Source organism: Somniosus microcephalus, unplaced genomic scaffold (genome assembly GCF_052327205.1).
Source record: "Somniosus microcephalus isolate GS21.2 unplaced genomic scaffold, FLI_Smic_1.0 unresolved_chr4, whole genome shotgun sequence".
Taxonomy (NCBI): Eukaryota; Metazoa; Chordata; class Chondrichthyes; order Squaliformes; family Somniosidae; genus Somniosus; species Somniosus microcephalus.
This window is the reverse complement of record NW_028225182.1, coordinates 16,667,573-16,739,661: the sequence shown is the minus strand read 5'-3', so window position 1 is coordinate 16,739,661 and position 72,089 is coordinate 16,667,573. Positions and strand designations below refer to the sequence as shown.

General features: G+C 42.8%; 15 non-coding genes across 15 annotated transcripts; 11 read left to right on the top strand and 4 right to left on the bottom strand.

Annotated features, from left to right (window-relative positions):
- Positions 1–18,163: 18,163 nt before the first annotated feature.
- trnak-cuu (transfer RNA lysine (anticodon CUU)) lies at positions 18,164–18,236 on the bottom strand. The gene has a single exon. It is a non-coding gene; the product is annotated as a tRNA-Lys (tRNA).
- Positions 18,237–22,234: 3,998 nt separating this feature from the next.
- On the bottom strand, positions 22,235–22,307 carry trnak-cuu (transfer RNA lysine (anticodon CUU)). Its single transcript has one exon. It is a non-coding gene; the product is annotated as a tRNA-Lys (tRNA).
- Positions 22,308–24,938: 2,631 nt separating this feature from the next.
- Positions 24,939–25,010, bottom strand: trnae-uuc (transfer RNA glutamic acid (anticodon UUC)). The gene has a single exon. It is a non-coding gene; the product is annotated as a tRNA-Glu (tRNA).
- A 1,277-nt stretch (positions 25,011–26,287) lies between these two features.
- On the bottom strand, positions 26,288–26,360 carry trnak-cuu (transfer RNA lysine (anticodon CUU)). The gene has a single exon. It is a non-coding gene; the product is annotated as a tRNA-Lys (tRNA).
- Positions 26,361–30,032: 3,672 nt separating this feature from the next.
- Positions 30,033–30,105, top strand: trnav-aac (transfer RNA valine (anticodon AAC)). Its single transcript has one exon. It is a non-coding gene; the product is annotated as a tRNA-Val (tRNA).
- A 1,977-nt stretch (positions 30,106–32,082) lies between these two features.
- trnav-aac (transfer RNA valine (anticodon AAC)) lies at positions 32,083–32,155 on the top strand. The gene has a single exon. It is a non-coding gene; the product is annotated as a tRNA-Val (tRNA).
- A 1,977-nt stretch (positions 32,156–34,132) lies between these two features.
- Positions 34,133–34,205, top strand: trnav-aac (transfer RNA valine (anticodon AAC)). Its single transcript has one exon. It is a non-coding gene; the product is annotated as a tRNA-Val (tRNA).
- Positions 34,206–36,181: 1,976 nt separating this feature from the next.
- On the top strand, positions 36,182–36,254 carry trnav-aac (transfer RNA valine (anticodon AAC)). The gene has a single exon. It is a non-coding gene; the product is annotated as a tRNA-Val (tRNA).
- Positions 36,255–38,231: 1,977 nt separating this feature from the next.
- Positions 38,232–38,304, top strand: trnav-aac (transfer RNA valine (anticodon AAC)). The gene has a single exon. It is a non-coding gene; the product is annotated as a tRNA-Val (tRNA).
- Positions 38,305–40,281: 1,977 nt separating this feature from the next.
- Positions 40,282–40,354, top strand: trnav-aac (transfer RNA valine (anticodon AAC)). Its single transcript has one exon. It is a non-coding gene; the product is annotated as a tRNA-Val (tRNA).
- Positions 40,355–42,331: 1,977 nt separating this feature from the next.
- Positions 42,332–42,404, top strand: trnav-aac (transfer RNA valine (anticodon AAC)). Its single transcript has one exon. It is a non-coding gene; the product is annotated as a tRNA-Val (tRNA).
- Positions 42,405–44,381: 1,977 nt separating this feature from the next.
- On the top strand, positions 44,382–44,454 carry trnav-aac (transfer RNA valine (anticodon AAC)). The gene has a single exon. It is a non-coding gene; the product is annotated as a tRNA-Val (tRNA).
- A 1,977-nt stretch (positions 44,455–46,431) lies between these two features.
- trnav-aac (transfer RNA valine (anticodon AAC)) lies at positions 46,432–46,504 on the top strand. Its single transcript has one exon. It is a non-coding gene; the product is annotated as a tRNA-Val (tRNA).
- Positions 46,505–48,481: 1,977 nt separating this feature from the next.
- trnav-aac (transfer RNA valine (anticodon AAC)) lies at positions 48,482–48,554 on the top strand. Its single transcript has one exon. It is a non-coding gene; the product is annotated as a tRNA-Val (tRNA).
- Positions 48,555–50,531: 1,977 nt separating this feature from the next.
- trnav-aac (transfer RNA valine (anticodon AAC)) lies at positions 50,532–50,604 on the top strand. Its single transcript has one exon. It is a non-coding gene; the product is annotated as a tRNA-Val (tRNA).
- Positions 50,605–72,089: the final 21,485 nt, after the last annotated feature.

The window sequence follows — 72,089 nt, the reverse complement described above, 5'->3', positions numbered from 1 at the left end:
CAGATCCTCTCAGAATCACAGAAACCCCACAGTGCAGATAGAGGCCATTTCGGCCCATCGAGGCTGCACCGACACATATCCCACCCGATCCCTGTAACCCCTACGCCAACACATATCCCACCCTATCCCCGTAACCCCACGTATTTAATCCCCCTAACACTAAGGGTCAATTTATCATAGCCAATCATCCTAACCCACACAACTTTGGACTGTGGGACGAAACCAGAGCACCCGGAGGAAACCCACACAAACACGAGGAGAATGTACAAACCCCACACAGACAGTCACCCGAGGCCGAATTCGTACCCGGGTCTCTGGCGGTGTGAGGCAACAGTGCTAACCACTATGCCATCGTGCTGCCACCTCTGCTCCTGGATTACCAATGGTCAATCATTGGTTCAGACGAGTTACAGTCACACTACGCTCCATGCTCGGTAATTGAATATACAATACAGAGTCACTAAATATACAAAGGCAAAAAATTAACATTTAATGCAGTTCATGTTGCAGGCAGGTTTTCAGGTATTAAATGTAGCATTTGTAACAATGATCATGTCTTGTAAATGGTGGCATAATATGAATGATAATATAACAGACCATCTTGTGATTTCAGAAAAGAGCTTAATTCTAGACAAATAATGCTAATCTTGTTCTCTCCCTCAGATGTTTTTAACTCAATCGATTTCAAATTAATGAACAGAGCATGACACAATCATTGATCGAATGGGTTCAATCGCAAAACATTCCCCTTTCAAACATTGAGGATACAAATGAGAGATACGATGAACAGTACAAAATGGCAAGTGTCCTACGCAGAGATATGAAGAACTGTACCAAGGATGCACGGGATTAACTAATAATATTAATTAATTTATCAAATCTCATTAAATGAGTTCAATAGTAATAAACAGTAGGTCAAACTTACAATTCTATCGTAACATTTCAAAAACTGTGACACTGACATAGAGCAGGAAACGTTGGAAAGTGAGACAGCTGGACCAAATTGAATCACCGATGCATTTGTGATTTATCTGTTAGGATTGATTTGTACAATGAAATAAATGAAAGTATCCTGAAGAATCCGAAGACTGTGTGAGGTCATAAAGCAATTTATCATCTGACATTCTGACTCAGTATTTACAGCAAGGAAAGAGAATAATCGCGGGACATGTCTTCTGCTGTAGACTGAAAGAACAATGGGGTCTTTATGTGATTGGCTGAAATCACATCACAGAAATCACAGAAACCCCACAGTGCAGATAGAGGCCATTTCGGCCCATCGAGCCTGCACCGACACATATCCCACCCGATCCCCGTAACCCCTACACCAACACATATCCCACCCTATCCCCGTAACCCCACGTATTTAATCCCCCTAACACTAAGGGTCAATTTATCATAGCCAATCAACCTTATTCGCACATCTTTGGATTGTGGGAGGAAACCGGAGCACCCAGAGGAAACCCACGCAAACACGGGGAGAATGTGCAAACTCCACACAGACAGTCACCCGAGGCCGGATTCGAACCCGGGTCCCTGGCGCTGTGAGGCAACAGTGCTAACCACTATGCCACCGTGCTGCCCTATTGTGACAAGTTAGGATGGACCAGTCATTGCATTGAACCAATGATTGCGAGTTCACATCAGTGGAGCCTGTGCCATTATAAAACACAAACACCAGAGAAAAAGAGAAAGATGGAAATAAAGCAATAAAGAAGAAAGAGAGAAAGAGTGAAAGAATGTATAAAGAAAGGAGAAAAGAAAAAACAAATAAAAAAGGAACAAAGAAAGGAAGAAGAAAAGAAAGAAAATAAGAGAGAAAAAAGAGTGAAAGAGAGAGAAATGAAGAAAAAAGAAAGAATGAAAGGAATGAAAGAAGAAAGAAATTAAGAAAGAGAAAGAGAGAGAGAATTAATGAAAGAAAGAAAGAAATAAAGAGAGAAAGATACAAAGAAAGAAAGAAAGAAAGGAAGGAAGGAAGGGAGAAAGGAAGGAAGGGAAGGAGAAAGAACGAACGAAATTAAGAAGGAAGAGAGAAAGAGCGAAAGAATGTAATAAAGGAAGGAATAAAGAAAGAAAAGAAAGAAATAAGGAAAGAAAGGATAGAAGAAATAAAACATAAGTTAAATAAGAAGAAAGAGAAAGAGCAAAATAATGAAATTAAGAATAGAAGAAAAACAGAAAGGAAAAAGAAAGAAAGGTTAGAAGAAAGAAAAAATAAATTAAGTACAAAGAAGAGAAAGAGTGAAAGAATTAAATAAAGAACGGAATAAGGTAAGAAAGGAAGGAAGAAAGAAAGAATGAAAGAAAGAAGGAAGGAAAGAAAGATAGAAAGGATGAAAGAAAAAAAGAAACAAACAAACAAACAAAAAATAATAAATTAAGTAAGATGAAAGGTAAAGAGGAAATGAATGAAATAAAGAACAGAATAAGGACAGGAAGAAGGAAAGAAAGAAAGAAAGAAAGAAAGAAGGATGAAGGAAAGAAAGAATGAAGTAAGAAAGAAAGAAACAATGAAGAGAGAAAACAGAAAGAAAAGAAAGAAACAATGATGGAAATAGTTTGCGAAAATCGCTAAAGTTTCTTTCACAACAATAAAAGGAACGAGTCCATTTTAAACACACAACATAAAGAAAGTTTAAAATCTATAAAAGGAAAGAATGGAAAAAGTGAAAGAATGGAAGAAAGAGTGAAAGACAGAAAGAAAGAGTGAAAGAAATAAAGAAAGACAGAAAGAAAGAGTGAAAGAACGAAAGAAAGAATGAATGAAAGTTGGAAAGAAAGAAGAGCTCTCATTTCTATCAGACCTTTCACAACCTCCGGACGTCCAATAGTGCTATACTGCCTGAGGAGTAATTTGAAGTGTAGTTACTGCTGTCATATAAGGAAAGTAATAAAACAAAGAGCTGCCCACACGGAATAAGATGTCACATATTTTTATGCTCCAGTTCCTGAAGTAACTGACCCAGGTAGTAACTTACCTGGGACACCGACTGCAGCTAGGATGGGATAATAAATCATTTGTATCTCGTTAATCACCCACAGAATCTTGAGCTTGAGTGGAAAACCAAGAGACATTTTATCCCTTTCTGTTATTATCGATGATTCGATGGTTGGTGGTGATGCTGGGAGCGATTCTCCAATTGACACGTTGAAATAAAGCCCCTTATTTATTGAAGAGAAAATCCATCCAGTCAGAAAGTCGGCTCCCCTGCTGATTGGGTTTAATTGCAGTCATTGAACAAACAGATGACGCCAGCAAATTTCAGAAGAATTTTAACAAGAAGAGCGGAATTCCCAATCCATTCAAACCCCTAAGGCCAGGATGCAGGCTGCACATTCATATACCCATACAATTCTTAGAATTCCAACAAGAATTTCCATAGATGCCTTTCCTTACTAAAGCTATAAGGAAATACCGGGATGTCCCAGTGTCAAACAAAAAAAACGCAACTGCACCATATTACAGGGGAAATACTAACAAAGAACATTAGCAGAAAGCTAAACAAAGGAAACTTATGAACTTAAATAATAATGTTAATCCCAGTGTGCAGCACACCCTCCAGTCCCTGCGCTGCAGTTTCCACAGATGCTTCCTGACCTGTAGACTGTTTACTGCATGTTCTGCCCTTATTTCAGATTTCCAGCACCAGCAGCATTCTCATTCTGTTTTAAGAATTTATTACCCATAGTCTGACCATTTATTCTGGGGCCCCACTAACATAAGATCCATTCACCGCAGAACATATCTATCGCAGTTGATGACATCCATCACAATATGTATGTTATGCAGAAAGAAAGAAAGTTGGCATAAAGAAAGAAAAAAGAATGTAAAAAGCAAGAAAGAAAGACATAAAATGTACTGTTGTAAAGTAAGGCAATATTGGAACAAGCACTGATCACATTTAAATGCAGAAATCCTAGAGATCATGTATTGTTGATTAATATAATGTTTAATATTTTTGATTCATTAACAGGGAGAGGGATTTCAGACCAGCCGATCTACTGTTTGTACTCCAGCATATTACCGCCACATGTTAGTGCTTTATCTATATTGGATGGCGATTATCTGAACAAGCGTGCCGCCCACACCTTCAGCAACTTCCGACCTGCTGATATTGTTTAGCTGCAACTTCAGCACTTTGCCGCTAACTCCAGCTACTCACTGATGCGCCATGTTTTACCCACTTCTTAACGTGAAAGACCAACAGTCGCCTTTTCCATTCCGCTCGTGCAATTGCCTCTTTGGCCTGTGGTTCATCAATTCTTTCACCAAATATATGATTACAAATTAACCCCTCACTGAGCAGGTCAGTTCAATTCAATATACCTTCAGCATTCTGACAAGCAGTGACACGCCTATTTGCTAATTCCTTTACTCTGTGTTCATCTCAAACATCCACAGCTATTCAACTACTGAACCTAATAGTACCTACTGTTTCACTACCTCTCCATCTCACTAACCAACATTGATTCACCTAAAGACCCTCGTACTGCACTTCACACCACTCCCTCGATTTCACTGAACAACACTGATTTGCCTGTTATGGCCAGTGCTACCCTTTCCACTAAATCTCCAACTTACTGACCAGCATTAATTCACCTATTTAGCCGAGTAATACCCGTTCCATACGCGCTCCAACTCACTGACCAGCATTGACTCATCCATTGAGCCTCTTACTAACAGTTCCACTAACCGATCTATCTCAGTAACCTGCACTGACTCGCCTATTGAGCCTGTAATATCGGTACCACTACAACTATCTCACTGATCTGAAACGAGTCAACTGTTTTACCTCGTACTATCCAGCCCTCTATCCCCTCCTTCCCACTGACCAGCACTGAGTTGCCCGTTGATCTCAGCACTACCCTTTTCACTGGCCATCTATCACATTGAAGCGCACTTTTTGATACTAATTCAGCCCAACCACTTGCCATGCCATCTCACTGACCAGCACTGAATCACCACGACCATATAATATTAACCTTTGCACTGTGGGACTGACTAATCTGTGCAAAGGGCCATGATACGATATTAATTCTAGGAATTAACATTTCATCAGCAAAAATACTTTATTTTTTATGTTTCACATTTAATGGAGAAAAAGCTCTCTCGATGCTTCATCCAGGCAACAGGTAGACCTCATCGCAAAGACAGAGATAATAAAAGAACTGACCAGACGCTCAGTCAAAGTGGGGGTTTGTTAAGCAATGTATTAAACGGTCAGAGGGAGGTGCCAATAGTAGTGTTGAGCCCTAAGATCTACAAATCGCTCCCTAAACCTCCGAATCTCTACCACTCTCTCCTCATTAAACCGTTCCTTAAATTCGAACTTTGGAAAAAGCATTTAGTCTTGTGTCCTACTATCTCTTTATGTGACTGAGTGTCAAATTCTGGGTGATCCTGCTCCTGTGAAGCGCCTTGTGACGTTTTTCCATGTTAAAGGCGCTATGTGTATACAAGTTGTTGCTGCTGCTGTTGTTAATGAGAGAATACAAGAAAGCTGACAGGAAAGGGAATGGACAAGTGATGGGTATTATAGGATGGGAAAGTTATGGGGAAGGTCGCAGCAGTCGATTAGTCTATAGGGCAAAGATGGAAATAAATACAATATTATGAATTATAAATTTGAGACGTTGGCGTAACAACATATAGTTTAGCTACGACGGAATTGCTAGGCCGTGTGCTTTGATCTGTGCTAGGATATGGGTTGCAGAGATGAGAATGTGTAGAAACTAAAAAGGGGGGGTTATATAGTGGGGTTCGTGTCTCTGGCCAGTCAGAAGTATCTGAGCTGCTCCAGAGCCCCGTGCAGTTTCGAATCGCTCCCCTTTTCTGGTTCTGACCACCGGACTTATTCAGCAACGATGTAGACAAAATGAGACTCGTGGTTGGGTGCAAAGAAGACCAGTATTTATTGAGATGAAAGAAATAACTTGAAAATAATCAATACAGCACACCTATGCTTAATACAGCACTGTTACTTAATACAGTACACCTTTGCTTACTACAGCACACCTTTTGCTTAGTACAGCACACTATTACTTGATACAGCACTCTTTTGCTTACTACAGCACACCTTTGCTTAGTACAGCACTCTTTTGCTTATTACAGCAGCCTTTTACTTAATGCAGCACACTTTAACTTAATAGGGGAGCAGAAAACAGACATATCGAGGGAAAATTGACTAAAATTACAATTTAACAAATATTCCCCTTAATTCCCACCCCTAATACCTATCTAGGTTGCCTTGTAATGGGCCATAAAAATCTATGCTTACCAGTGAACGCCTGCTACGTGCCCTTGCGGTCTTACATTCTACACCGCCCCGAAGTAGAGATACCCCGGTATTTAAAAGTAACTGCTGGTATTCCACTTCTTTGGGCGGGCTGTTGAGTTGTTCTACTTGCAGGCAGAGCACGGAGGCGAGGCGGCAGAGAGAGAGGGAGATGGCTTCCTAAGAGGCTATTTTTATAGCCCATTCGGAGCCGTAATCTTCGCGCCCAAATCCGGATGTATCTGGGCTATACAAAAGGGGTCAAACTGTCCCCATTGACTGCATGGGTTTGAATGTATTACCCCATTCATTTGACTGGTATTCGCTCAGTTTAAATGTCTTACTGAATTTCAGTCAACAGCATTCAAATGCTCTGTAAACAAACCCATTGTCCTGTGGTCAGTCCAACCGCAATTGTTTGACAGCTTTAAGTACATAAGCCTTTGTGTCAACATTGTAGAGAGTTCTCTAAACAAACATCCATTGTCCTGTAGGTGAAATTTCCTAAACTGCAGTTGATTGACAGTTTTAAGTAGTTCATGCATTCACACAGGCTGGTGATTTCAAGTCCTTTTGTCAGCCCGTGCTTGAAGTGATACAGGCAGATGTTCTTTTGTCTTCTGCCACGAGGTCTGACAGCCATTTTGATACCCTGTGTTTTAAGGTATATTCCACCCAGGTTTTCTTTAATCAAAAAAATAATCTTCAGGGCTGTGGAAATTTTCTAAATTCTTGCAAAACCTTACCGTCCCCCATCGGATACTAAAACTTCCTTGGAGTATCCTGTCCGAAGGTGATCAATAATTTCTGACCCCCCACAAACAACCTTCCCTTATACTTATCTATCTTTCATCCCCCGACAACTCCACCTCCCCTACCCAGACAGAAACGCAGTACACGGTAGGCATCTATCGACAGAAAAACAAGATTAGTTACAATAATTCAAACACGGAGGGGGTCCAATTCCCCTGCACCACTGAGCATTCACAATAATTCAAGCATGGAGGAGGTCCAATGCACCTGCACCACTTGTGACATAGTTTTAACACGATACAACATCTTCAATGGGATTACCACCAAGCCAAAACATATCTGCTAAAAATACAAATGGAAGAAAACGAGCTTCCCCTTTTCAAAAAAAATAAATGCAATTGCCTGACACTTTATTAAATGGCACCATCCTCCAGCCATAACTGTTCTTCAAACTTTCACAATCTACAAATACAACAATTCATAGGCATTTGTTCAATTAACTCTAAACAAGTAGTACAGCTTCACAGTTAGGAACTATGTTCACACATTATTTCCTTTGGAGTTGGGCCCAGTACATAATGCAAAATATAAAATAATTAACAAGCTTTTGTAAACTCTTAATCTTAATCTGGGTTTCCAAGAAAAGTTTAAACGCTGTGGGCATCTGCCTCCTGCAGACCCCTCTTTTCGTGGGCGAGGGGTGCTCCTTTCCTCGAGCACCCAAAGACACGGTGGTCCTCTGTACCTACCGGAACTCTGAAAAAGACTTTAAAAAAAGAACATCTTGCCAGGTCCCCTGGCTCGGGGGAGTGAGATCGGGTCCCGCGACCTTGGCTCACATATTACAATGCTCTGGAACAGTACCATACTTAAAACTTATACTCTAATAATTAACACTACCGAATTGCAATATAAAATTTAAATTAACACATTCTAACTTAATCCTCTATACACATTTTTTGAACAAAGCTATATACAAGCGCCACCCATCTCTGGGCGGCCAGCCAAATCCCTGTTTGGGCTGCCCCAGGCTGCTCCCTGTGGCGTGGCTGGAGTGATTCCAACTTCTGGTCCCTCGCAACTTATGGCTGCTGGTTGGGGGCTTCTGTCTTTTGGCTTCTCCCTGACTCGGGAGTCCGCCCTATTCCACTGGAAAGCTGGTGACCATACTTCCTTGGGCTGGGGTACCCGAAGAGATCTCCTAGGGAGTCTTGATGGTGGGGCTACCCTGGGGAGCGGACCCTTATCTCGGGACACACTCCTTGCTGGCTGGGGACCTTCTCCTTCGGGTCCCTCCTTGCCATCGGCTGCTGGTGGCTGAGAGACTTCCCCTTCAGGTCTGAAACCTGGTTCAGGCTCCTCCCCAGAGTCCCACAAGAGAGGGGGAATCGCTCAGGCCAAGTGCTGGGGAACTTCACTCACGCACGTGACTGCGCCTGTGTGTGAAGTCTGTGTGTGTGTACACGCTGCAGGCTGATGATTTCTGACCTCAGGTACAATCCCAGCTGCCTGTTTCCCTGCCCCGGCTCAAACAACCTGCATTGTTTAATATAACTGGCAGCCTGCCAGTAATCCTGTTCTAAATCCTTTTCCCTTACCAGGGCGGCCTTAAAGGCGGAATCTTGGGGCTTGGACCTGCTTTTGGTCTGGGGCCAAAACTATACCCTGTGTGCCTCCCTTGTCACGGATTGCAGCTACCGGACCTGCTCTACAGGGGTCCCAGAACTCTCCTTCCTTGTCCCCCAGCTAAAATAACTTACACTGGTCATGATTGGCTCCTCCCCTAACACAAGCCACAGCGCCTGCCTGTGCAGCCTGTGAGCTTGTACCTGCTGCGGGCTGAGGATTTCTGACCTCAGGTATCACTCCCAGTTGCCTGTTTCCCTGTGGGTCCCATTATGCTAAATGGGACCTTGTTAGACCGGGATGAATTGGTCAGGTCTTCCGAGTGGACCACCGTGCTGGAGGCTCCAATGTCCATCGAATATCTCCCCTGCACCATCTTCACCTCATCTTATCATAGGGCCTGCTCCCCTCAGCATTTTCTCGGAGACACAGGTCAACTTGTTGCGCTGGCTCTAGTCATTGCTGGGAGTGGAATGGGGCAGACAGGTTCAAAGCACCGGTGCTATTCTCCCCTGGCCAGTCAGAAGAGACCGTAGGGGCTATAAAAATGACTCAATTGCAGCGGGAGGGATATCTGGCCTGCCTTTTGGGCTGGGGCTGTGGGATCCTTTCCCTTGTTCTCCTTCCAGGGATTTTACAGTCTTTTCTCCAGTGACCATCTTTCCCGTACCCATAACAATTTGATCTAGCCTGGGAGGGACTGTTACCCTTCTGGTGCCACTTTTTCTTACTCTGGCTCCCAGGTTTAACCTCATGGACTTTTGCCTTGGGTTGGGGCACCTCGAAACACCTCATGTTTCTGAAGGCTACTGTGAGCTGGCGGATCACCACTTCTTCAGTGGTCTGGGGGTGTCGGGGGTCAAACCAAGCCAGGACCTGGGCTTGGATCTGGGGTAGTCTGTTTGTCATAAGACAACGGAGCCAGTGAGTCAATTGGACTGGGTCCAGTGCTGCCCGCCCTGGCATTCCCGGGCATGCGCTCTGGTAGACTGGCCACAGCCTGTCTGCGAACGCCTGCGGGGACTCCCCTGGGAGCTGCACCATTCATTCTACCCGGGCGGACTACCATCATTGAGTCCCATGGCCTCCAATATCTCATTCTTCCGATCCTCATAATCCTTCTGCCCCTTTTGCACTCGCCAGATAGGACCTGGAGGAGATCACCTCCCAGGGAAAACAGCAGCATTTTTGCTTGCTCTGCGTCATCGCAGTCATTAACACAAGTTGCCTTTTCTACCTCCCTGAAGTGCAGGGAGGGGTTTCCCTTTCTAGTGAGCTTGGGGATGTGGCTAACCATGTCCCTGAGCTGGTGGGAGCCATATGGCACCACAAACTGATTCTGGATGGCCCCTGGGTCAACTTCATCAACCGGCGGACTGTACCTCCGTTGTCGGAGGGGGTACACTGGTCCTGGTCCCGCCCTATCTAGCGGGGCCTGCTATGCTTCTACCACCTCAACCTCCACCCCCCTTTGCTGCCAGAGCTCCTGAAAGCTCGGAGCTTTGGGTGGCGGTCGTGGGACCTCTGTTTCACTGACCGACCTTGTTCTGGGTGTTGACTTTGAGACGGTTCTATTAGGGTTGTCGGTAAAATCCGACTGACCTGTCTTCGGGCTGATAAGACATATCATCCCGTTTGCCCTCTTTAAAGCCATATTCAAGCATTCTATCTCTTCCCTTCAGGGGCCATGATTTGCTTCCTCAAACCCTTGGTCGCAGGCCAGCATTTATGCTGCCTTTACCTCCCTAAACTTTTCCTCTTGCTAATTTACTTCTTGTATGAGACGGGCCTTCTCCTCCCGCACCCTCATCTCATTGCTCTTGGCCTCTGCAGCTAGGCACTTCAGGTACTCTAATTCGTAACTTGTGTGGCTTTTGGCCTCACTAAACTGGACCACCAGGCACTCTATCTTTGCTTGGTATTCTTCAAGCTCCCTTTCCTTATCCAAACTCTCTGCTCTAACTTCCCTAAGCCTGCGGGAACCTAACCACAAACAGTTCAGTGGGATAAAAATAAACCCAATAACGGCTGCACTCTCCAGAACCAAACCACCATCTGCTACATCGCATACTGTTGCCGATGGTCCTGCTGTGGTCGCCATTTTGTAGAAATTAAAAAGGGGTGGTTATATAGTTGGGTTCTTGTCTCTGGCCAGTCAGAAGTATCTGAGCTGCTCCAGAGCCCCGTGCGGTTTAGAATCACTCCCCTTTTCTGGTTCTGATCACCGGACTTATTCAGCAGCGATGTAGACAAAACGAGACTCGTGGTTGGGTGCAAAGAAGACCAGTATTTTTTGAGATAAAAGAAATAAATTGAAAATAATCAATACAGCACACCTATGCTTAATACAGCACTTTTACTTAATACAGTACACCTTTGCTTACTACAGCACACCTTTTGCTTAGTACAGCACACTTTTACTCAATACATCACCCTTTTGCTTAATACAACACTATTTTGCTTACTACAGCACACCTTTGCTTAGTACAGCACTCTTTTGCTTAATACAGCAGACTTTTACTTAATGCAGCACACTTTAACTTAATAGGGGAGGAGAAAAAGGACACATCGAGGGAAAATTGACTAAAATTACAATTGAACAAAAATTCACCTTAATTCCAACCCCTAATACCTATCTAGGTTGCCTTTTAATGGGCCAGAAAAATCTATGCTCACCAGTGAACGCCTGCTCCATGCCCTTGCGGTCTTATATTCTTCACTGCCCCAAAGTAGAGATACCCCAGTATTTAAAAGTAATTGCTGGTATTCCACTTCTTTGGGCGGGCTGTTGAGTTGTTCTTCTTGCAGGCAGAGCACGGAGGCGAGGCGGCAGAGAGAGAGGGAGATGGCTTCCTGAGGCTATTTTTATACCCCATTCAGAGCCATAATCTTCGCGCCCAAATCCGAATGTATTTGGGCTATACAAAAGCGGTCGAACTGTCCTCATTGACTGCAATGGGTTTGAATGTATTACCCCATTCATTTGACTGGTATTCGCTCAATTCAAATGTCTTACTGAATTTCAGTCAACAGCATTCAAATGGTTTGTAAACAAACCCATTGTCCTGTGGTCAGTCCAACCGCAATTGATTGACAGCTGTAAGTACATAAGCCTTTGTGTCAACATTGTAGAGAGTTCTGTAAACAAACATCCATTGTCCTGTGGGTGAAATTTCCTAAACTGCAGTTGACTGACAGTATTAACTAATTCATGCATTCACACAGGCTGGTGATTTCAAGTCCTTTTGTCAGCCCGTGCTTGATGAGATACAGACAGACTGCCTTTTGTCTTCTACCACGAGGTCTGACAGCCATTTTGATACCCTGGGTTTTAAGGTATATTCCACCCAGGTTTTCTTTAATCAAAAACATAATCTTCGGGGCTGCGGAAATATTCGAAATGTTTGCGAAACCTTACAAATGCTCTCAATGTCATGAATGGTAGATGATGGGGGGCCGCCTGGAAGATTATTGGAATTCTTGAGGTCGGAGATGAAAAGACACAGATGAGTTTTTCTGTGGTGGTTGGGATGTGACCAGAATTGAGGCGGGAGATGTGCCAGAGGTAGATATGGAATTGTTTTCTGATTAAGCTGGTGCTACGGCAGCGAGTTCGAATGGGGTCAAAGTTTGGTAGGCAGAATGGGTGAAATTAAAGAGAGGCGGGTGTTCAGGGGTAGAGTGTGGTTGGAGGATGTTGCAGTCTTGGATTGGTGGTAATCACTGATAATGAGAAAAGGGAAGCAGAACTGGGAGCTGAATGGATTGTATTTAGCTCAGTGACATAGAAACCCATGAGCTCCACGCATTGCTTAAAAATAAAACGCTGTTCACTGAACGATGTGCACTTCTATATTCCACTGAGAAGAAAAGGGTGTAAAAGAAAAGACAGCCATCCGTGGCTAAGTAAAGAAATTAAGGATAGTATTCGACTAAAAACAAGAGCATATAAGGTAGCCAAATCTAGTGGGAGGATAGAGGATTGGGAAAACTTTAAAAGACAGCAAAAAATAACAAAACGATTGATTAAGAAAGGGAAGATAGATTATGAAAGTAAATTAGCAAAAAATATAAAAACAGATAGTAAGAGTTTTTATAGTTATATAAAAAGAAAAAGGGTGGCTAATGTAAATGTTGGTCCCTTAGAGGATAAGACCGGGAAATTAATGGTGGGAAATATGGAGATGGCAAAAACACTGAATGAATATTTTGTATCAGTCTTTACAGTAGAGGACACTAAGAATATCCCAACACTGGACAAACAGGGGGCTATAGGGGGGGGGAGGAGCTAAACACGATCAAAATCACTAAGGAAGTGGTACTCAGTAAATTAATGGGACTCAAGGCGGATAAATCACCTGGACCTGATGGTTTACATCCTCGGGTCTTGAGGGAAGTGGCGGTAGGGATTGTGGATGCATTGGTAATAATTTTCCAAAATTCCCTGGACTCAGCAAAGGTCCCGGCAGATTGAAAACTGCGAATGTAACACCCTTATTTTAAAAGGGCAGTAGACAGAAGGCTGGAAACTATAGATCGGTTAACCTAACATCTGTGGTAGGTAAAATTCTGGAGTCCATTATTAAGGAGACAGTAACAGGACATTTGGATAAACATAATTTAATAGGACAAAGTCAGCATGGTTTTATGAGGGGGAAGTCCTGTATGACAAATTTGCTGAAGTTCTTTGAGGAAGTAACATATAGGGTGGATAAAGGGGAACCAGTGGACATAGTGTAGTTAGACATCCAAAAGGCATTTGACAAGGTGCCACACAAAAGATTATTGCTTAAGATAGAAAATCACGGGATTGGGGGTAATATTCTGGCATGGATAGAGGCTTGGTTATCTAACAGAAGGCAGAGAGTTGGGATAAATGGTTCATTCTCAGACTGGCAATCAGTAACTAGTGGTGTTCCGCAGGGGTCAGTGCTGGGTCCCCAACTCTTTACAATCTATATTAACGATTTGGAGGAGGGGACTGAGTGTAACATATCAAAGTTTGCAGATGATGCTAAGATGGGAGGGAAAGTAGTGAGTGAGGAGGACATAAAAAACCTGCAAGGGGACATAGACAGGCTAAATAAGTGGGCAGAGATTTGGCAGATGGAATACAACACTGGAAAGTGTGAGGTTATGCACTTTGGCAGGAAAAATCGTAGAGCAAGTTATTATCTTAATGGCAAGAAACTGGAAAGTACTGAAGTACAAAGGGATCTGGGGGTCCTGGTGCACGAAATTCAAAAGGTTAGTATGTAGGTGCAGCAAGTGATTAAGGCGGCCAATGTAATGTTGGCTTTCATTGCTAGGGGGATAGAATATAAAAATAGGGAGGTATTGCTTCAGTTGTACAAGGTATTGGTGAGACCACACCTGGAATACTGCATACAGTTATGTGTCCATACTTTAGAAAAGGCATACTTGCTCTCGAGTCAGTACAAAGAAGGTTCACTCGGTTAATCCCGGGGATGAGGGGATGGACATATGAGGAGAGGTTGAGTAGATTGGGACTCTACTCATTGGAGTTCAGAAGAATGAGAGGCGATCTTATTGAAACATATAAGATTGTGAAGGGGTTGGTTCGGTGGATGCGGGGAGGATGTTCCCGATGATGGGTGAAACTAGAACTAGGGGGCATAGTCTTAGAATAAGGGGTTGCTCTTTCAAAACTGAGATGAGGAGGAACTACTTCAGTCAGAGGGTGGTAGGTCCATGGAATATGCTGCCCCAAAAAGCTGTAGAAGCTACATCATTACATAAATTTAAAACAGAAATAGACAGTTTCCTAGAAGTAAAGGGAATTAATGGTTACGGGGAGCGGGCAGGAATTTGGACATGAGTCTAGGTTCGGATCGGTCATGGCCCTGTGGGTAGCGGAGCGGGCCCAGGGGCCATGTAGCCTGATCCTGCTCCTATTTCGTGTGTCTAATTCTGTTAGATTCAGGAGATCGTTCTGTGCTTGTAGATTGGCGGTTAGGATCAGATCAGCCATGATCTTATTGAATGGCGGCGCATGCTCGAGGGGCCGATTGACCTACTCCTGCTCCTATTTCTTATGTTCTTATGTTCACTGAACCGTGCTCTCTAAGAGATACTTTATCCAGAAGTCATTGATCCCAATAAGCATTTATCATTCTGGAGGTTGCACCTAAATAAATCTTATGCTGAGCCGCTGGTTATCTCGGACACTCATCAGAATGAGTTATGCTACAGACAGAGGCTGTTACACAGTAACATTTTACCAATAAATACTGGACATGTAAGCCGGCAATTCTAATAAACCCTGGAAAGCAAAATATATAGGCTGTTGATCCCAGTAAATCCCGACAAACCCAATAATATAGCTGGTAATCCAAGTGAACCCAGACAAACCCAGATATCTTGGCTGGAGTTTACAGTAAATTACGATTAATTCATATATATATATAGGCAGTTCTCAATGAGCCCTCATAATCACAGATATATTGTCTGTCGATTCTAGTAATCTGTCATAAACCCAGAAATATAAGCAGGCGATCCCGAATAAACCTGTTAGGAGCACAGGAGCATAGCAACAGTAGTAGTAGCCATTCAGCCCCTCCAGCCATTCAAGAGGATCACGGCTGATCTATTGCCTAACCCCATTCACCTGGCTTTGCCCCATATCCCTTGATAACTTTGGGTAACTGAAATCTAATAATATCAGATTTTAAATTAACAATTGACCCCACATCAAATGTTTTTTGTGGAAGAGAGCTTTATGAGATATTGTATTGAGTGTTTTGCTGAGGTAACAGAGAGGGTGGGTGATGGCAGTGCATTTGCTATTGTGTATATGGACAATACAAATCTTTTGATAAAGCTCCATATATTAGGCATGTGAGACAATTTGAAGCCCATGCAATAAAAGGGGAAGTAGCATCATGTATATAAAGGGGGCGAAGGGATAGAAAGCAGCGAGTTGTGGTGAATGGCTGTTATTGCGTAATGTATAGAGGTGAAAATTGGTGTTCCCTCGGGTTAACTACTCGGACCACTGCTGTGCTTGGCATACATTAACGTCATGGACATGGGGGTATAGGCCCAATTTTGAAAATTGCAGAGGATACGAAATATGTAACACTGAAGAAGACAGTAAGAGACTTCAATTCGTGGTGATTGAAGGTCAATCATCACAGCCCAGGACATCGCTGCAGGATTTCCTCATGGTAGTGCCCTAGGCCCAACCATCTTCAGCTGCTTCATCAATGACCCTTCCTTCAAGATAATGTCAGAAATGGGGATGTTTGATGATAACTGTGCAGTGTTCAGCGCAATTCACAACTTCTCAGATAAGAAGAAAGCAGTCCAAGTCCGCATGCAACATGACCTGGATGGCATTCAGGATTGGGCTGATATGTGGCAGGTAACATTCGTGCCACAGAAGTGCCAGGCAATTACTACCTCCAACAACCGAGAGTATAACCACCGTCCCATGATATTTACCAGTATTACCATCGCCGAATCACCTACCATCAGCATCCTGGGGGTCACCATTGACCAGAAACGTAACTGTACCAGCCACATAAATACTGTGGCAACAAAAGCAGGTCAGAGGGTCGGTATTCTGCGGCCAGTGTCGCACCTCCTGACTCCCCAAAGACTTTCCACCATCTACAAGGGACAAACAAGGAGTGTGATGGAATACTCTCCACTTGCCGGGATGAGTGCAGCACAAACAACACGCAAGAATCTCGACACCATCCAGGACAAAGCAGCTCATTTATTGGCACCCCATTCACCATCTTAAACATTCACTCTCTCCGCTACCAGTGCACGGTGGCTGCAGTGTGTACCATCTATAAGATGCTTTGCAGCAACCGCTAAGGCTTCTTCGGCAGCACCTCCCAAACCCGCGACCTCTTCCACCTAGAAGGACAAGGGCAGCAGGTGCATGGGAACAGCACCACCTCCAAGTTCCCCTACAAGTCACACACCGTCCTGCATCGTCGCTGGGTTAATATCCTGGAACTCCATCCCTAACAGCACAGTGGGACTACCTTCACATCACGGACTGCAGTGGTTGAAGAAGGCGGCTTGCCATCACCTTCCCAAAGGTAATTAGGAATGGAAAATAAATGCTGGTCTTTCCAGCGACGCCCACATCCCATGAAAGAATTTTTAAAAAGGATGACACAGACAGGCTGTTGTAATGGGCGGACACATTTAGATGAAATTCAATGCTGAAAATTGTGAGTTGATATGATTACAAGCTAAATTGAATAATTTTATAAGGGTTAACGGACAGACATCACTGGGGGAATTTGTGAACAATTCGTTGAAGATGGCAGAACAGCTTTTGAACGCTGTTAATGAACCATGTGTGATCCTTGCTTATATAAATAGAAACATAAAGTCCAAACGGCATGAAGTTGTGGATAACCAATATAAAATACTATTTGGGCCGCAGCTGGAGTATTTAGTCCTATGCTGGGTGCCGCACTTTCAGAAGGACATGAAGGATTTGAAGAGAGCACAGAAGAGATTTACTTCATTGGTTCCAGTGATGAATGATTGCCGTTGCGTGGATAGACCAGAGAAGCTGGAGCTGTTCTCCTTAGAGCATAGACGGCGAAGAGGAAATTTGACAGAGGGTTTTAAAATCAAGAAAACGATTAGATAGAGTAAATAAACAGAAAAGATGGATGAATATAAAAGACAAAGCTGAAGTGTCTGTAACCATCCTGAGAGAAGCCAGACTTCATTCAATTCGATTAATTCCAAGCGATATTAAGAAACAGCTGAGCTCATTAGTTACAGCAAATGCAATGAGCTCCGACAACACTCCGTCTGCAGCACTAAAAGCGTGTGCTCCAGAACTAGCCACGCCTCGGGGAAGCGGTTGTGTTAAGAGATTGAGTAAACTAGGCCTGTAATCTCTTGAATTCGGAAGAATGAGAGGGGACCTCATGAAGCATGCAAAATTATTACAGGGTTTGATCGGTTGGATGCTGGGAGAATGATTCCCTTGGCTGGGGTGTCTAGAACCAGCGGACACAGCCTCAGGATAAAGGTTAGGCCATTCAGGACTGAGAGAAGACATTTCTTCACACAGAAAGTGGTGAATCTTTGGAATTCTCTTCCCCAGAGTGCTGTGGAGGCTCAGTTATTGGGTATGTTCAAAACAGAAGTCGGTAGATTTCTGACTGGTAAGGGCATCAAGGGATATGGCGATTGGTCCGGTGAGTGGAATTGAGGCAGGAGATCAGCCATGATCTCATTGAATCCCCTGCACTGCTTAAAAATCTGTTCCATTACCTTTTTTTTCCAGTTCTGACGAAAGGTTATCGACCTGAAACGTTACCTCTGCCTCTCTCTTCGCAGATGCTGCCTGACCTGATGAGTATCTCCAGCATTTTCTGTTTCAATTCATATTTCCAGCATCTGCAGTATTTTCTCAGTTCACATTTCTTTCATTGTGCAAAACAAGGATATCGCTTAATTAATGACGCTTTGAAAGCAACATAAAAGTTTAACAAAATAACTACCGCCCAACGTGGGCCTCGAACCCACGACCCTGAGATTAAGAGTCTCATGCTCTACCGACTGAGCTAGCCGGACCTGTTGAAGCAACATTGCCTTGTCGCGGATTGCAGTCAGGAACCTTGTGGCTCCGGCCCGGTCACAACAGCATGTCTGAGCCGCGTTTCTGCAAACTACGAAACAAGTTCTCCAGAAGCCCAAGGCGTATAAGGAACTCAAGCAGCAAAATCCCTTTCATTAACCACAGGGGTTCAGGCAAATTTCTGATCACAAATCGCTTTAGTCCTTGTCAATATCGCTTGTCTATTTCCCGGAGATTCCCGATTCTGTCTGTCTCTCTGGCTCTGTTTATTGTGTCTGTGGCCACCTGCGGGTAGATTTTGAACGAATTACCTGTGTTTGTGTCTGCTTGTCACTTTAAACAAATGAGGGCATCAGGCGCTTCTGTGCATGACACTGAGGAATCAGGAGAAGGCAGGAGGAATGAAACAGTGTTTCTGGAACGAGTATATATACAAACTACGAACATCCGTGGTTATGTTGTGGACCTCATGGTGCAACGGTAGCGCATCTGACTCCAAATCAGAAAGTCTGTGTGTTAAAATCTAATCGATCTCCCAACTGAGCTATTTCAGCGTTGTATGGTGGCAATTCAAACAGCCCCAAAGCGCACTGTTTCCTCACCGGGAATCGAACCCGGGCCGCGGCGGTAAAAGTGCCTGAATCCAAATCACTGGACTACCAGAAAAGCTGCAGCAAGTCTCCTGCCAGCAAGCACAGCAATGCAGTGTTTCCTACCTGCTCCTTTGCAATTCAGATCCTTTCGCACCAGGCAAACTGTTCGGACAAAATGATATTTTTAACATGAGAACACAAAAGACGTGTTCGCGAAAGCACGGCACCAAGTGCAGGTAGGCATCCACTTGAAATCGATTTCCTTCAGTGGTTTTCTCTGGATGTGGTCTCTCTCGGTGCCGGCGAACATTTCATTGATGCATTTGTCCTGAACTGAAGCCTTTTGCCCATCTCGCGGGGTCAGAGCTGCTCTGTCTGTCTATTACCTGCCTGTTAACCTTATCGGGAACAGGCCACCTGTTCAACGTTCAGCAGCAAACCCAGAAAGACAAATAAACAGAAAGATGTGTCTCTCAGCCCCGGTGGCAAAGGTGCAATGGATGTTAATCCAAATAAATCCCCCGTGAGTCTGTGTGCATTGGCTTCCTTATAAAGTTTGTATTTGAAATGTGCGGGAAAAGCGTAAAATTAAGAAAACATCCTGATGGCCAGTACGGGGATCAAACTCGCGACCTTCTCGTTATTAATACCAGGCTTTCACCAACTGGGCTAACCGGCCACAATGCTCTTGTTGGCCAGGCTCGAACCCAGGCTGCGAGATTGTCTTTCAGCCTCACACTGGGTGACCGAGTTACTGCACAATCATTGAACACACCACATCGGTTAAACATTGTTAACTGTTCGTATATACAACTGGGCAGAGTGTAAATCGAAACTAACAGAAAGACAGCTCTATGGCCTAACAAACCTCATTCTAAAATTTATTATCGCACCACAGCCCCTCCCACAAACACTGCTCCGGTATAAGAGCAGACGGCGGGACCCCGACTGGATTCGCGCCTGCAGCGGACGGTTGGAGCCGGATCCAGCATGTCCGATGTGGTTTCACTCCCATTCGTTTGGGAAACGCGGCATCAGGAGCGTAAAATGTCTCCTCATTCACTCCTCTTGTAGTGAAGGAGACAGAAAGTAACTAAAACCTACCGAAACCCGGGACCTATAGATCTTCAGTCTAACGCTCTCCCAACTGAGCTATTTCGGCTTCACATCAAAAGCAGTATACTGTTGTTCTTTTGGAGGGTTTTCTATCCCCGGGTGGAATTGCCCCTCTCGCTCATTCCTCACTTCGGGCAATGTGACCCGACCAGATCTCGGAGCTCAGGTTGTGTTAATGTAAAGCTGCAGTGTTGATAAAGATACAATGCTGACACAGCACGGGGGACCTCACTGTGTAGGACACAGCGTGAAATGCAATGACATGTTCAAATAAAGTTACAGAGCACAACACATGTGAAAATTTCCCTGTTGTTTTCTCCACACTGATGGGCTGTGAAGGGAGAGACGGGCCGAAGTCTCACTGAGCCGCACTGATCACGAGCCAAATCAAGTTCAATCTTCAGGTATGGTGCTGAGCCCGACACAGAAGTGAAAATGCCCGTGGTTCTTAGTTCCTCACGCAGTGGGCTACTGAGCAATACAGGAAGGGCTAATGAACATCTTAATGCTCAAGTTATCACGGGCCACGGACTCTCTGATTACAGGCTTGCACACGTTTGTATGTTTCAAAATTAGCATTTTTCACACTGGCAATGAATTAATCGATAGCCGTGCCTGTGATAAGCTAAGTTTGTTGGGAGGTGCAGTGGGCAAGAAGATACACGGAAGACTGATGAAAACCGTGACTGCCCTGACACTGTGAGCTGCAGTTAAATGTTGGCAACATTTAAAGTTAGCCAGTCTAAATTTGACAGTAATCAATTCCTGCTGACTTTGAAACAGCACGCATTTTACAGAAATCAAGGATGTATATTTTGTATCGCTGTATGAAGAGTGATGTTGAGCAGCGGTGTGGAAAGTTGAATCAGGAGCGGAGCATTGCTCCGTAAGGGTGCGTTGCATGGTGGCAATTCAAACAGCCCCAAAACGCACTGTTCCCTGACCGGGAATCGAACCCAGGCTGCGGCGGTGAAAGCGCCGTAATCCTAACCACTAGATCACCAGGGAAGCTGCTGCCAGCCTCCGGGAAGCTGCAGCCAGCCTCCTGGCAGCAAGCACATCAACGCAGCTTTTCATGCCTGCTCCTTTGCAATTCAGATCCTTTCGCGCCAGGCAAACTGTTCGGACAAAGTTATATTTTTTACATGAGAACACAACAGACGTGTTCGCGAAAGCTCGGCACCAAGTGCGGGTAGGCATCCACTTGAAATCGATTTCCTCCTGTGTTTTTCTCTGGATGTTGTCTCTCTCAGTGCGGGGCGAACAAATCATTGATGCATTTGTACTTCATTGGTTCCAGTGATGAACGATTGCCGTTACGTGGATAGACCAGAGAAGTTGGAGCTGTTCTCCTTAGAGCATAGACGGCTAAGAGGAAATTTGACAGAGGGTTTTAAAATCAAGAAAACGATTAGATAGAGTAAATAAACAGAAAAGATGGATGAATACAAAAGACAAAGCTGAAGTGTCTGTAACCATCCTGAGAGAAGCCAGACTTCATTCAATTCGATTAATTCCAAGCGATATTAAGAAACAGCTGAGCTGATTAGTTACAGCAAATGCAATGAGCTCCGACAACACTCCGTCTGCAGCACTAAAAGCGTGTGCTCCAGAACTAGCCATGCCTCGGGGAAGCGGTTGTGTTAAGAGATTGAGTAAACTAGGCCTGTAATCTCTTGAATTCGGAAGAATGAGAGGGGATCTCATGAAGCATGCAAAATTATTACACGATTTGATCGGTTGGATGCTGGGAGAATGATTCCCTTGGCTGGGGAGTCTAGAACCAGCGGACACAGCCTCAGGATAAAGGTTAGGCCATTCAGGACTGAGAGAAGACATTTCTTCACACAGAAAGTGGTGAATCTTTGGAATTCTCTTCCCCAGAGTGCTGTGGAGGCTCAGTTATTGGGTATATTCAAAACAGAAGTGGGTAGATTTCTGACTGGTAAGGGCATCAAGGGATATGGCGATAGGGCCGGTGAGTGGAATTGAGGCAGGAGATGAGCCATGATCTCATTGAATCCCCTGCACTGCTTAAAAATCTGTTCCATTACCTTTTTTTTTATAGTTCTGACGAAAGGTTATCGACCTGAAACGTTACCTCTGTTTCTCTCTTCGCAGCTGCTGCCTGACCTGCTGAGTATCTCCAGCATTTTCTGTTTCAATTCATATTTCCAGCATCTGCAGTATTTTCTCAGTTCGCATTTCTTTCATTGTGCAAAACAAGGATATCGCTTAATTAATGACGCTTTGAAAGCAACATAAAAGTTTAACAAAATAACTACCGCCCAACGTGGGGCTCGAACCCACGACCCTGAAATTAAGAGTCTCATGCTCTACCGACTGAGCTCGCCGGGCCTGTTGAAGCAACATTGCCTTGTCGCTGATTGCAGTCAGGAACCTTGTGGCTCCGGCCCGGTCACAACAGCATGACTGAGCCGCGTTTCTGCAAAGTACGAAACAAGTTCTCCAGAAGCCCAAGGCGTATAAGGAACTCAAGCAGCAAAATCCCTTTCATTAACCACAGGGGTTCAGGCAAATATCTGATCACAAATCGCTTTAGTCCTTGTCAATATCGCTTGTCTATTTCCCGGAGATTCCCGATTCTGTCTGTCTCTCTGGCTCTGTTTATTGTGTCTGTGGCCACCTGCGGGTAGATTTTGAACGAATTACCTGTGTTTGTGTCTGCTTGTTACTTTAAACAAATGAGGGCATCAGGCGCTTCTGTGCATGACACTGAGGAATCAGGAGAAGGCAGGAGGAATGAAACAGTGTTTGTGGAACGAGTATATATACAAACTACGAACATCCGTGGTTATGTTGTGGACCTCATGGTGCAACGGTAGCGCATCTGACTCCAGATCAGAAAGTCTGCGTGTTCAAATCTAATCGATCTCCCAACTGAGCTATTTCAGCGTTGTATGGTGGCAATTCAAACCGCCCCAAAACGCACTGTTTCCGCACCGGGAATCGAACCCGGGCCGCGGCGGTAAAAGTGCCTGAATCCTAACCACTAGACTACCAGAAAAGCTGCAGCAAGTGTCCTGCCAGCAAGCACAGCAATGCAGTGTTTCCTACCTGCTCCTTTGCAATTCAGATCCTTTCGCACCAGGCAAACTGTTTGGACAAAATGATATTTTAACATGAGAACACAAAAGACGTGTTCGCGAAAGCACGGCAGCAAGTGGGGTAGGCATCCACTTGAAATCGATTTCCTTCAGTGGTTTTCTCTCGGTGCCGGCGAACATTTCATTGATGCATTTGTCCTGAACTGAAGCCTTTTGCCCATCTCGCGGGGTCAGAGCTGCTCTGTCTGTCTATTACCTGCCTGTTACCCTTATCAGGAACAGGCCGCCTGTTCAACGTTCAACAGCAAACCCAGAAAGACAAATAAACAGAAAGATGTGTCTCTCAGCCCCGGTGGCAAAGGTGCAATGGATGTTAATCCAAATAAATCCCCCGTGAGTCTGTGTGCATTGGCTTCCTTATAATGTTTGTATTTGAAATGTGCGGGAAAAGTGTAAAATTATGAAAACATCCTGATGGCCAGTACGGGGTTCAAACTCGCGACCTTGTCGTTATTAACACCAGGCTTTCACCAACTGGGCTAACCGGCCACAATGCTCTTGTTGGCCAGGCTCGAACCCAGGCTGCGAGATTGTCTTTCAGCCTCACACTGGGTGACCGAGTTACTGCTCAATCATTGAACACACCACATCGGTTAAACATTGTTAACTGTTCGTATATACAACTGGGCAGAGTGTAAATCGAAACTAACAGAAAGACAGCTCTATGGTCTAACAAATCTCATTCTAAAAATTATTATCGCACCACAGCCCCTCCCACAAACACTGCTCCGGTATAAGAGCAGACGGCGGGACCCCGACTGGATTCGCACCTGCAGCGGACGGTTGGAGCCGGATCCAGCATGTCCGATGTGGTTTCACTCCCATTCGTTTGGGAAACGCGGCATCAGGAGCGTAAAATTTCTCCTCATTCACTCCTCTTGTAGTGAAGGAGACAGAAAGTAACTAAAACCTACCGAAACCCGGGACCTTTAGATCTTCAGTCTAACGCTCTCCCAACTGAGCTATTTCGGCTTCACATCAAAAGCAGTATACTGTTGTTCTTTTGGAGGTTTTTCTATCCCCGGGTGGAATTGCCCCTCTCGCTCATTCCTCACTTCGGGCAATGTGACCCGACCAGATCTCGGAGCTCAGGTTGTGTTAATGTAAAGCTGCAGTGTTGATAAAGATACAATGCTGACACAGCACGGGGGACCTCACTGTGTTGGACACAGCGTGAAATGCAATGACATGTTCAAATAAAGTTACAGAGCACAACACATGTGTAAAATTCCCTGTTCTTTTCTCCACACTGATGGGTTGTGAAGGGAGAGACGGGCCGAAGTCTCACTGAGCCGCACTGATCACGAGCCAAATCAAGTTCAATCTTCAGGTATGGTGCTGAGCCCGACACAGAAGTGAAAATGCCCGTTGTTCTTAGTTCCTCACGGAGTGGGCTACTGAGCAATACAGGAAGGGCTAATGAACATCTTAATGCTCAAGTTATCACGGGCCACGGACTCTCTGATTACAGGCTTGCACACGTTTGTATGTTTCAAAATTTGCATTTTTCACACTGGCAATGAATTAATCGATAGCCGTGCCTGTGATAAGCTAAGTTTGTTGGGAGGTGCAGTGGGCAAGAAGATACACGGAAGACTGATGAAAACCGTGACTGCCCTGACACTGTGAGCTGCAGTTAAGTGTTGGCAACATTTAAGGTCAGCCAGTCTAAATTTGACAGAAATCAATTCCTGCTGACTTTGAAACAGCACGCATTTTACAGAAATCAAGGATGTATATTTTGTATCGCTGTATGAAGAGTGATGTTGAGCAGCGGTGTGGAAAGTTGAATCAGGGGCGGAGCATTGCTCCGTAAGGGTGCGTTGCATGGTGGCAATTCAAACAGCCCCAAAACGCACTGTTCCCTGACCGGGAATCGAACCCAGGCCACGGCGGTGAAAGCGCCGAATCCTAACCACTAGACCACCAGGGAAGCTGCTGCCAGTCTCACGGAAGCTGCTGCCAACCTCCTGGCAGCAAGCACATCAACGCAGCTTTTCATGCCTGCTCCTTTGCAATTCAGATCCTTTCGCGCCAGGCAAACTGTTCGGACAAAATTATATTTTTTACATGAGAACACAACAGACGTGTTCGCGAAAGCTCGGCACCAAGTGCGGGTAGGCATCCACTTGAAATCGATTCCCTCCTGTGTTTTTCTCTGGATGCTGTCTCTCTCGGTGCGGGGCGAACAAATCATTGATGCATTTGTACTTCATTGGTTCCAGTGATGAACGATTGCCGTTACGTGGATAGACCAGAGAAGTTGGAGCTGTTCTCCTTAGAGCATAGACGGCTAAGAGGAAATTTGACAGAGGGTTTTAAAATCAAGAAAACGATTAGATAGAGTAAATAAACAGAAAAGATGGATGAATACAAAAGACAAAGCTGAAGTGTCTGTAACCATCCTGAGAGAAGCCAGACTTCATTCAATTCGATTAATTCCAAGCGATATTAAGAAACAGCTGAGCTGATTAGTTACAGCAAATGCAATGAGCTCCGACAACACTCCGTCTGCAGCACTAAAAGCGTGTGCTCCAGAACTAGCCACGCCTCGGGGAAGCGGTTGTGTTAAGAGATTGAGTAAACTAGGCCTGTAATCTCTTGAATTCGGAAGAATGAGAGGGGATCTCATGAAGCATGCAAAATTATTACACGGTTTGATCGGTTGGATGCTGGGAGAATGATTCCCTTTGCTGGGGAGTCTAGAACCAGCGGACACAGCCTCAGGATAAAGGTTAGGCCATTCAGGACTGAGAGAAGACATTTCTTCACACAGAAAGTGGTGAATCTTTGGAATTCTCTTCCCCAGAGTGCTGTGGAGGCTCAGTTATTGGGTATATTCAAAACAGAAGTGGGTAGATTTCTGACTGGTAAGGGCATCAAGGGATATGGTGATAGGGCCGGTGAGTGGAATTGAGGCAGGAGATCAGCCATGATCTCATTGAATCCCCTGCACTGCTTAAAAATCTGTTCCATTACCTTTTTTTTTATAGTTCTGACGAAAGGTTATCGACCTGAAACGTTACCTCTGTTTCTCTCTTCGCAGATGCTGCCTGACCTGCTGAGTATCTCCAGCATTTTCTGTTTCAATTCATATTTCCAGCATCTGCAGTATTTTCTCAGTTCGCATTTCTTTCATTGTGCAAAACAAGGATATCGCTTAATTAATGACGCTTTGAAAGCAACATAAATGTTTAACAAAATAACTACCGCCCAACGTGGGGCTCGAACCCACGACCCTGAGATTAAGAGTCTCATGCTCTACCGACTGAGCTAGCCGGGCCTGTTGCAGCGATATTGCCTTGTCGCTGATTGCAGTCAGGAACCTTGTGGCTCCGGCCCGGTCACAACAGCATGTCTGAGCCGCGTTTCTGCAAACTACGAAACAAGTTCTCCAGAAGCCCAAGGCGTATAAGGAACTCAAGCAGCAAAATCCCTTTCATTAACCACAGGGGTTCAGGCAAATTTCTGATCACAAATCGCTTTAGTCCTTGTCAATATCGCTTGTCTATTTCCCGGAGATTCCCGATTCTGTCTGTCTCTCTGGCTCTGTTTATTGCGTCTGTGGCCACCTGCGGGTAGATTTTGAACGAATTACCTGTGTTTGTGTCTGCTTGTTACTTTAAACAAATGAGGGCATCAGGCGCTTCTGTGCATGACACTGAGGAATCAGGAGAAGGCAGGAGGAATGAAACAGTGTTTGTGGAACGAGTATATATACAAACATCCGTGGTTATGTTGTGGACCTCATGGTGCAACGGTAGCGCATCTGACTCCAGATCAGAAAGTCTGCGTGTTCAAATCTAATCGATCTCCCAACTGAGCTATTTCAGTGTTGTATGGTGGCTATTCAAACAGCCCCAAAACGCACTGTTTCCTCACCGGGAATCGAACCCGGGCCGTGGCGGTAAAAGTGCCTGAATCCTAACCACTAGACTACCAGAAAAGCTGCAGTAAGTCTCCTGCCAGCAAGCACAGCAATGCAGTGTTTCCTACCTGCTCCTTTGCAATTCAGATCCTTTCGCGCCAGGCAAACTGTTCGGACAAAATGATATTTTTAACATGAGAACACAAAAGACGTGTTCGCGAAAGCACGGCACCTAGTGCGGGTAGGCATCCACTTGAAATCGATTTCCTTCAGTGGTTTTCTCTGGATGTTGTCTCTCTCAGTGCCGGCGAACATTTCATTGATGCATTTGTCCTGAACTGAAGCCTTTTGCCCTTCTCGCGGGGTCAGAGCTGCTCTGTCTGTCTATTACCTGCCTGTTAACCTGATCGGGAACAGGCCACCTGTTCAACGTTCAACAGCAAACCCAGAAAGACAAATAAACAGAAAGATGTGTCTCTCAGCCCCGGTGGCAAAGGTGCAATGGATGTTAATCCAAATAAATCCCCCGTGAGTCTGTGTGCATTGGCTTCCTTATAAAGTTTGTATTTGAAATGTGCGGGAAAAGTGTAAAATTATGAAAACATCCTGATGGCCAGTACGGGGATCAAACTCGCGACCTTGTCGTTATTAACACCAGGCTTTCACCAACTGGGCTAACCGGCCACAATGCTCTTGTTGGCCAGGCTCGCACCCAGGCTGCGAGATTGTCTTTCAGCCTCACACTGGGTGACCGAGTTACTGCACAATCATTGAACACACCACATCGGTTAAACATTGTTAACTGTTCGTATATACAACTGGGCAGAGTGTAAATCGAAACTAACAGAAAGACAGCTCTATGGTCTAACAAACCTCATTCTAAAATTTATTATCGCACCACAGCCCCTCCCACAAACACTGCTCCGGTATAAGAGCAGACGGCGGGACCCCGACTGGATTCGCACCTGCAGCGTATGGTTGGAGCCGGATCCAGCATGTCCGATGTGGTTTCACTCCCATTCGTTTGGGAAACGCGGCATCAGGAGCGTAAAATTTCTCCTCATTCACTCCTCTTGTAGTGAAGGAGACAGAAAGTAACTAAAACCTACCGAAACCCGGGACCTTTAGATCTTCAGTCTAACGCTCTCCCAACTGAGCTATTTCGGCTTCACATCAAAAGCAGTATACTGTTGTTCTTTTGGAGGTTTTTCTATCCCCGGGTGGAATTGCCCCTCTCGCTCATTCCTCACTTCGGGCAATGTGACCCGACCAGATCTCGGAGCTCAGGTTGTGTTAATGTAAAGCTGCAGTGTTGATAAAGATACAATGCTGACACAGCACGGGGGACCTCACTGTGTTGGACACAGCGTGAAATGCAATGACATGTTCAAATAAAGTTACAGAGCACAACACATGTGTAAAATTCCCTGTTCTTTTCTCCACACTGATGGGTTGTGAAGGGAGAGACGGGCCGAAGTCTCACTGAGCCGCACTGATCACGAGCCAAATCAAGTTCAATCTTCAGGTATGGTGCTGAACCCGACACAGAAGTGAAAATGCCCGTGGTTGTGGGTTGATTAATGATAATAGAAACAAATATGAAGTGTCTCACAGACTTCAATGATTCCTTAATACCGTTGGTTGTCTAAAAGCTATCAATCGCAGGTTAAAATGAGCAATTCATGATGCATCTTTGAAAGAGCTATCCAATCAGTCCCACTCCGCTGCTCTTCCCCCACAGCCCTGCTGACACTCCTGCCAGCGGAAACTGTTTCCCCCATAATTTTGATCACCTCTATTAAATCTCCCCTGACCAGTGATTAATGGAGTTCAATGCGGGCAAGTATCAGATCATCCAATTGGGGCCGAGCAAAGATCGGTCAGTGTGTGGTCTGAAAACATCATGTGGGAGAATAGTTTTTTTCTGTGAAGTAGCCGGTCCCGTTAAATTTTACAAATGTTGCCCCAGATCGCTGCTCTCTCAAGCAATGAACATTTTAAACCATTCTCCTAAAATGCAATGTATTAAATGAGATATGGGTTAACAGTTCAGGAGATGCAAAGAGCAAAATAAATGAATGAAGTTTCGACTGTCCCTCAGTAACCATATTATTATGTCTTTCATTCCGCAAAATAAAGTTACCGGTTAATTAATGGTGATTAAAGCAGTTCTTATTTATTCACATTAGATGCATGTAATTAATTTAATAAAATTACATCGCATTCATGAATAAGAAACGGTGATATCAAAATTTCTTCCCTAACCGGGAATCGAACCCAGCCTGCAACACTGATAGGAATAAATTATTGAATCATTTAATGGTGCCTCGAAAAATATCACACTAGTAAATTAAAATCACTGCTATAATGTGTTTCGGTGTTGAAGGGGATTGAAAAAAGCCCAGACTGCGCCCGCGGTGAGACAGAATTCGAACTTACAAAGAAGTTGGTGCTGCGAAGTAACCGCCAAGCGAAAGCTGACACCGATTAAAGAAGGAGACAGCGCTCAATATAAAGGAAGAGCTCACAAACGTTAACTTTCTGTATTCTGTGTAAAAGGACTCTCAAATCCTTGAATATACTCAATGACTGAGCATCCACTGCCCTCTGAGGTTGAGAATTGCAAAGATCACAAGCCTCTGAGTGAAGAAATGTCTCCTCATCTGAGTCTCAAATAGCCGGCCCCTAATCCTCAGACTCTGCCCCCCAGTTCTAGACTCTCCAGCCAGGGGAAACAACCTCTCAGCTTCTATCCTTTCAAGCCCTCCAAGAAAATTATACCTTTCAATGAGAACACCTCTCGTTCTTCTGAACTCCAGAGATTATAGGCCCAATCTGCTCAATCTCTCCTCATAGGACAATCCTATCATCATTGAAAACAATCAGGTTTGATTCCCAGTCAGGGATTTCAGTTCTGACAAAGACCATTGAAGTCTGTGAGAATCTTAATAATTGTATTAAAACCAACAAAAATGTGTGTTGCACACTGAAGGAAATTGTAACATGTTTGCCGGGTGACAGTCAAACTTTAATAACTTTCGTCAGAGATTCATAGATTTATAACAAAAGGCGACTGCTTTACCCAGTGTTTCCGTAGTGTAGTGGTTATCACGTTCGCCTAACACGCGAAAAGTCCCCGGTTCGAAACCGGGCGGAAACATTTTGTAATTCATGTTCATTTAAATCGTCGAAAAATGGATCAATTCCCATTTGTTATGCAAAGTAACAAAGTCCTGTTACAGTTGTGTTATTCTGTACAGTTATGCACACACACAGAACACTACGGTGTCGCTCGCTCACTTCCGTTTCCAGCCCTGACCGTGCAGACAGCCCCTCTCAAAGCTACACAATCCGGCTGCTTTCAGTTGAATTGTGAAAGATTATTCAAGGATCCTGCAGCTTTACTTCGGTTCACAACAGCAGATCGAAGCCGCGTTGCTGCAAACAACAAACCATGTTTTCCAGAATTCCAAGGTGTAGACGGAACTCAACCATTAAAATTCCCTTCATTAACCACAGGGGTTCAGGTAATTTTCTATGATTCTATAACAAGTTATTAAAGTTTGACTGTCATCCGGTATATATGTTAGCAATTCCTGCAGTGTGCAACAAAATGTTGTGGGTTGATTAATGATAATAGAAACAATTATGAAGTGTCTCACAGACTTCAATGATTCCTTAATACCGTTGGTTGACTAAAAGCTATCAATCGCAGGTTAAAATGAGCAATTCATGATGCATCTTTGAAAGAGCTATCCAATCAGTCCCACTCCGCTGCTCTTCCCCCATAGCCCTGCTGACACTCCTGCCAGTGGAAACTGTTTCCCCCATAATTTTGATCACCTCTATTAATTCTCCCCTGACCAGTGATTAATGGAGTTCAACGCGTTCAAGTATCAGATCATCCACTTGGGGCCGAGCAAAGATCGGTCAGTGTGTGGTCTGAAAACATCATGTGAGAGAATAGTTTTTTTCTGTGAAGTAGCCGGTCCCGTTAAATTTTACAAATGTTGCCCCAGATCGCTGCTCTCTCAAGCAATGAACATTTTAAAACATTCTCCTAAAATGCAATGTGTAAAATGAGATATGAGTTATCAGTTCAGGAGATGCAAAGAGCAAAATAAATGAATGAAGTTTCGACTGTCCCTCAGTAGCCATATTATCATGCCTTTCATTCTGCAAAATAAAGTTACCGGTTAATTAATGGTGATTAAAGCAGTTCTTATTTATTCACATTAGATGCATGTAATTAATTTAATACAATTACATCGCATTCATGAATTAGAAACGGTGATATCAAAATTTCTTCCCTAACCGGGAATCGAACCCAGCTCCCGATACTGATAGGAATACGTTATTGAATCATTTAATGGTGCCTCAAAAAATATCACACTGCTAAATTAAAATCACAGCTTTAATGTGTTTCGTTGTTGAAGGGGATTGAAAAAAGCCCAGACTGCGCCCGCGGTGAGACAGAGTTCGAACTTACAAAGAAGTTGGTGCTGTGAAGTAACAGCTGGGCGAAAGCTGACACCGATTAAAGGACGAGAAACCGCTCAATATAAAGGATGAGCTCACAAACGTTAATTTCTGTATTCTGTGTAAAAGGACTCCCAAATTCTTGAATATACTCAATGACTGAGCATCCACTGCCCTCTGAGGTTGAAAATTGCAAAGATTCACAAGCCTCTGAGTGAAGAAATGTCTCCTCATCTGAGTCTCAAATGGCCGGCCCCTTATCCTGAGACTCTGCCTCCTAGTTCGAGATTCTCCAGCCAGGGGAAGCAACCTCTCATCTTCTACCGTTTCAAGCCCTCCAAGAAAATTGTACCTTTCAATGACAACACATCTCGTACTTCTGAACTCCAGAGATTATAGGCCCAATCTACTCAATCTCTCCTCATAGGACAATCTAATCATCATTGAAAACAATCAGGTTTGATTCCCTGTCAGGGATTTCAGTTCTGACAAAGACAATTGAAGTCTGTGAGAATCTTATTAATTGTATTAAAACGAACAAAAATGTGTGTTGCACACTGAAGGAAATTGTAACATGTTTGCTGGGTGACAGTCAAACTTAAATAACTTTCTTCATAGATTCATAGATTTATTGCCAAAGGCGACTGTTTTATCCGGCGTTTCCGTAGTGTAGTGGTTATCACGTTCGCCTAACACGCGAAAGGTCCCCGGTTCGAAACCGGGCGGAAACGTTTTTTAAATCATGTTCATTTAAATCGTAGAAAAATGGATCAATTCGCATTTGTTATGCAATGTAACAAAGTCCTGTTACATTTGTGTTATTCTGTACAGTTGTACACACACACAGAACACTACGGTTTCGCTCGCTCACTTCCGTTTCCAGCCCTGACCGTGCAGACAGCCCCTCTCAAAGTTCCACATTCCGGCTGCTTTCAGTTGAATTGTGAAAGATTATTCAAGGATCCTGCAGCTTTACCTCGGTTCACAACAGCAGATCTAAGCCCCGTTTCTGCAAACTACAAACCATGTTTTCCAGAATTCCAAGGTGTATACGGAACTCAACCATTAAAATTCCCTTCATTAACCACAGGGGTTCAGGCAATTTTCTATGATTCTATAAAAAGTTATTGAAGTTTGACTGTCATCCGGTATACATGTTAGCAATTCCTGCAGTGTGCAACAAAATGTTGTGGGTTGATTAATGATAATAGAAACAGTTATGAAGTGTCTCACAGACTTCAATGATTCCTTAATACCGTTGGTTAACTAAAATCTATCAATTGCAGGTTAAAATGAGGAATTCATATTGCATCTTTGAAAGAGCTATCCAATCAGTCCCACTCCGCTGCTCTTCCCCCATAGCCCTGCTGACACTCCTGCCAGTGGAAACGGTTTCCCCCTTAATTTTGATCACCTCTGTTAAATCTCCCCTGACCAGTGAATAATGGATCTCAACGCGGGCAAGTGTCAGATCATCCACTTGGGGCCTGGCAAAGATCAGTCAGTGTGTGGTCTGAAAACATCATGTGAGAGAATCGGTTTTTTCTGTGAAATAGCCGGTCCCGTTAAATTTTACAAATGTTGCCCCAGATCGCTGCTCTCTCAAGCAATGAACATTTTAAACCATTCTCCTGAAATGCAATGTGTAAAATGAGATATGGGTTAACAGTTCAGGAGATGCAAAGAGCAAAATAAATGAATGAAGTATCGACTGTCCCTCAGTAACCATATTATTATGTCTTTCATTCCGCAAATTAAAGTTACCGGTTAATTAATGGTGATTAAAGCAGTTCTTATTTATTCACATTAGATGCATGTAATTAATTTAATAAAATTACATCGCATTCATGAATAAGAAACGGTGATATCAAAATTTCTTCCCTAACCGTGAATCGAACCCAGCCTGCAACACTGATAGGAATAAATTATTGAATCATTTAATGGTGCCTCGAAAAATATCACACTACGAAATTAAAATCACTGCTTTAATGTGTTTCGGTGTTGAAGGGGATTGAAAAAAGCCCAGACTGCGCCCGCGGTGAGACAGAGTTCGAACTTACAAAGAAGTTGGTGCTGTGAAGTAACAGCTGGGCGAAAGCTGACACCGATTGAAGGACGAGAAACCGCTCAATATAAAGGATGAGCTCACAAACGTTAATTTCTGTATTCTGTGTAAAAGGACTCCCAAATTCTTGAATATACTCAATGACTGAGCATCCACTGCCCTCTGAGGTTGAGAATTGCAAAGATTCACAAGCCTCTGAGTGAAGAAATGTCTCCTCATCTGAGTCTCAAATGGCCGGCCCCTTATCCTGAGACTCTGCCTCCTAGTTCGAGACTCTCCAGCCAGGGGAAACAACCTCTCATCTTCTACCGTTTCATGCCCTCCAAGAAAATTGTACCTTTCAATGACAACACATCTCGTACTTCTGAACTCCAGAGATTATAGGCCCAATCTACTCAATCTCTCCTGATAGGACAATCCAATCATCATTGAAAACAATCAGGTTTGATTCCCAGTCAGGGATTTCAGTTCTGACAAAGACAATTGAAGTCTGTGAGAATCTTATTAATTGTATTAAAACGAACAAAAATGTGTGTTGCACACTGAAGGAAATTGTAACATGTTTGCTGGGTGACAGTCAAACTTAAATAACTTTCTTCATAGATTCATAGATTTATTGCCAAAGGCGACTGTTTTATCCGGCGTTTCCGTAGTGTAGTGGTTATCACGTTCGCCTAACACGCGAAAAGTCCCCGGTTCGAAACCGGGCGGAAACATTTTGTAAATCATGTTCATATAAATCGTAGAAAAATGGATCAATTCGCATTTGTTATGCAATGTAACAAAGTCCTGTTACATTTGTGTTATTCTGTACAGTTGTACACACACACAGAACACTACGGTTTCGGTCGCTCACTTCCGTTTCCAGCACTGACCGTGCAGACAGCCCCTCTCAAAGTTGCACATTCCGGCTGCTTTCAGTTGAATTGTGAAAGATTATTCAAGGATCCTGCAGCTTTACCTCGGTTCACAACAGCAGATCTAAGCCCCGTTTCTGCAAACTACAAACCATGTTTTCCAGAATTCCAAGGTGTATACGGAACTCAACCATTAAAATTCCCTTTATTAACCACAGGGGTTCAGGCAATTTTCTATGATTCTATAAAAAGTTATTGAAGTTTGACTGTCATCCGGTATACATGTTAGCAATTCCTGCAGTGTGCAACAAAATGTTGTGGGTTGATTAATGATAATAGAAACAGTTATGAAGTGTCTCACAGACTTCAATGATCCCTTAATACCGTTGGTTAACGAAAATCTATCAATTGCAGGTTAAAATGAGGAATTCATATTGCATCTTTGAAAGAGCTATCCAATCAGTCCCACTCCGCTGCTCTTCCCCCATAGCCCTGCTGACACTCCTGCCAGTGGAAACGGTTTCCCCCTTAATTTTGATCACATCCATTAAATCTCCCCTGACCAGTGAATAATGGAGCTCAACGCGGGCAAGTGTCAGATCATCCACTTGGGGCCTAGCAAAGATCAGTCAGTGTGTGGTCTGAAAACATCATGTGAGAGAATCGGTTTTTTCTGTGAAATAGCCGGTCCCATTAAATTTTACAAATGTTGCCCAAGATCGCTGCTCTCTCAAGCAATGAACATTTTAAACCATTCTCCTGAAATGCAATGTGTAAAATGAGATATGGGTTAACAGTTCAGGAGATGCAAAGAGCAAAATAAATGAATGAAGTTTCGACTGTCCCTCAGTAACCATATTATTATGTCTTTCATTCCGCAAAATAAAGTTACCGGTTAATTAATGGTGATTAAAGCAGTTCTTATTTATTCACATTAGATGCATGTAATTAATTTAATAAAATTACATCGCATTCATGAATAAGAAACGGTGATATCAAAATTTCTTCCCTAACCGTGAATCGAACCCTGCCTGCAACACTGATAGGAATAAATTATTGAATCATTTTATGGTGCCTCGAAAATATCACACTGCTAAATTAAAATCACTGCTTTAATGTGTTTCGGTGTTGAAGGGGATTGAAAAAATCCCAGACTGTGCCCGCGGTGAGACAGAGTTCGAACTTACAAAGAAGTTGGTGCTGTGAAGTAACAGCTGGGCGAAAGCTGGCACCGATTAAAGAAGGAGACAGCGCTCAATATAAAGGAAGAGCTCACAAAAGTTAACTTTCTGTATTCTATGTAAAAGGACTCTCAAATCCTTGAATATACTCAATGACTGAGCATCCACTGCCCTCTGAGGTTGAGAATTGCAAAGATCACAAGCCTCTGAGTGAAGAAATGTCTCCTCATCTGAGTCTCAAATAGCCGGCCCCTAATCCTCAGACTCTGCCCACCAGTTCTAGACTCTCCAGCCAGGGGAAACAACCTCTCAGCTTCTATCCTTTCAAGCCCTCCAAGAAAATTGTACCTTTCAATGACAACACATCTCGTACTTCTGAACTCCAGAGATTATAGGCCCAATCTACTCAATCTCTCCTCATAGGACAATCCAATCATCATTGAAAACAATCAGGATTGATTCCCAGTCAGGGATTTCAGTTCTGACAAAGACAATTGAAGTCTGTGAGAATCTTATTAATTGTATTAAAACGAACAAAAATGTGTGTTGCACACTGAAGGAAATTGTAACATGTTTGCTGGGTGACAGTCAAACTTAAATAACTTTCTTCATAGATTCATAGATTTATAGCCAAAGGCGACTGTTTTATCCAGCGTTTCCGTAGTGTAGTGGTTATCACGTTCGCCTAACACGCGAAAGGTCCCCGGTTCGAAACCGGGCGGAAACATTTTGTAAATCATGTTCATTTAAATCGTAGAAAAATGGATCAATTCCCATTTGTTATGCAACGTAACAAAGTCCTGTTACAGTTGTGTTATTCTGTACAGTTATGCACACACACAGAACACTACGGTGTCGCTCGCTCACTTCCGTTTCCAGCCCTGACCGTGCAGACAGCCCCTCTCAAAGCTACACAATCCGGCTGCTTTCAGTTGAATTGTGAAAGATTATTCAAGGATCCTGCAGCTTTACTTCGGTTCACAACAGCAGATCGAAGCCGCGTTGCTGCAAACAACAAACCATGTTTTCCAGAATTCCAAGGTGTATACGGAACTCAACCATTAAAATTCCCTTCATTAACCTCAGGGGTTCAGGTAATTTTCTATGATTCTATAACAAGTTATTAAAGTTTGACTGTCATCCGGTTTACATGTTAGCAATTCCTGCAGTGTGCAACAAAATGTTGTGGGTTGATTAATGATAATAGAAACAATTATGAAGTGTCTCACAGACTTCAATGATTCCTTAATACCGTTGGTTGACTAAAAGCTATCAATCGCAGGTTAAAATGAGCAATTCATGATGCATCTTTGAAAGAGCTATCCAATCAGTCCCACTCCGCTGCTCTTCCCCCATAGCCCTGCTGACACTCCTGCCAGTGGAAACTGTTTCCCCCATAATTTTGATCACCTCTATTAAATCTCCCCTGACCAGTGATTAATGGAGTTCAACGCGGGCAAGTATCAGATCATCCACTTGGGGCCGAGCAAAGATCGGTCAGTGTGTGGTCTGAAAACATCATGTGAGAGAATAGGTTTTCTCTGTGAAGTAGACGGTCCCGTTAAATTTTGCAAATGTTGCCCCAGATCGCTGCTCTCTCAAGCAATGAACATTTTAAACCATTCTCCTAAAATGCAATGTGTAAAATGAGATATGAGTTATCAGTTCAGGAGATGCAAAGAGCAAAATAAATGAATGAAGTTTCGACTGTCCCTCAGTAACCATATTATCATGTCTTTCATTCTGCAAAATAAAGTTACCGGTTAATTAATGGTGATTAAAGCAGTTCTTATTTATTCACATTAGATGCATGTAATTAATTTAATATAATTACATCGCATTCATGAATAAGAAACGGTGATATCAAAATTTCTTACCTAACCGGGAATCGAAACCAGCTCGCGATACTGATAGGAATACATTATTGAATCATTTAATGGTGCCTCAAAAAATATCACACTGCTAAATTAAAATCACTGCTTTAATGTGTTTCGGTGTTGAAGGGGATTGAAAAAAGCCCAGACTGCGCCCGCGGTGAGACAGAGTTCGAAATTACAAAGAAGTTGGTGCTGTGAAGTAACAGCTGGGCGAAAGCTGACACCGATTGAAGGACGAGAAACCGCTCAATATAAAGGATGAGCTCACAAACATTACTTTCTGTATTCTGTGTAAAAGGACTCCCAAATTCTTGAATATACTCAATGACTGAGCATCCACTGCCCTCTGAGGTTGAGAATTGCAAAGATTCACAAGCCTCTGAGTGAAGAAATGTCTCCTCATCTGACTCTCAAATGGCCGGCCCCTTATCCTGAGACTCTGCCTCCTAGTTCGAGACTCTCCAGCCAGGGGAAACAACCTCTCATCTTCTACCGTTTCAAGACCTCCAAGAAAATTGTACCTTTCAATGACAACACATCTCGTACTTCTGAACTCCAGAGATTATAGGCCCAATCTACTCAATCTCTCCTCATAGGACAATCCAATCATCATTGAAAACAATCAGGTTTGATTCCCAGTCAGGGATTTCAGTTCTGACAAAGACAATTGAAGTCTGTGAGAATCTTATTAATTGTATTAAAACGAACAAAAATGTGTGTTGCGCACTGAAGGAAATTGCAACATGTTTGCTGTGTGACAGTCAAACTTAAATAACTTTCTTCATAGATTCATAGATTTATAGCCAAAGGCGACTGTTTTATCCAGCGTTTCCGTAGTGTAGTGGTTATCACGTTCGCCTAACACGCGAAAGGTCCCCGGTTCGAAACCGGGCGGAAACATTTTGTAAATCATGTTCATTTAAATCGTAGAAAAATGGATCAATTCGCATTTGTTATGCAATGTAACAAAGTCCTGTTACATTTGTGTTATTCTGTACAGTTGTACACACACACAGAACACTACGGTTTCGCTCGCTCACTTCCGTTTCCAGCCCTGACCGTGCAGACAGCCCCTCTCAAAGTTGCACATTCCGGCTGCTTTCAGTTGAATTGTGAAAGATTATTCAAGGATCCTGCAGCTTTACCTCGGTTCACAACAGCAGATCTAAGCCCCGTTTCTGCAAACTACAAACCATGTTTTCCAGAATTCCAAGGTGTATACGGAACTCAACCATTAAAATTCCCTTCATTAACCACAGGGGTTCAGGCAATTTTCTATGATTCTATAAAAAGTTATTGAAGTTTGACTGTCATCCGGTATACATGTTAGCAATTCCTGCAGTGTGCAACAAAATGTTGTGGGTTGATTAATGATAATAGAAACAGTTATGAAGTGTCTCACAGACATCAATGATCCCTTAATACCGTTGGTTAACTAAAATCTATCAATTGCAGGTTAAAATGAGGAATTCATATTGCATCTTTGAAAGAGCTATCCAATCAGTCCCACTCCGCTGCTCTTCCCCCATAGCCCTGCTGACACTCCTGCCAGTGGAAACGGTTTCCCCCTTAATTTTGATCACCTCTATTAAATCTCCCCTGACCAGTGAATACTGGAGCTCAACGCGGGCAAGTGTCAGATCATCCACTTGGGGCCTAGCAAAGATCAGTCAGTGTGTGGTCTGAAAACATCATGTGAGAGAATCGGTTTTTTCTGTGAAATAGCCGGTCCCGTTAAATTTTACAAATGTTGCCCCAGATCGCTGCTCTCTCAAGCAATGAACATTTTAAACCATTCTCCTGAAATGCAATGTGTAAAATGAGATATGGGTTAACAGTTCAGGAGATGCAAAGAGCAAAATAAATGAATGAAGTTTCGACTGTCCCTCAGTAACCATATTATTATGTCTTTCATTCCGCAAAATAAAGTTACCGGTTAATTAATGGTGATTAAAGCAGTTCTTATTTATTCACATTAGATGCATGTAATTAATTTAATAAAATTACATCGCATTCATGAATAAGAAACGGTGATATCAAAATGTCTTCCCTAACCGTGAATCGAACCCAGCCTGCAACACTGATAGGAATAAATTATTGAATCATTTAATGGTGCCTCGAAAAATATCACACTACTAAATTAAAATCACTGCTTTAATGTGTTTCGGTGTTGAAGGGGATTGAAAAAAGCCCAGACTGCGCCCGCGGTGAGACAGAGTTCGAAATTACAAAGAAGTTGGTGCTGTGAAGTAACAGCTGGGCGAAAGCTGACACCGATTGAAGGACGAGAAACCGCTCAATATAAAGGATGAGCTCACAAACATTACTTTCTGTATTCTGTGTAAAAGGACTCCCAAATTCTTGAATATACTCAATGACTGAGCATCCACTGCCCTCTGAGGTTGAGAATTGCAAAGATTCACAAGCCTCTGAGTGAAGAAATGTCTCCTCATCTGACTCTCAAATGGCCGGCCCCTTATCCTGAGACTCTGCCTCCTAGTTCGAGACTCTCCAGCCAGGGGAAACAACCTCTCATCTTCTACCGTTTCAAGACCTCCAAGAAAATTGTACCTTTCAATGACAACACATCTCGTACTTCTGAACTCCAGAGATTATAGGCCCAATCTACTCAATCTCTCCTCATAGGACAATCCAATCATCATTGAAAACAATCAGGTTTGATTCCCAGTCAGGGATTTCAGTTCTGACAAAGACAATTGAAGTCTGTGAGAATCTTATTAATTGTATTAAAACGAACAAAAATGTGTGTTGCGCACTGAAGGAAATTGCAACATGTTTGCTGTGTGACAGTCAAACTTAAATAACTTTCTTCATAGATTCATAGATTTATAGCCAAAGGCGACTGTTTTATCCAGCGTTTCCGTAGTGTAGTGGTTATCACGTTCGCCTAACACGCGAAAGGTCCCCGGTTCGAAACCGGGCGGAAACATTTTGTAAATCATGTTCATTTAAATCGTAGAAAAATGGATCAATTCGCATTTGTTATGCAATGTAACAAAGTCCTGTTACATTTGTGTTATTCTGTACAGTTGTACACACACACAGAACACTACGGTTTCGCTCGCTCACTTCCGTTTCCAGCCCTGACCGTGCAGACAGCCCCTCTCAAAGTTGCACATTCCGGCTGCTTTCAGTTGAATTGTGAAAGATTATTCAAGGATCCTGCAGCTTTACCTCGGTTCACAACAGCAGATCTAAGCCCCGTTTCTGCAAACTACAAACCATGTTTTCCAGAATTCCAAGGTGTATACGGAACTCAACCATTAAAATTCCCTTCATTAACCACAGGGGTTCAGGCAATTTTCTATGATTCTATAAAAAGTTATTGAAGTTTGACTGTCATCCGGTATACATGTTAGCAATTCCTGCAGTGTGCAACAAAATGTTGTGGGTTGATTAATGATAATAGAAACAGTTATGAAGTGTCTCACAGACATCAATGATCCCTTAATACCGTTGGTTAACTAAAATCTATCAATTGCAGGTTAAAATGAGGAATTCATATTGCATCTTTGAAAGAGCTATCCAATCAGTCCCACTCCGCTGCTCTTCCCCCATAGCCCTGCTGACACTCCTGCCAGTGGAAACGGTTTCCCCCTTAATTTTGATCACCTCTATTAAATCTCCCCTGACCAGTGAATACTGGAGCTCAACGCGGGCAAGTGTCAGATCATCCACTTGGGGCCTAGCAAAGATCAGTCAGTGTGTGGTCTGAAAACATCATGTGAGAGAATCGGTTTTTTCTGTGAAATAGCCGGTCCCGTTAAATTTTACAAATGTTGCCCCAGATCGCTGCTCTCTCAAGCAATGAACATTTTAAACCATTCTCCTGAAATGCAATGTGTAAAATGAGATATGGGTTAACAGTTCAGGAGATGCAAAGAGCAAAATAAATGAATGAAGTTTCGACTGTCCCTCAGTAACCATATTATTATGTCTTTCATTCCGCAAAATAAAGTTACCGGTTAATTAATGGTGATTAAAGCAGTTCTTATTTATTCACATTAGATGCATGTAATTAATTTAATAAAATTACATCGCATTCATGAATAAGAAACGGTGATATCAAAATGTCTTCCCTAACCGTGAATCGAACCCAGCCTGCAACACTGATAGGAATAAATTATTGAATCATTTAATGGTGCCTCGAAAAATATCACACTACTAAATTAAAATCACTGCTTTAATGTGTTTCGGTGTTGAAGGGGATTGAAAAAAGCCCAGACTGCGCCCGCGGTGAGACAGAGTTCGAAATTACAAAGAAGTTGGTGCTGTGAAGTAACAGCTGGGCGAAAGCTGACACCGATTGAAGGACGAGAAACCGCTCAATATAAAGGATGAGCTCACAAACATTACTTTCTGTATTCTGTGTAAAAGGACTCCCAAATTCTTGAATATACTCAATGACTGAGCATCCACTGCCCTCTGAGGTTGAGAATTGCAAAGATTCACAAGCCTCTGAGTGAAGAAATGTCTCCTCATCTGACTCTCAAATGGCCGGCCCCTTATCCTGAGACTCTGCCTCCTAGTTCGAGACTCTCCAGCCAGGGGAAACAACCTCTCATCTTCTACCGTTTCAAGACCTCCAAGAAAATTGTACCTTTCAATGACAACACATCTCGTACTTCTGAACTCCAGAGATTATAGGCCCAATCTACTCAATCTCTCCTCATAGGACAATCCAATCATCATTGAAAACAATCAGGTTTGATTCCCAGTCAGGGATTTCAGTTCTGACAAAGACAATTGAAGTCTGTGAGAATCTTATTAATTGTATTAAAACGAACAAAAATGTGTGTTGCGCACTGAAGGAAATTGCAACATGTTTGCTGTGTGACAGTCAAACTTAAATAACTTTCTTCATAGATTCATAGATTTATAGCCAAAGGCGACTGTTTTATCCAGCGTTTCCGTAGTGTAGTGGTTATCACGTTCGCCTAACACGCGAAAGGTCCCCGGTTCGAAACCGGGCGGAAACATTTTGTAAATCATGTTCATTTAAATCGTAGAAAAATGGATCAATTCGCATTTGTTATGCAATGTAACAAAGTCCTGTTACATTTGTGTTATTCTGTACAGTTGTACACACACACAGAACACTACGGTTTCGCTCGCTCACTTCCGTTTCCAGCCCTGACCGTGCAGACAGCCCCTCTCAAAGTTGCACATTCCGGCTGCTTTCAGTTGAATTGTGAAAGATTATTCAAGGATCCTGCAGCTTTACCTCGGTTCACAACAGCAGATCTAAGCCCCGTTTCTGCAAACTACAAACCATGTTTTCCAGAATTCCAAGGTGTATACGGAACTCAACCATTAAAATTCCCTTCATTAACCACAGGGGTTCAGGCAATTTTCTATGATTCTATAAAAAGTTATTGAAGTTTGACTGTCATCCGGTATACATGTTAGCAATTCCTGCAGTGTGCAACAAAATGTTGTGGGTTGATTAATGATAATAGAAACAGTTATGAAGTGTCTCACAGACATCAATGATCCCTTAATACCGTTGGTTAACTAAAATCTATCAATTGCAGGTTAAAATGAGGAATTCATATTGCATCTTTGAAAGAGCTATCCAATCAGTCCCACTCCGCTGCTCTTCCCCCATAGCCCTGCTGACACTCCTGCCAGTGGAAACGGTTTCCCCCTTAATTTTGATCACCTCTATTAAATCTCCCCTGACCAGTGAATACTGGAGCTCAACGCGGGCAAGTGTCAGATCATCCACTTGGGGCCTAGCAAAGATCAGTCAGTGTGTGGTCTGAAAACATCATGTGAGAGAATCGGTTTTTTCTGTGAAATAGCCGGTCCCGTTAAATTTTACAAATGTTGCCCCAGATCGCTGCTCTCTCAAGCAATGAACATTTTAAACCATTCTCCTGAAATGCAATGTGTAAAATGAGATATGGGTTAACAGTTCAGGAGATGCAAAGAGCAAAATAAATGAATGAAGTTTCGACTGTCCCTCAGTAACCATATTATTATGTCTTTCATTCCGCAAAATAAAGTTACCGGTTAATTAATGGTGATTAAAGCAGTTCTTATTTATTCACATTAGATGCATGTAATTAATTTAATAAAATTACATCGCATTCATGAATAAGAAACGGTGATATCAAAATGTCTTCCCTAACCGTGAATCGAACCCAGCCTGCAACACTGATAGGAATAAATTATTGAATCATTTAATGGTGCCTCGAAAAATATCACACTACTAAATTAAAATCACTGCTTTAATGTGTTTCGGTGTTGAAGGGGATTGAAAAAAGCCCAGACTGCGCCCGCGGTGAGACAGAGTTCGAAATTACAAAGAAGTTGGTGCTGTGAAGTAACAGCTGGGCGAAAGCTGACACCGATTGAAGGACGAGAAACCGCTCAATATAAAGGATGAGCTCACAAACATTACTTTCTGTATTCTGTGTAAAAGGACTCCCAAATTCTTGAATATACTCAATGACTGAGCATCCACTGCCCTCTGAGGTTGAGAATTGCAAAGATTCACAAGCCTCTGAGTGAAGAAATGTCTCCTCATCTGACTCTCAAATGGCCGGCCCCTTATCCTGAGACTCTGCCTCCTAGTTCGAGACTCTCCAGCCAGGGGAAACAACCTCTCATCTTCTACCGTTTCAAGACCTCCAAGAAAATTGTACCTTTCAATGACAACACATCTCGTACTTCTGAACTCCAGAGATTATAGGCCCAATCTACTCAATCTCTCCTCATAGGACAATCCAATCATCATTGAAAACAATCAGGTTTGATTCCCAGTCAGGGATTTCAGTTCTGACAAAGACAATTGAAGTCTGTGAGAATCTTATTAATTGTATTAAAACGAACAAAAATGTGTGTTGCGCACTGAAGGAAATTGCAACATGTTTGCTGTGTGACAGTCAAACTTAAATAACTTTCTTCATAGATTCATAGATTTATAGCCAAAGGCGACTGTTTTATCCAGCGTTTCCGTAGTGTAGTGGTTATCACGTTCGCCTAACACGCGAAAGGTCCCCGGTTCGAAACCGGGCGGAAACATTTTGTAAATCATGTTCATTTAAATCGTAGAAAAATGGATCAATTCGCATTTGTTATGCAATGTAACAAAGTCCTGTTACATTTGTGTTATTCTGTACAGTTGTACACACACACAGAACACTACGGTTTCGCTCGCTCACTTCCGTTTCCAGCCCTGACCGTGCAGACAGCCCCTCTCAAAGTTGCACATTCCGGCTGCTTTCAGTTGAATTGTGAAAGATTATTCAAGGATCCTGCAGCTTTACCTCGGTTCACAACAGCAGATCTAAGCCCCGTTTCTGCAAACTACAAACCATGTTTTCCAGAATTCCAAGGTGTATACGGAACTCAACCATTAAAATTCCCTTCATTAACCACAGGGGTTCAGGCAATTTTCTATGATTCTATAAAAAGTTATTGAAGTTTGACTGTCATCCGGTATACATGTTAGCAATTCCTGCAGTGTGCAACAAAATGTTGTGGGTTGATTAATGATAATAGAAACAGTTATGAAGTGTCTCACAGACATCAATGATCCCTTAATACCGTTGGTTAACTAAAATCTATCAATTGCAGGTTAAAATGAGGAATTCATATTGCATCTTTGAAAGAGCTATCCAATCAGTCCCACTCCGCTGCTCTTCCCCCATAGCCCTGCTGACACTCCTGCCAGTGGAAACGGTTTCCCCCTTAATTTTGATCACCTCTATTAAATCTCCCCTGACCAGTGAATACTGGAGCTCAACGCGGGCAAGTGTCAGATCATCCACTTGGGGCCTAGCAAAGATCAGTCAGTGTGTGGTCTGAAAACATCATGTGAGAGAATCGGTTTTTTCTGTGAAATAGCCGGTCCCGTTAAATTTTACAAATGTTGCCCCAGATCGCTGCTCTCTCAAGCAATGAACATTTTAAACCATTCTCCTGAAATGCAATGTGTAAAATGAGATATGGGTTAACAGTTCAGGAGATGCAAAGAGCAAAATAAATGAATGAAGTTTCGACTGTCCCTCAGTAACCATATTATTATGTCTTTCATTCCGCAAAATAAAGTTACCGGTTAATTAATGGTGATTAAAGCAGTTCTTATTTATTCACATTAGATGCATGTAATTAATTTAATAAAATTACATCGCATTCATGAATAAGAAACGGTGATATCAAAATGTCTTCCCTAACCGTGAATCGAACCCAGCCTGCAACACTGATAGGAATAAATTATTGAATCATTTAATGGTGCCTCGAAAAATATCACACTACTAAATTAAAATCACTGCTTTAATGTGTTTCGGTGTTGAAGGGGATTGAAAAAAGCCCAGACTGCGCCCGCGGTGAGACAGAGTTCGAAATTACAAAGAAGTTGGTGCTGTGAAGTAACAGCTGGGCGAAAGCTGACACCGATTGAAGGACGAGAAACCGCTCAATATAAAGGATGAGCTCACAAACATTACTTTCTGTATTCTGTGTAAAAGGACTCCCAAATTCTTGAATATACTCAATGACTGAGCATCCACTGCCCTCTGAGGTTGAGAATTGCAAAGATTCACAAGCCTCTGAGTGAAGAAATGTCTCCTCATCTGACTCTCAAATGGCCGGCCCCTTATCCTGAGACTCTGCCTCCTAGTTCGAGACTCTCCAGCCAGGGGAAACAACCTCTCATCTTCTACCGTTTCAAGACCTCCAAGAAAATTGTACCTTTCAATGACAACACATCTCGTACTTCTGAACTCCAGAGATTATAGGCCCAATCTACTCAATCTCTCCTCATAGGACAATCCAATCATCATTGAAAACAATCAGGTTTGATTCCCAGTCAGGGATTTCAGTTCTGACAAAGACAATTGAAGTCTGTGAGAATCTTATTAATTGTATTAAAACGAACAAAAATGTGTGTTGCGCACTGAAGGAAATTGCAACATGTTTGCTGTGTGACAGTCAAACTTAAATAACTTTCTTCATAGATTCATAGATTTATAGCCAAAGGCGACTGTTTTATCCAGCGTTTCCGTAGTGTAGTGGTTATCACGTTCGCCTAACACGCGAAAGGTCCCCGGTTCGAAACCGGGCGGAAACATTTTGTAAATCATGTTCATTTAAATCGTAGAAAAATGGATCAATTCGCATTTGTTATGCAATGTAACAAAGTCCTGTTACATTTGTGTTATTCTGTACAGTTGTACACACACACAGAACACTACGGTTTCGCTCGCTCACTTCCGTTTCCAGCCCTGACCGTGCAGACAGCCCCTCTCAAAGTTGCACATTCCGGCTGCTTTCAGTTGAATTGTGAAAGATTATTCAAGGATCCTGCAGCTTTACCTCGGTTCACAACAGCAGATCTAAGCCCCGTTTCTGCAAACTACAAACCATGTTTTCCAGAATTCCAAGGTGTATACGGAACTCAACCATTAAAATTCCCTTCATTAACCACAGGGGTTCAGGCAATTTTCTATGATTCTATAAAAAGTTATTGAAGTTTGACTGTCATCCGGTATACATGTTAGCAATTCCTGCAGTGTGCAACAAAATGTTGTGGGTTGATTAATGATAATAGAAACAGTTATGAAGTGTCTCACAGACATCAATGATCCCTTAATACCGTTGGTTAACTAAAATCTATCAATTGCAGGTTAAAATGAGGAATTCATATTGCATCTTTGAAAGAGCTATCCAATCAGTCCCACTCCGCTGCTCTTCCCCCATAGCCCTGCTGACACTCCTGCCAGTGGAAACGGTTTCCCCCTTAATTTTGATCACCTCTATTAAATCTCCCCTGACCAGTGAATACTGGAGCTCAACGCGGGCAAGTGTCAGATCATCCACTTGGGGCCTAGCAAAGATCAGTCAGTGTGTGGTCTGAAAACATCATGTGAGAGAATCGGTTTTTTCTGTGAAATAGCCGGTCCCGTTAAATTTTACAAATGTTGCCCCAGATCGCTGCTCTCTCAAGCAATGAACATTTTAAACCATTCTCCTGAAATGCAATGTGTAAAATGAGATATGGGTTAACAGTTCAGGAGATGCAAAGAGCAAAATAAATGAATGAAGTTTCGACTGTCCCTCAGTAACCATATTATTATGTCTTTCATTCCGCAAAATAAAGTTACCGGTTAATTAATGGTGATTAAAGCAGTTCTTATTTATTCACATTAGATGCATGTAATTAATTTAATAAAATTACATCGCATTCATGAATAAGAAACGGTGATATCAAAATGTCTTCCCTAACCGTGAATCGAACCCAGCCTGCAACACTGATAGGAATAAATTATTGAATCATTTAATGGTGCCTCGAAAAATATCACACTACTAAATTAAAATCACTGCTTTAATGTGTTTCGGTGTTGAAGGGGATTGAAAAAAGCCCAGACTGCGCCCGCGGTGAGACAGAGTTCGAAATTACAAAGAAGTTGGTGCTGTGAAGTAACAGCTGGGCGAAAGCTGACACCGATTGAAGGACGAGAAACCGCTCAATATAAAGGATGAGCTCACAAACATTACTTTCTGTATTCTGTGTAAAAGGACTCCCAAATTCTTGAATATACTCAATGACTGAGCATCCACTGCCCTCTGAGGTTGAGAATTGCAAAGATTCACAAGCCTCTGAGTGAAGAAATGTCTCCTCATCTGACTCTCAAATGGCCGGCCCCTTATCCTGAGACTCTGCCTCCTAGTTCGAGACTCTCCAGCCAGGGGAAACAACCTCTCATCTTCTACCGTTTCAAGACCTCCAAGAAAATTGTACCTTTCAATGACAACACATCTCGTACTTCTGAACTCCAGAGATTATAGGCCCAATCTACTCAATCTCTCCTCATAGGACAATCCAATCATCATTGAAAACAATCAGGTTTGATTCCCAGTCAGGGATTTCAGTTCTGACAAAGACAATTGAAGTCTGTGAGAATCTTATTAATTGTATTAAAACGAACAAAAATGTGTGTTGCGCACTGAAGGAAATTGCAACATGTTTGCTGTGTGACAGTCAAACTTAAATAACTTTCTTCATAGATTCATAGATTTATAGCCAAAGGCGACTGTTTTATCCAGCGTTTCCGTAGTGTAGTGGTTATCACGTTCGCCTAACACGCGAAAGGTCCCCGGTTCGAAACCGGGCGGAAACATTTTGTAAATCATGTTCATTTAAATCGTAGAAAAATGGATCAATTCGCATTTGTTATGCAATGTAACAAAGTCCTGTTACATTTGTGTTATTCTGTACAGTTGTACACACACACAGAACACTACGGTTTCGCTCGCTCACTTCCGTTTCCAGCCCTGACCGTGCAGACAGCCCCTCTCAAAGTTGCACATTCCGGCTGCTTTCAGTTGAATTGTGAAAGATTATTCAAGGATCCTGCAGCTTTACCTCGGTTCACAACAGCAGATCTAAGCCCCGTTTCTGCAAACTACAAACCATGTTTTCCAGAATTCCAAGGTGTATACGGAACTCAACCATTAAAATTCCCTTCATTAACCACAGGGGTTCAGGCAATTTTCTATGATTCTATAAAAAGTTATTGAAGTTTGACTGTCATCCGGTATACATGTTAGCAATTCCTGCAGTGTGCAACAAAATGTTGTGGGTTGATTAATGATAATAGAAACAGTTATGAAGTGTCTCACAGACATCAATGATCCCTTAATACCGTTGGTTAACTAAAATCTATCAATTGCAGGTTAAAATGAGGAATTCATATTGCATCTTTGAAAGAGCTATCCAATCAGTCCCACTCCGCTGCTCTTCCCCCATAGCCCTGCTGACACTCCTGCCAGTGGAAACGGTTTCCCCCTTAATTTTGATCACCTCTATTAAATCTCCCCTGACCAGTGAATACTGGAGCTCAACGCGGGCAAGTGTCAGATCATCCACTTGGGGCCTAGCAAAGATCAGTCAGTGTGTGGTCTGAAAACATCATGTGAGAGAATCGGTTTTTTCTGTGAAATAGCCGGTCCCGTTAAATTTTACAAATGTTGCCCCAGATCGCTGCTCTCTCAAGCAATGAACATTTTAAACCATTCTCCTGAAATGCAATGTGTAAAATGAGATATGGGTTAACAGTTCAGGAGATGCAAAGAGCAAAATAAATGAATGAAGTTTCGACTGTCCCTCAGTAACCATATTATTATGTCTTTCATTCCGCAAAATAAAGTTACCGGTTAATTAATGGTGATTAAAGCAGTTCTTATTTATTCACATTAGATGCATGTAATTAATTTAATAAAATTACATCGCATTCATGAATAAGAAACGGTGATATCAAAATGTCTTCCCTAACCGTGAATCGAACCCAGCCTGCAACACTGATAGGAATAAATTATTGAATCATTTAATGGTGCCTCGAAAAATATCACACTACTAAATTAAAATCACTGCTTTAATGTGTTTCGGTGTTGAAGGGGATTGAAAAAAGCCCAGACTGCGCCCGCGGTGAGACAGAGTTCGAACTTACAAAGAAGTTGGTGCTGCGAAGTAACCGCCAAGCGAAAGCTGACACCGATTAATGAAGGAGACAGCGCTCAATATAAACGAAGAGCTCACAAAAGTTAACTTTCTGTATTCTATGTAAAAGGACTCTCAAATCCTTGAATATACTCAATGACTGAGCATCCACTGCCCTCTGAGGTTGAGAATTGCAAAGATCACAAGCCTCTGAGTGAAGAAATGTCTCCTCATCTGAGTCTCAAATAGCCGGCCCCTAATCCTCAGACTCTGCCCCCAAGTTCTAGACTCTCCAGCCAGGGGAAACAACCTCTCAGCTTCTATCCTTTCAAGCCCTCCAAGAAAATTATACCTTTCAATGACAACACATCTCGTTCTTCTGAACTCCAGAGATTATAGGCCCAATCTGCTCAATCTCTCCTCATAGGACAATCCAATCATCATTGAAAACAATCAGGTTTGATTCCCAGTCAGGGATTTCAGTTCTGACAAAGACCATTGAAGTCTGTGAGAATCTTAATAATTGTATTAAAACCAACAAAAATGTGTGTTGCACACTGAAGGAAATTGTAACATGTTTGCCGGGTGACAGTCAAACTTTAATAACTTTCGTCAGAGATTCATAGATTTATAACAAAAGGCGACTGATTTTTCCAGCGTTTCCGTAGTGTAGTGGTTATCACGTTCGCCTAACACGCGAAAAGTCCTCGGTTCGAAACCGGGCGGAAACATTTTGTAAATCATGTTCATTTAAATCGTAGAAAAATGGATCAATTTCATTTGTTATGCAAAGTAACAAAGTCCTGTTACATTTGTGTTATTCTGTACAGTTATGCACACACACAGAACACTACGGTGTCGCTCGCTCACTTCCGTTTCCAGTCCTGACCGTGCAGACAGCCCCTCTCAAAGCTACACAATCCGGCTGCTTTCAGTTGAATTGTGAAAGATTATTCAAGGATCCTGCAGCTTTACTTCGGTTCACAACAGCAGATCAAAGCCGCGTTGCTGCAAACAACAAACCATGTTTTCCAGAATTCCAAGGTGTATACGGAACTCCACCATTAAAATTCCCTTCATTAACCTCAGGGGTTCAGGTAATTTTCTATGAATCTATAACAAGTTATTAAAGTTTGACTGTCATCCGTTATACATGTTAGCAATTCCTGCAGTGTGCAACAAAATGTTGTGGGTTGATTAATGATAATAGAAACAATTATGAAGTGTCTCACAGACTTCAATGATTCCTTAATACCGTTGGTTGACTAAAAGCTATCAATCGCAGGTTAAAATGAGCAATTCATGATGCATCTTTGAAAGAGCTATCCAAACAGTCCCACTCCGCTGCTCTTCCCCCATAGCCCTGCTGACACTCCTGCCAGTGGAAACTGTTTCCCCCATAATCTTGATCACCTCTATGAAATCTCCCCTGACCAGTGATTAATGGAGTTCAACCCGTTCAAGTGTCAGATCATCCACTTGGGGCCTAGCAAAGATTGGTCAGTGTGTGGTCTGAAAACATCATGTGAGAGAATAGGTTTTTTCTGTGAAATAGCCGGTCCCGATAAATTTTACAAATCTTGCCCCAGATCGCTGATCTCTCAAGCAATGAAGATTTTAAACTATTCTCCTAAAATGCAATGTGTAAAATGAGATATGGGTTAACAGTTCAGGAGATGCAAAGAGCAAAATAAATGAATGAAGTTTCGACTGTCCCTCAGTAACCATATTATCATGTCTTTCATTCTGCAAAATAAAGTTACCGGTTAATTAATGGTGATTATAGCAGTTCTTATTTATTCACATTAGATGCATGTAATTAATTTAATAAAATTACATCGCATTCATGAATAAGAAACGGTGATATCAAAATTTCTTCTCTAACCGGGAATCGAACCCAGCTCGCAACACTGATAGGAATACATTATTGAATTATTTAATGGTGCCTCGAAAAATGTCACGCTGCTAAATTAAAATCACTGCTTTAATGTGTTTCGGTGTTGAAGGGGATTGAAAAAAGCCCAGACTGCGCCCGCGGTGAGACAGAGTTCGAACTTACAAAGAAGTTAGTGCTGCGAAGTAACCGATGAGCGAAAGCTGACACCGATTAAAGGACGAAGAATGGCTCAATATAAAGGATGAGCTCACAAACGTTAATTTCTGTATTCTGTGTAAAAGGACTCCCAAATCCTTGAATATACACAATGACTGAGCATCCACTGCCCTCTGAGGTTGAGAATTGCAAAGATTCACAAGCCTCTGAGTGAAGAAATGTCTCCTCATCTGACTCTCAACTGGCCGGCCCCTTATCCTGAGACTCTGCCCCCTAGTTCTAGACTCTCCAGCCAGGGGAAGCAACCTCTCAGCTTCTACCCTTTCAAGCCCTGCATGAAAATTGTACCTTTCAATGAGAACTCCTCTCGTTCTTCTGAACTCCAGAGATTATAGGCCCAATCTACTCAATCTCTCCTCATAGGACAATCCTATCATCATTGAAAACAATCAGGTTTGATTCCCAGTCAGGGATTTCAGTTCTGACAAAGACCATTGAAGTCTGTGAGAATCTTAATAAATGTATTAAAACCAACAAAAATGTGTGTTGCTCACTGAAGGAAATTGTAACATGTTTGCTGGGTGGCAGTCAAACTTTAAAAACTTTCTTCATAGATTCATAGATGTTTAGCAAAAGGCGACTGTTTGATCCAGCGTTTTCGTAGTGTAGTGGTTATCACGTTCGCCTAACACGCGAAAAGTCCCCGATTCGAAACCGGGCGGCAACATTTTGTAAATCATATTCATTTATGTCGTAGAAAAATGGATCAATTCGCATTTGTTATGCAATGTAACAAAGTCCTGTTACATTTGTGTTATTCTGTACAGTTCTGCACACACACAGAAAACTACGGTGTCGCTCTCTCGCTTCCGTTTCCGGACCTGACCGTGCAGACAGCCCCTCTCAAAGCTGTACATTCCGGCTGCTTTCAGTTGAATTGTGAAAGATTATTCAAGGATCCTGCAGCTTTACCTCGGTTCACAACGGCAGATCTAAGCCGCGTTTCTGCAAACTACAAACCATGTTTTCCAGAATTCGAAGGTGTATACGGAACTCAAACATTAAACTTCCCTTCATTAACCACAGGGGTTCAGGCAATTTTCTCTGAATCTATTAAACGTTATTAAAGTTTGACTGTCATCCGTTATACATGTTAACAATTCCTGCAGTGTGCAACAAAATGTTGTGGGTGGATTATTGATAATGGAAACAATTATGAAGTGTCTCACAGACTTCAATGATCCCTTAATAACGTTGGTTAACTAAAATCTATCAATCGCAGGTTAAAATGAGCAATTCATGATGCATCTTTGAACGAGCTATCCAATCAGTCCCACTCCGCAGGTCGTCCCCCATAGCCCTGCTGACACTCCTGCCAGTGGAAACTTTTTCCCCCTTAATTTTGATCACCTCTATTAAATATCCCCTGACCAGTGATTAATGGAGTTCAACGCGTTCAAGTGTCAGATCATCCACTTGGGGCCTAGCAAAGATTGGTCAGTGTGTGGTCTGAAAACATCATGTGAGAGAATCAACATACACTTAAAATTCGTTTAGGTAAATTTTGTCAAGGTTTAAAATTTTAAGTTTTACATTTATATTTCAAAACATTCAATTTGAATTTTAAATCATAGATTCATAGAATCATAGATTGATACGGCACAGAAGGAGCCCATGCAGCCCATTGAGTCTGTGCTGGCACTTTGAAAGAGCTCTTCAAATAATCCCACTCCCCTGATGTTTCACACAGAATCACACAGAAATCCCACAATGCAGATAGAGGCCATTTCGGCCCATCGAGCCTGCACCGACACATGTCCCACCCGATTCCCGTAACCCCTACACGAACACATATCCCACGCTATCCCCATAACCCCACGTATTTAATCCCCCGAACACTAAGGGTCAATTTATCATAGCCAATCAACCTAACCTGCACACCTGCAAATTTCTCCTTTACAATGATTTATTCAATTCTCTTTTGAAAGTTACTATTGTGTCTGCTCCACCGCCCTTTCAGGCAGCGCATTCCCGATCACAACAACTGGCTGCGGTAAAAAAAACTCCTCATCTCCCCTCTGGTACCTTTTGCCGGTTTGGTTCAATCGGTGTCCTCCAGTTACCGACCCTCCTGCCACTGGAAACAGATTCTCCTTATTTACTCTTATCAAAACATCTTGTAAATTTACAAACCTCGATTAAATTTCCTCTTAATCTTCTGCAGAAAAACAATTGCAGCTTCTCAGTCGATCAACATAACTGAAGTCAACTCATCCCTGGGGCCACTCGCTCTTTGTGCTTGTCTCTCTTTTTTGTCTCTATCTGTCTCTCTCTTTGTCCCTGCCTCTCTCTTTGTCCCTGTCTCTCTCTTTGTCCCTGTCTCTCTCTTTGTCTCTGCCTCTCTCTTTGTCTCTGCCTCCCTCTTTGTCCCTGTCTCTCTATCTGTCTGTCTGTCTCTTTCTCACTCTGTTCACAGTTAGCTTCTAGTTCTGATCAAACACTGCAACTTTCAGTTCCACGTTACTATCGTGGTGAGTATCCCCGCCTGTCACGCGGAAGACCGGGATTCAATTCCCCGACGGCAGGTTTTTTTTTTAACAACTCCAATTTTTTAATTTCTTCCCAGTTCCTTGAAATGCTCCTTGGAAAAGTTGAACTGAAAAAGTTCAAGTGAAATAATTTTAAAAGATTTACCGACATAAGAAGAACTGTATAAAAACTCCCTGCACCTGCTCCTCGTTGGAATCGTGCTCCCCTCTATTTCCTTCTCACTGTTGTGTGGGGCAGAGAGGAGTCATAACGGCACAGAATGAGACCATTGAATGCTTAATTAAATTCATTTATTTTGAACATGTGACCATTTATTCTTAATTCCGTGATGTGAAATGTTATTTATTTGGAGATTTCTATTATGCTTATGGGATTCCGTACATAAAGCATCATAGGAATCCCCTGCATGATTGGTTGGCCTGGCCAACGGATGCTGCCGAACCATGAGCTCCAATGGTATCCGTGGGCCTTTATGCTTGCGTACGCCAGCAGGCCCAAGACCGCAAGAGTGCGAAGCTCCGGAGGCACCAGTTAATTCGGATTTGTTTCTCGGTTCGAAGGCGTAAGCCGGCGCCAAACCTCCGATCGCAATCTCAAGGCCCATCATATTTTAGGAGGCTGGTTTAAAATGTTTATTACTTACGACATCAGCAATCTGGGGCAAATTTTGTTCAATATAACCGGGCCGGTTATTGCGCAGAATTAAAATGTTCCACTCGAACATATCCACCCGGGCTCGATTTGGGAACTGTTCATGTAGGAGGCGAACATGATCGTCGCTGCACTACGGAAACCGGAGCGTTAGTGTCCACGGAAAAGCGAATCAGCAGCGAGCATAAAATCTGATGGTGATCATTTTCAGATTCAATGCAGTCAGCCATTAAATAAAGTGAATAATTTTACAGTGAAAAGATTTGGAAGTATTACTCGCATCTGTGTCTTTAGTTAAAGTTTGTGGCGTCTGACTCCCGCTCATGACTCTGAATAAGAAAGAAGAGGCTTGACATTGACCAGACTGCACTGCGCCTGGTGTTTGTGAACTCATCCTTTATATTGAACGGTTTCTCATTCATTGACCGGCGTCAGCATCAGCTCAGCGATTACTTCGCAGCTCCAACTTAATTGTAAGCTCCAACCTCTCTCACCGCGGGCGTTGCATAGTGATTTTATCGTCATTTTCAATCCCCTTCTTCTGCACCGAAACAAATTGTAGCCGTGATTTTAAAACAATGCTGCGTGATTCATAGCGATCACCTTTAAATGATTCAGAAAACCAGTCCTTTCACCTCCGTAACACGGGATCGATTCCTGGTAAGAAAAGTAACTTTTATAACACAGTTTTAAAATCAAAATCTGATGAAATTGACTACATTCAGCTGATGGGAAAATTTAGAATTGTTTTAATTACCATTAATTAACCGATAACTTTCTTTTGCAGAATGAATGAATTAATAGCTTTGCACCATTTAAAAAATATTCTGTTTGTCTATTCTCCCTACCACAGTGAATAACCTCACATTTCTCTACATTATACTCCGTCTGCCGCCTTATTGCTTATCACTGAATCTGTCTATATCCCATTGTAGGCTCTTTGTGTCCTCACAGCTTACTTTCCCAGCTAGCTTTGTATCATCAGAAAACTTGGATACATTACACTCTGTCCCTTCATCTAAGTCAGTAATATCGACTGTAAATAGCTGAAGCATGCGCACTAGATCCTTGCGGCACCCGACTAGTTACAGCCTGCCAATCTGAAAATGACCCGTTTATCCCTAATCTCTGTTTTCTGTCCGTTAATCAATGCTCTATTCTTGCTAATACATTACCTCCAGTCCCATGAGCCCTTATCTTGTGTAACAACCTGTTACGTGGTGCCTTATCGAATGCCTTTTGGAAATCCATATATGCTGCCTCCACTGGTTCCCCTTATAGTTCCAATTAATGCCTGAAGCAGAACATCCCGTTGTGCCAATGGAGCCTGTTTGTCGGACAAGGCTACATGTAAGGAAGGAGTGTGGTAAGGAGAGAAGTGAAGTGATACTTTGGTAACAAGGTCGGGTAATAAAAATAAAAGTGCTGGAAACACTCAGCAGGTCAGGCAGCATCTGTGGAGAGAGAAGCAGAGTTAACGTTTCAGGTCGAAAACCTTCCATCAGAAGGTGGCCAGTTGTGTTAGGTTACACTGTTAAACGTGCAAATTGTCACGTAGTAGAGGTAAGGAAAAGATATCAAAAGTTTGGAACAGATACTTTAGAATTCGATAAAGGTTTGAGCAACTTGTATATCGAACTCGGAACTATAAAGTGTTGGAGTTCCTCGGCTAAAATTCGCAAAGATTTGTTTAAAAGCTGTTGTTAATTATACTTCTAATTGTTGCAAGATTAATAAATCTGACATTTATTGTTGCGAACACTTTTCCTGCTCTGCGCGTTTCCCAGCTGTGCTCGGAGCGCCGTCCCCTTCAGTCCATCGCTCACAGGGTCTGTTCCATTCAGCGTTTCTACTCTCTGGACCTTGGTGAAATTTCATAGATTGAAAGGGACGCGTCTCAACCCCGAGCTCGTCACCGACTCGCTCACCGGTGCACAGCGACCACACTCTGCTCCCGTGAGATGGAGGCCCAGGAGCTGTTTCAAGCTCGAGTGCAGTTTCAAGCAGAACTCATTCAAAGAAAGTCCAAGTCATTGAGGCGCCTGATTCTTTGCACCTTCCCAACGTGTTGAGATTCATGTGGGGGTGATTTGGGCACGCCTTTCCCCACATTGCAACACTTCAAAGGTACTTCAATGGTTATAAAGCGCTTTGGGACGTCCTGAGTTCGTGAAAAGCTCTGTATCAATGCCAGTGTTTTTTTTTGCAGAAGTTCGAACAGCAAGTTCATAATTCGCTGGCAATATAAAGGCTCGTCCGGGATTATGAACCGGGGACCTCTCGTAAGTTTCAACCAATAACCCCGAAGCGAGAATCATACCTCTAAAGCAACGAGCCAACTGACAGATGTTACTGGAAATAAGAGCTAACCATTGTAAAATCATTTTTTCTGTGTGGTTTTACTTGATGAGCAGAGCACTTGAGACCGAGACAATGACTTTGCCTTTTGGACCTGTCTTCTGAAGCGCCGTCCGGTCCCAGACCTACAGTTATTGAGCTGTGGTTCAGATATTGGATGTGATAACAATTGTTAAAGAGGAGGTACCAGGAAAGCTGGCTGTATTTATGTCCATAAGTCACCAGGACCAGATGAAATGCATCCTAGGATGCTCAGGGAAGCACAGGTGGAAATTGTGAAGTTACTGGCCACAATCTTCCAATACTCATTGGATACGGCGGTGGTGCCAGGCGTCTGGAGAATTGCAAATGTTACACCCTTGTTCAAAAAGGAGTATAAGGTTCAACCCAGCAACTATAGGCCAGTCAGCTTAACGTCGGTAGTCAGGAAGCTTTTAGACAGGATAATCCTGGACAAAATGACCGGTCACTTGGACAAGTATGGACGAATTAAGGAAAGTCTGCACGGATTTGTTAAAGGCAAATCGTCTTTTACCAACTTGGTTCAATTATTTGATGAGGTGAAAGAAAGGGTTGATGAGGGAAATGCGGTTGATGTGGTGAACATGGACTTCCAAAAGGCACTTGATAAAGTGCCGCATAACAGGCTTGCCAGCAAAGTTGAAGCCCATGGAATAAGAGGGACAGTGCCAGCATGGATGTGAAATTGGCTAAGAGACAGGAAACAGAGTAGTGGTGAACGGTTATTTCTCTGACTGGAGGAAGGTGTTCCCCAGGGGTCGGTACTAGGACCACGGTCCATCTTGACATATATTAATTATTTGGAGTTAGGTGTCCAGGGCACAATTTCAAAACTTGCTGATAATACAAAACTTGGAAGTATAGTGAGCAGTGAGGAGTGTAGTGATAGACTCCAAGTGGACATGGACAGGCTGGTGGAATGGGTGGTCAGGTGGCAGATGAAGTTAAATGCAGAAAACTGTGAAGTGATACATTTTGGTTGGAAGAATGAGGAGGGGCAATATAAATTAAAGGATACATTTCCAAAGTGGGTGCAGGAACAGAGAGACCTGGGGGTATATGTGCACAAATCATTGAAGGTGGCAGGACAGGTTGAGCAATCAGTTTAAAAAGCTTATGGAACCCGGGGCTTTACAAATAGAGGCATAGAGCACAAAAGCAAGGAAGTTATGATGAACCTTTATAAAACACTGCTTCGGCCACAACTGCAGTATTCATGTTCCAGAAAATGTTATTCTGTGCAATAACCGGTCCTGTTAAATTGAACAAAAGTTGCACAAGACTCCTGGTGACATAAGCAATGAACATTTTAACCAGACTCCTGAAATACATTGGCCTGGAAATTGCGATCGGGGGCTCGCCACCGGCTAAGGCATCGGAATCGAAAAACAAATCCGAATTACCTGGTTTCTCCGGAGCTTCGGACTCTTGCCGCCCTGGGCCTGCTGGCGTCCGCCTGCATAAAGGCCCACGGGTCCCAGGGGCGCACACACTTCGCAAGCATCCCTGAGATCACATGGGCCAGACCAACCAATCAAAAAGGGGGATTCCTATGAGGTTAATGGGGATTCCATTTATGTACAGAAACCCCATAACATAGTCGACATCTCCAAATAAATAACATTTCACACCACGGAAATAAAAATAAATGATGACTTGTTCAAACTTAATGAAATTAATTAAACATTTAAAATACAATTTTTAATTTTATGAAATATATATTTGAACATTTTAAAGCGGGCCAGAGTTTACCTAAACTAATTTAAAATGTATGTATGTGTATATCATTAAAAAAAAAAAATAACATTTATTTTCACCCGTGCACTGGCAAAAGAAGGTCTTACGCCTGCTATTAGGCTGGATAGCTCTTTCGACCAACGTGGACACGAAGGGCCGAATGGCCTCTTTCTGTGCCCTAAATTTCTATGATTCTATTACCAGGTGTAAGGGTTTCCTGGGCATCCGCTGGGCAGTAGTTAGCCCAACTCTGCACCAGCAGAAGTGATGTTGTAGCGGATGCGGTGGCTCTGTCCAAGCGAAACTTGACAGATCACAAGTTCTGGGTTTTCGGGCGTGCGGAAACCTGGAACTTGCGGGGGGTTCTGAAGGCGTACGAGAGCCTACGCTGTGCATTCGCTGTCGGAAGCACCGTAAAATCCGGGCCATGGTGTAAAATGAGATATGCATAACAGTTCATCACATCGAAAGCACAATATACGTTATTGAAGTATCTTTAGCATTTAATTCATTCTGCAAATTAAGATTATCGGTTAATTAATGGTAATTAAAACATTTGTTCACATTAGATACGTGTAAGTAATTTTAACAAGTTAGTTTAAATTAATTAAAAACTGTATCCCTGACCAGGACTCGAACCCAGGCGCGGCGATGAGAACGCCGAATTCCAACCACTAGAGTACCAGGAAACACGGAAGCATAATGCGATAATTGTAAATAGAATGGGTCAATCCGTATTGGATACAAATTCGTTTTGATTGGTTACATCAAAAAGCATTTCATGACACTGCGGCTTACAAATCTAGTTGCATGTACCTGAAGCTATGATAAATTGACCCTTAGTGTTAGGGGGATTAAATACGTGGGGTTACGGGGATAGGGTGGGATATGTGTTGGTGTAGGGGTTACGGGGATCGGGTGGGATATGTGTCGGTGCAGGCTCGATGGGCCGAAATGGCCTCTATCTGCACTGTGGGGTTTCTGTGATTCTGTGATTCTGTGACTTATTGGGGTGCATTTATCTTCATTCGAAACCTCAGTAAAATGCTCCAAACTCTTCTGTTTCCCTCATACCGGCTGTGCAACAGCCGCAACTCAAATGAACCTCACACGGCGCGCTGGCGTCTTCCAGTTCTATATCTGTATATAGAGAATTAATGAGGAAAGGTCATCGAGCTAAAGATTACACATGCATGTAAAAATATTTATAGCATTCTGGACTCAACATCGAGTTCAACAATTTCAGACCATAAGCTTTGCTCCTATTTTTTCAGATGGCAGCTGTTGATGATTCTGCCATTCCCATTTACACCTCCTCTGGTCCCATCTCTCCTTCCTTTACTTGTCCCATTGCCATCTCCTTTTGCCTCGCACCTTCATCCCTTTTGTCATTTAATCTCTCCTGCCTTCCACCTTATCACTAATATTGCCTCTTGCTGTTTCCTCCTCGCCCCCATTTGCCTAAAATCTGTTTCATCTCTAACTTCTCCCAGTTCTGACGAAAGGTCATCGACCTGAAACGTTAACTCTGTTTCTCTCTCCACAGATGCTGCCTGACTTGCTGAGTATTTCTAGAATTTTCTGTTTTTATATCAGATTCCCAGCCTCTGCAGTATTTCGCTATTGCATACTTTACTCCAAATAGACTCACATGCATTGATAAATATTGTGACGGTGCAATGCAACGTTCCCTAGTGGGTAGGATTCAGCGTTCTCTTGGATTTGATTCCAGGTCAGGGGAGGAACAGTTTTTAATTCGAGACCTGATTTAAATGAATTACATGACTTTCACGTGGAAAAAAGAATAATTGGTTTAAACATCATTTATTAATCCATAAAGTTATTTTGTGGAACTTCAATCATTTAATTAGCCCTCAGCACGTGATGAACTTTTATCCCGAGCTCATTGTATTTTAGGAGCCTTGGTTTAAAATGGTTGAGTGTTTATGACACGATACCCAGCCGCAGAATCGCCACTGTGAAAGTAGGAAACTGCTCGAAATACACAACAGGGCGGGCAGTTTGTGAAAAACAATTAAACTTTTGGCGTGTAGGCTTTTCACAGAAATGGAACCAGCTTCGTGTGACAATATGAGCTGTGACTGTGTGTACATGGGTGGCATGCTTCTATATCAAGTGAGTGTTTGTGTTCTGATGCGATCCTTTGCATGTCATTGAGTCATAGAGTCATAGCGGCACAGAAGGAGGCCATTCGGCCCTTCGAGTCCGTGCCGGCTCTCTGTGGAGCAATCCAGTCAGTCCCATTCCCCCCGCTCGATCCCCGTAGCCCTGAAAGTTTATTTCCCTCAAGTGCCTATCCAGTCTCCCCTTGTGTGTCAGTTGTACATTTAATGTCTTGACTTTTATCATATGCATCAGGTTGTCAATATATAAATATCTGTGTTTGAAAGTGAGATTCTTCTAAATGGATTTTAGGTGTATCAGTGAGCTGGTGATGAATAAATGTGATTGTATCTGTGTGTTATTTCTCAATGTATTTGTGTGTATCTGTGTTCTGTATAAATGTATTTGCGTGGCATTTAAATGGAATACAGACATAAAGAGCCAGAACATGCTTTTTGAATGAGACAGATTCCCCCAAATAAATAAATCAATAACACAGATGCATGGAAATCTTGGATAAGTGCCTGAAGGAAATAAAATGTGCAGGGCTACGGGGAGAAGGCGGGGGAGTGTGGCTAGCTGAAGTGCTGTTGCAGAGAGCCGGCACGGGCTGGACGGGCCGAATGGCCTCCTTCTGTGCTGTATCCATTCTCTGATTCTATGATGTAGATCTATCTGTAAGTGGTGAAAGGCGACTACAGTGATTCACCACCACCTCGGTGATGGGCAATAAATGCTGGCCTTGCCAGCGAGACCTACATCCCAGGAACGAATATAAAAAATATATCTAATACCAGTACTCATTGTTGTGAGTTAACAAATAAGATATTAATTGTCCAGACTGATATGAGCTGTAAAGGAATAGGAACCCCGACGTGATTTGAACACGCAGCCGTCTGATTTGAAGTCAGACGCGCTACCCTTGCGCCAGGAGGTCTAGACAGCTTTTGTTCTGTATTCAATTTCATATATACAGAAGTATCATACCTGGTTCCTGGTGGTCGAATGACACTCACCTGCTTTCGATTCTCAATCAAGGAATTTATGTTGACACAAGATTTGGGAATAGTAAATTACAGAAAGATAATTCAAGTCTGTGAGACGAGTGATAATTGCCTTAATCTTGGTTAATAAATCCATTACTTTCTGTTACAGATTTCGGTTACAGACGCTCTTTGCGTGACATTTGTTCCGCGTCTAATTTTGCAAACTGGGAGAGATCGCTGATCGCGGGGAGACAGTGGGAGCTTCAGCGGCCCCACTGTCAGGATGTGGAAGGATTCACGTTAGGGGTGTGCGGGGGGAATCAGTGACATTTTTTGTAAAGGGCAGCGGGGGAGAAGGACTGAGAGCATTCAGTGTGGGACAGAAGCTGTTTAAATTGAGGCAGCACATTGCCGATCAGCACAGAGGGAGTTAACTGACTCAGTGCCCCTCTGCTGCTGCTACAGAGCCTTGCTGTGGCGAACAAACAGAGGCGAATTTATTCTCCTGTCAAATGGGCCACAGCGGCTTCTACCTTGTTCTTTAATTGCTCTTTATTTCACTTCACTGAGTTACATATATTTCTTATGGCTAAAGGGATCAAGGAATATGGGGAGAAGGCAGGGACAGGGCACTGAATTTGGATGATCAGCCATGATCTCATTGAATGACGGAGCAGGCTCGACAGACCGAATGGCCTACTCCTGCTCCTACCTTCTATGTTTCTCTGTTTCTATGAATAGATAACTTTGAGTGAGAGAAAACTGATCCAGAAATATAATCCATTAATCTGCAGGGTGGCCGTCAGTAAGAAGCCTTTTCTCTCTGGATCCGGTAGCGGTTCTGGTTTCAGGCTCAAGATTGCCGGTACTGTCGATAGATTTTTGTTCAGTAAGGGTATTAAAGGTTAAGGAACCAAAGCGGGTAGCTGGAGTGAAGATACAGACGAGCCCTGATCTAATTCAATGACGGAACAGGCTCGAGGGGCTGAATGGCCTCCTCCTGTTCCTATGGCGTCGCTGCAATGCAATGTACTCGATGCTGGACGGTTTCTGGTGTGTAATAGTTATCGCATTCCGCTAACACACGAAAACTCAATGGTTCGAAAGTGGGTAGAGGCAATTTAATGCCTTTTCTCCATTCAAGATTACTAAATATTAAAACAGGAATAATTTACATGTTTGTACAAATAAAACACGCATTGTCAGGCGAATTATACCTTTCAAATGGCAGCGTTACAGTGAGTGAAGTAATTCTCAATAATATGTCCCATATAGGACACAGTTTGGGTTACGGTACTGTAAGCAGGGTTTGGGGGAAATTGGCATGATTTAGGGAATCTCCCCCTCGCGTGTCGCTACATTAAAGAGGTTCAGAATGTGGAAGCAAAACAACACAGATGAATAGGAAAACACAGGGTGAGCGACGGGATTCAAAGTGCAGTTTCAATCGGTCTGTCTGTGTGTCCTTTCAATAACTAAGAAAGAAAGCGCGTCTCCAAAAATGTCCCGCACCGTGTTATGATTCAGGAAACTGAGACGGGTTTAGAAATAAGAAAAAAAAACAGAGTGATATAGAGAAGAGTAAGAGAGAAGGGGAAAAATACTGTTTCCACGGAGAACTAATGCAGAGACCCCTCTGCTGCGCCTGGGGTGGCCTCCTGCAGCCCGGATACATTAACATCCTAACAGCTCATTAACAGTACGAGTGGGACCGGGCGGCGCTTCAGAAGTCAGGGCGAAAAGGCAAAGACACTGTGTCGGTTTCAAGTGCTCTGCTCATCTAGAATAGCCACACACACACAATGGTTTTAGCATGGTTACCTCTTATCTGCATTACCGCCAATCAGTCGGCTCTTTGGTCTAGGGGGTATGATTCTCGCTGCTTGAAACTTGCGAGATATTGTGGGTTGAAATCCTGGACGTGCACTGCTTTTGTCCACGGATTTTGAACTTGCAGTTGAAACTATTGCAAAGAAAGTCTCCCATTGACACAACGCTTTTCACGAGCTCAGGACAGCCCAAAGCGCTTTACAACCATTGCAGTATCTTTGAAGTGTTGTAAAGTGGGGAAAGATGTGCCCAAATTCCCCCCACGTGAATCTCAACTCTTTGGGAAGGAGTTTGGTGGAAAGGCTCAGGCTCCTCAATGACTTGGACTTTCTTTGAATGAGTTCTGCCTGTAACTGCACTCGAGCTTGAAACAGCTTCTGGGTCTCCATCTTACGGGAGCAGAGTGTGGCCGCTGTGCAGCGGTTAGCGAGTCGGTGACGAGCTCGGGGGTGAGACACGTCGCTTTCAATCTATGAAATTTCACCAAGGGCCAGAGAATAGAAACGCTGAATGGAATAGTCCCTGTGAGCGATGGGTTGAAGGGGATGGCGCACCGAGCACAGCTGGAGAACGCGCAGTGCCGCCAAAGTGTTCGCAACATTAAATGTCAGAGTTATTAATCCTGCAATAATTAGGCATATAATTAACAACAGCATTTAGACAAATTCTTGCGAATTTTAACCGGAGAACTCAAATACGTTATAGTTCCGATCTCGATATACAAGTTAATCAAACCTGTATCGGATTCTAAAGTATCTGTTCCAAACGTCACTTGTACATCCTTTCCTCGCCTCTTCTACGCGGCCCCTCAAAATATTACAGCTGTTCAAATGGATGCATCACCTCACCTAATACAAATTCTCGAACTGATATATTATCTCAAATTAATACACCTCAAAAAAATATAGCACCTCAAACTAATACAGCACCTCAAACCAATTCAGCTCCTCAAACTAATGCAGCACCTCAAACTAATCGAGCAACTCAAACAAATACAGGTCAAACTAATATGGCACATCAAATTATTACACTACCTCAAACTAGCACACCTCAAAATAATACACTACCTCCAACTAATACAAATTCTTAAACTAATACACTATGTCATAATAATACAACACCTCAAGCTAATACACTGTGTCAAAATAATACAACACCTCAAAATAATACAGCCCCTCAAAATAATATCGTGGCTCAAACTAATGCAACAGCTCAAAATCATACACCTCAAAATAGGACACTACATCAAACGAATACAAAACCTCAAACGAATACAGCAACTCAAACTAACACAGCGCCTCAAACTAATACAGTGCCTCAAACTAATAGAGCATCTCAAACTAATAGAGCACCTCAAACTAATACAGCACCTCAATCTAATACAGCACCTCAAACTAATACAGCGCCTCAAATTAATACAGCACCTCAAACTAATACAACACCTCAAACTAATACAACACCTCAAACTAATGCAGCGCCTCAAATTAATACAGCACCTCAAACTAATACAACACCTCAAACTAATACAGCGGCTCAAACTAATACAGCACCTGAAACTAACACAGCCCCTTAAACTAATACAGTGCATCAAACTAATGTAGCACCTCAAGTCATAAAAAGATAGAGGATAGGAGCAGGAGTAGGCCGTTCGGCCCCTCGATTCTGTTCCTTCATTCAATGAGATCATGGCTCATCATCCAAATTGAGTACCCTGTCCCTGCCTTCTCCCCATATCCCTTGATCCCTTTAGCCTTAAGAAATATATCTAACTCCTTCTTGAATATATTTAATAAATTGGCCTCAACTGCCTTCTCAGGTAGAGAATTCCACATGTTCACCACTCTCTGGGTGAAGAAATTCCTCCTCATCTCAGTCCTAAATGGCTTACCCCTTATCCTTAGACTGTGACCCCTGGTTCTGGGGTCTCCCACCATCGGGAACATCCTTACTGCATCTAGTCTGTCTATTCATGTTAGAATTTTTTAACTTTCAATGAAATCCCCTCTCATTCTTCTAAACTCCAGCGAGTATAAGCCCAATCGACCCAATCTCTCCTCATATGTCATTCCTGCCATCCCAGGTAAATCAATAGAGCATGTAAAACTAATAAAGCACCTCAAACTAATGCGGCACCTCAAACTAATACAGCACCTCAAACTAATACAGCACCTCAAACTAATACGGCACCTCAAACTAAAACAGCACCTCAAACTAATACAGCACCTCAAACTAATACAGCACCTCAAACTAATACAGCACCTCAAATTAATACAGTGCCTCAAACTAATACAGCGCCTCAAACTAATATGGCACCTCAAACTAATACAGACCCTCAAACTAATACAGCGCCTCAAAGTAGTACAGCAATGCAAACTAATACAGACCCTCAAACTAATACAGCACCTCAAACTAAAAGATCTCCTCAATCTAATACAGCACCTCAAAATAATGCAGCACCACAAACTAATACAGCCCCTCCAACTAATACGTCACCTCAAACTAATACAGCACCTCAAACTAAAAGAGCACCTCAAACTAATACTGCACTGCAAACTAATACAGCAGCTCAAACTAATACAGCACCTCAAACCAGTACAGCGCCTCAAACTAATACAGCACCTCAAAGTAATACTGCACCTCAAACTAATACAGCACCTCAATCTAATACAGCATCTCAAACTAATACAGCACCTCACAGTAATACAGCACCTAAAACCAATACAGCGGGTCAAACTAATAAAGCACCTCAAATTAATGCAGCATCTCAAACTAATACAGCACCTCAGACTAATACAGCGCCTCAAACTAATACAGCACCTTAAACTAATACAGCACCTCAAACTAATACAGCACTTGAAACTAATACGGCACCTCAAATTAATACAGCACCTCAAACTAATACAGCACCTCAAACTAATACATCACCTCAAACTAATACAGCAACTCAAAATAATAAAGCACATCAAACTAATACAGGATGTCAAAATAATACAGCGCCTCAAACTAATACAGCACGTCAATCTAATACAGCACCTCAATCTAATACAGAGCCTCAAACTAATACAGCACCTCAAATGAATACGGTGCCTCAAACTAATACAGCACCTCAAACTAATATAGCACCTCAAACTAATACAGCACCTCAAACTAATACAGAGCCTCAAACTAATACAGTGCCTCAAACTAATACAGCACCTCAAACTAATGCAGCACCTCAAACTAATACAGCACCTCAAACTAATACAGAGCCTCAAACTAATACAGTGCCTCAAACTAATACAGCACCTCAATCTAATACAGCACCTCAAATGAATACGGCGCCTCAAACTAATACAGCACCTCATACTAATGCAGCATCTCAAACTAATACAGCCCCTCAAACTAATACAGCACCTCAAACTAATACAACACCTCAAACTAATGCAGCACCTCAAACTAATACAGTGCCTCAAACTAATACAGCGCCTCAAACTATCACATCCCCTTAAACTAATACAGGGCATCAAACTAATGTAGCACCTCAAGTCATAGAATGATAGAGGATAGGAGCAGGAGTAGGCCATTCGGCCCCTCGATCCTGTTCCTTCATTCAATGCGATCATGGCTGTTCACCCAAATTGAGTACCTTGTCCCTGCCTTCTCCCCATATCCCTTGATCCCTTTAGCATTAAGAAATATATGTAACTCCTTCTTGAATATATTTAATAAATTGGCCTCAACTGCCTTCTGTGTTAGAGAATTCCGCAGGTTCACCACTCTCTGGGTGAAGAAATTCCTCCTCATCTCAGTCCTAAATGGCTTAGCCCTTATTCTTAGACTGTGACCCCTGGTTCTGGAGTCTCCCACCATCGGGAAAATCCTCACTGCATCTCGTCTGTCTATTCATGTTAGAATTTTTTAAGTTTCAATGAAATCACCTCTCATTCTTCTAAACTCCAGCAAGTATAAGCCCAATCGACCCAATCTCTCCTCATACGTCATTCCTGCCATCCCAGGTAAATCAATAGAGCATGTAAAACTAATAAAGCACCTCAAACTAATACGGCACCTCAAACGAATACAGCACCTCAAACTTAAACGGCACCTCAAACTAAAACAGCACCTCAAACTAATACAGCACCTCAAACTAATACAGCACCTCAATCTAATACAGCCCCTCAAACTAATACAGCACCTCAAAATAATACAGCGCCTCAAACTAATACAGCGCCTCAAACTAATATGGCACCTCAAACTAATACAGCACCTCAAACTAATACAGCACCTCAAACTAATACAGACCCTCAAACTAATACAGCGCCTCAAACTAGTACAGCAAGGCAAACTAATACAGTCCCTCAAACTAATACAGCACCTCAAACTAAAAGATCACCTCCAGCTAATACAGCACCTCAAAATAATACAGCACCTCAAACTAATACAGCCCCTCCAACTAATACGGCACCTCAAACTAATACAGCACCTCAAATTAAAAGAGCACCTCAAACTAATACAGCACTGCAAACTAATACAGCACCTCAAACTAATACAGCACCTCAAACCAATACAGCACCTCAAACTAATACAGCACCTCAATCTAATACAGCACCTCAAAGTAATACCGCACCTCAAACTAATACAGCACCTCAATCTAATACAGCATCTCAAACTAATACAGCGCCTCAAAGTGCTACAGCACCTCAAACCAATACAGCGGGTCAAACTACTAAAGCACCTCAAATTAATACAGAATCTCAAACTAATACAGCACCTCAGACTAATACAGTGCCTCAAACTAATACAGCACCTTAAACTAATACAGCACCTCAAACTAATACAGCACTTCAAACTAATACGGCACCTCAAACTAATACAGCACCTCAAACTAATACAGCACCTCAAACTAATACAGCACCTCAAACTAATACAGAACGTCAAACTAATACAGCACCTCAAACTAATACAGCACCTCAAACCTAATCAAAAATAAAGAATGTCAGAAGTGGGATCTGAACCCACACCTACAGGGGAGACCGCTCGACCATCCTGACTTCTAAACGTTATGTCGGGGCACCTGCAAGTTGATTCTGAACGAATATCTGTGATCGTGTCTTGTCCGCTTATTTAACTGATGCCATCAGGCTCTTCTCTCCCTGACTCAGGGGAAACAGTGAGACAGAAGTTCGAGCAAGCGTCTGGTTATTGTGAAACAGCAAAGAAAATATTCAATCCGGATTTATCCAAAAAAGTTGTGACCCGACCTGATTTGAACACACAGCTAACGTTGCGCCATTAGGTCGACAACAACAAGCGCGGATGTTTATATATATAAACGATCCTCAATAAAAGGTCTTTAAAATCCCACTCCCACTCGGTGTCAGACAGCTGCAGAAGCAGCGCTTACCTGTCACTCACCGGACGTCCTTTGTTAAACTGTGGTCTTTTTTTCACGGGATAGCATAATTAATTAACCGATAATTATCTTTTGCACCACTAAAGGAATGCTAACGGAGCGAGAATCGATTCTTCAATCATTTGTTCTGTGCTTTGCATGTTAACTGTTACCCATATCTCATTTTACACACTGTGCTTTAGGAACCTGGTTTAAAATGTTCATTGCTGATGACACCAGGAATCTGGGCCAACTTTTGTCAAATTGAACAGGACCGGTTATTTCTACTGTGCACAGAAAATAGAATCAGCAGTGAATATCAACTCCAATGGTGCTGACTTTCAGATTTAACGCAGTCAGGTTTGCAATCAAGTGAAATAATTTCACAGTGAAAATATTGTAAGTGTTACTCGCATTTGTGCCTTTAATTCAAGTTTGTGGCGTCTGACTCCCGTTCATGTCTCTTCTTCCTCCGTTGAATGAAACAGGAGGGGCTGGACGTTGACCAGACTTCACTGCCCCTGATATCTGTGAGCTCATCCTTTATATTGAGTGGTTTCTCGCCCTTTGATCGGCTGCAGTGTGGCGGTTACCGTGTTCGCCTCACACGCGATGAATCCTCGGTGAATCAGTTTACTCTCACTCAACGTTATCTATTTAGTGAAGTGAAATAAAAGCAATTAAAGAAAAAGTGAGCAGTCGCTGCAGCCATTTTGGTTGCAGAATGAACTCGGAAGTCAAGCTTAAATATAATGCTCTCGCCTGAGATCGAACCGGGAACCTAACGTGTACAAAGCGAACGTGATAACCACTACACTAAGGCAACCGCTGACTAAGGACTTTTAACAGAGGGGAACTGACCAGTGAAGCAACTCTCTGCTGATTGGTTCACCTTAAACAGCATCACTCATGTGATAGATGAGCTCACTAATATCAGGCGCAGTGCAGTCTGGTTAACGTCAAAACCCTCCTTTCTTATTAAACAGAGGAAGAAGAGACATGAACCGGAGTCAGACAGCACAAAATTTAATTAAAGGCACAAATGCGATTAACACTTACTTACAATCGTTTCACTGATAAAATCTTTCACTTGACGTAAAAGCTGACTACGTTGAATCTGAAAATGAGCACCGTGGGAAATTTTGTTCACTACTGATTCTATTCTCTCTGATCAGCTGTGCAGCAGTGTCCGTAGTGTATCGGTTATCACGCTCCCCTCGCACGCGGAAAGTCCCCGGTTCGAGCGCAAGTAAACACAATAAATTCGCAAAAATTTAATTCTGTTCAGTGAATAGTCCTGTTAATTTTAGCAAAAGTTGCCCCAGATTTCTGCTTTCATTCGCAATTAATATTTTAAACGAGATTCCTAAAATGCAATGTGTAAAATGAGAGATGGTTAACAGTTGATTAATTACAAAGGGCAAAATGCGTTATTGAAGTGTGTATCGCCTTTCTTTCATTCTGTAACTTATGGTAATCGGTTATTTAATGGTGATTGCAAAAGATTCAACTGCAGTTTGAATAGTGGCCGGCGACAGGAGCGCTCGTTTGGGATTTGGGGCTTCTCTGAAATTTATTCAAACAACCGAAGCGAAAAATCAATCCCCGAGAACGCCGGTTAAAACCTAGCCAGGTGAGGAGCTAACCATTGCAAAACCATTTTGTGTGTGTGGCTATTCTTGATGAACAGAGCACTGGAGACCGAGACAGTGACTTTGCCTTTTCGACCTGTCTTCTGAAGCGCCGCCCGGTCCCACTGCTACAGTTAATGAGCTGTTAGGATGTTAATGTATCCGGGCTGCAGGAGGGCGCTCCAGGCGCAGCAGAGGAGTCTCTGCATTAGTTCTCCGTGGAAACGGTAATTTCCCCTTCGCTCTTCCTCCTCTCTATATCCCTGTGCTTTTATGTCTCTATTTCTCCCCCGGCTCAGTTTCTGGAATCATAACACGGTGTGGGGCATTTTTGGAGACGCGTTTTCTTTGTTTCTTATTGAATGGACACTCAGGCAGACCGATTGAAACTGCACTTTGAATCCCGTCGCTGACCCTTTGTTTTCCTATTAATCTGTGTTGTTTTGCTTCCACATTCTCAATGGGAAAGTCCCCAGCCTCAATTTTTAAATAATATAAGACCCACCTCGTCAAATTGCGACACGCGTGGCGGAGATTCCCTAAATCAGCGCCAACTTTCCCCAAATCCTCCTTACAGTACCGCAACCCAAACTGTGTCCTATATGGGAAATACCATTGAGAATTACTTCACTCACTGCAACGCTGCCATTTGAATGGCATAATTCGCCTGTCAATGCGTGTTTTATTTATACTGAACCAATCATGCAAACTATTTCAATTTTCATATTTACTATACTTGAATGGAGAAAATACTTCAAATTGCCTCTGCTCACTTTCGAACCATTGAGTTTTCGGAAAGCGATCACCATTACACACCGGAAACCCTCCAACACTCGAGTACATTGCATTGTAGCGACTCAATAGGAACAGGAGGAGGCCATTCAGCCCCTCGATCATGTTGCGC